A 72089-nucleotide genomic window follows, 5' to 3' on the forward strand; every position below is an offset into this window, starting at 1 on the left:
GAAATGCAAATCAAAACAACCCTGAGATTTCACCTCACACCAGTGAGAATGACTAAGATCAAAAACTCAGGTGACAGCAGATGCTGGCGAGGATGTGGAGAAAGAGGAACACTCCTCCATTGTTGGTGGGATTGCAGACTGGTAAAACCATTCTGGAAATCAGTCTGGAGGTTCCTCAGAAAATTGGACATTGAACTGCCTGAGGATCCAGCTATACCTCTCTTGGGCATATACCCAAAAGATTCCTCAACATATAAAAGAGACACGTGCTCCACTATGTTCATCGCAGCCTTATTTATAATAGCCAGAAACTGGAAAGAACCCAGATCCCCTTCAACAGAGGAATGGATACAGAAAATGTGGTACATCTACACAATGGAATATTACTCAGCTCTCAAAAACAACGAGTTTATGAAATTCGTAGGCAAATGGTTGGAACTGGAAAATATCATCCTGAGTGAGCTAACCCAATCACAGAAAGACATACATGGTATGCACTCATTGATAAGTGGCTATTAGCCCTAATGCTTGAATTACCCTAGATCCCTAGAACAAATGAAACTCAAGACGGATGATCAAAATGTGAATGCTTCACTCCTTCTTTAAATGAGGAAAAAGAATACCCTTGGCAGGGAAGGGAGAGGCAAAAATTAAAACAGAGACTGACGGAACACCCATTCAGAGCCTGCCCCACCTGTGGCCCATACATATACAGCCACCCAATTAGACAAGATGGATGAAGCAAAGAAGTGCAGACCAACAGGAGCCGGATGTAGATCGCTCCCGAGAGACACAGCCAGAATACAGCAAATACAGAGGCGAATGCCAGCAGCAAACCACTGAACTGAGAATAGGTCCCCCGTTGAAGGAATCAGAGAAAGAACTGGAAGAGCTTGAAGGTGCTCGAGACCCCAAAAGTACAACAATACCAAGCAACCAGAGCTTCCAGGGACTAAGCCACTACCCAAAGACTATACATGGACTGACCCTGGACCCATATGTAGCAATGAATATCCTAGTAAGAGCTCCAGTGGAAGAGGAAGCCCTGGGTCCTGCTAAGACTGAACCCCCAGTGAACTAGAATATGGGGGGAGGGCGGCAATGGGGGGAGGGTTGGGAGGGGAACACCCATAAGGAAGGGGAGGGGGCAGGGGGATGTTTGTCCGGAAACCGGGAAAGGGAATAACACTTGAAATGTATATAAGAAATACTCAAGTTAATAAAAAAAAATAAAGACAAAATTACATTATAATATTAGTCATTAAGAAATACAACCTAATAGTTCTCATGGAATAAAGGCTTTCTCCCCATGAATCCAATTCTATTAATATGGTTCATAAGTATTTTTATTTCAATAATTTATATGCTGTTACTTCTATAGTGGTATCATGAGACACATTATCTGCCTCGCCTTGTCATTTAATAAAAGAATGCGCTTTGCAAAAAAAAAAAAAAGACAAAAAAAAAAAACAAGAGTTTACTAAAAGCACATAGGAATCATGCGTGTTATTGCATCTTTAAATGGAATTTAATTCCATTAGATTTCCAGTAAATTAGAAGGTCCCAGTTCATAATATTTTATTATACAATTTTTAATATTAGTAAATCTTGAGTATAAAATAGAAGTAATTAGTCAGTATATGATCTAATTCTTAAAATGTGTGGTTTGAGCATTATTGAATCATAGTATCTCAGAATTGGATATAATTAAAATTTTTCCATTGATCACAGAAAATATCAGCCAACATTTGAAACTGGCAAACTGTTCTACTCTAAAACGCTATTGAATCATTCTATTCATTAATTTCTTCCTGTGTTGACTCATCTATCCAATTGCCTATTCATCCATCAAATTAAGTATTTTTCAACCTTAATTTGTCAGCCATTGTATTGCACCTATTACTCGGCATATAAAGCATCAAAATTAAATTTAGGCTAAGCAATTTCTGCTATATTCTACAACATTTACTGCAACTGCTGAACAGGATACTTGACTAAATAAATGTATTAGAAAGGAATTTCACCGAGTACTAGGTTATATGGAAGCTTTACGAAGTTCATATTCTTGTGTATTTTTTTCTTGGGGGATTGAAAATAAAAGATATTAAGATAACCAGAACTTAGAATGTTGGGGAAATTGAGCTATGTGTTAGCCCTTCATTTCGTGGGATGATTCAGGGTCATATGACATAAGCACCAACAACATTTGCTGCATCCCAGAGGCTTACTGTCCTCTCAGATGAGAGAGAGATAAATGCGTATGGGGACAGCAGAGCTCTTATCTTTTAAAATGATAGCTGCTGTGGGACTGAACAGAAAAGGGAAGGGATTAAGTTGATCCAAAAGTCATTTACCAAGTTACATTGATGGAGGTTCAACTTTGGGTACAATCTATCCTCTCTTGTGGGGATTTGGGGACATTTCTCTGAATTTAACAAACTGGCTTTTCAAAGCAAACTTGTTCTTTCAGATTATGCCGTGATGTCTCCAGGTTCCTGTGTGCTCCAAACTTTCCTTAGAAATGGAGTTTCTCGGAGCTTGCTGAGCAAGCTGCTTAACTAAAAGTTTGCAGAGTCATGGTTTACTTTGCACAGGGTGGAGGAAACAGAGGCATGTCTTAGTGAACAGAACTTGAATGCCTGCTGACTGTAACATTACATGTCTACAGGCTCAGTATCCTTCCCTTTTAAATTAGGAATTGAAACCTAGTGTCTCAATGGTAGAATTCCATGCCTTACTGGTTTGGTAAGCCTGACTCATGTTTTATAATTATAAAGCTTAACACAAAAGTTTTGGTTTGATTATGCAAGCTAGATTAATAGATGGGCTATAATGACTGAATGCCTATGATCCTATCTAATTAGAAATGTATGACGTCTCCTGGTGTCTATTACCTGACCTAATCTCTCTCTCACAGCCTCTCCTTCTATCCTTGATTTCAACCCAAACTCAGAGCTCAAGCCTTACTCAGGTTTTTTTTTTTTGTTTGTTTGTTTCAGCTCTCAATTTAGAATCTTAGCATGGATTGCTACGTCCATTTCAAAGTTCTTCGCTTTATACCTAAGAACCTCAGTGTCTCCTGGCACCTACTTGGTTTTCCTGCCTCAAAAGCATTGTGTAATCATGGTTTTATAAATCCAAACTCAACTTCAGATCTACTTTTTCAGTTCTGTTTATTTTATTATCTATCTTTCCCCCCCAAATATTCTCTAAACTTGATTTATCAAAATATTTTACACCAGACATACCCCGGAGATGAATTTTACTATGTGCTGCTCACCACTACGTTAAAGCCAGACATTTCAGAGTAAGAATGTGAACACTGTTTGATAATGGTGTTAAGAACAGGAATAATTCAATTCAAATTCTAGCTTGACATTTTAAGATTTGATTGTCAACCCTGAGCCATGATTTTTAACTCAGTAAAATCAAGGTCAGTTATCACATGGTGTCAAGTAATATTTTTTGAGTTACCCGAGATAGCTTTTCTTAGGCATAATATATAAAACTAAATTTTTTTTCCAAAAAAACAAAAAACAAAAAACAAAAAAAAAAGCCCTGTTGTTAGAAGCATCCTTTGGGATATACCCATGCTGTCAGAATTTTCAGGATACATTTTCAAGCTGCTTACCCATTCTAACTTTATCCTACTTAAGTCACTCTCTGCTCCTCTAAAGCTATGAATAGATGATTACCTCAGATCCTGGTATTCTACTGGAGCTCTAGAACTGGTTAGCAAGGACATTGCAAAATTTCTTTCAAGTTTAAATCAGGCATTTGAAACTAGTGGTGTGTCACGGCAACAAAAGAATGGGAAACAAACCTTTCTGCTGGCATGATTATACTTTAAAATGGTCTGCGTTCCAATAATTGTCAGCAGGCAGAGCCTGAAAGTCAGGTAGAGGACACAGACCTTGAAAAGACCACCAGGAATGCTCACAAGTTTGGAAAGTTAATAATCATACGCTTTAAAATGTGCCTGGATGAACTCACACATTGCCTTGAAAACAGTCGTAGACAATACTAGCATTTCATACAGGAAAAGGAGTGTAAAAATATTTATTTAAGTCTATCATTTCTTTAGAGGTCTTGCAATAGCAATTGCTATCATCACTGTTTTTATACTTCTTGCTTTCTATTAAAAATACCTGGAAAAATATTCCAGAAAAATTTGCTATGAAAGAAACGTATTAGTAGAGTAATTCTTAACAAATATATCTTTTTTTATTTAAGATAGAAATTTCCAGAACAAGTGAAATAAATTCTTCTCCTGAGCAATTCTATTGGGCAGTGTGGCTTTAACTCTGGTAAGCCAGAGGTTCTAAATAAAATTCTAGGTAATGAGCACAAAGTCTGCTGTTAGGTATATTAAATGCCTCTTTCCCAGAGTCCAAATAATCAGACCATCCTCAATCTGAGAATATTTATCAGCATGAAAACTTTTGTAAAATCTTTGTATTACTTTAAAATAACCAGAATATTAGCAATATACTTTTTGTGTTGAATACGTGTATTTACAAATTCTCTTTGGCCTTACACTCTGCCCTAACAAACCACCTGCTCTATCATTAGTTTAGGCTAGAAAATTTTGATATAAAAATGAAATCTTTCTAGAGGGTCCATTCTTTCTGCTGAGCCTCAGGACTTCAGTCCTTTTCCCCTACCAGATCATGTTCTCCTCTCCCCTATCCCCACCCCTACCTCATCCCCTTTCCTTGTCCCTCCCTCCTTCCCCCTTGTAAAATGTACCAGAGACCTGGAAAGTGAGAGACACTCAGGACTCTGGGGAGGGGGAGTGACTAGATGAAATGCCCTGCAATGGGGAGGGGAAACTTATTGAACCCACCTTCAGCAGAAGGACAGGGCATCGAGTGATGGATGGGCTTGCTATCCCACAGTTAAAGCTCTGACCCTTATTTCATCCTGTCTGAAAGGACTGCAGGTATGGAAATGGAGAAGAGCCTGAAGAAAAGAAGGTTCAGCAAAAGGCTCAAAGCGGGATCTAGCTCAAGGGGAGACCCCAAGACCTGACACCATTACTGAGGCTACGGTGTGTTCACAAAAAGGGACCTATCATGACTGCTCTCCAAAAGACCCAACAAGCAGCTGAAAGAGTCAGATGAAGATATGCACACAAAACCAATGAAGAGAAGTTGCTGACCTCTACTTTAATTAGGGAAAAGCTGGAGGAAGCAGAGGAGAAAGGCAGCACTGTAGGAGGACCAGCAGTCTCAATTAACCTGGACTCCCTCTCCCTACCCAAGATCTCTCAGACACTGGATCACTAACCAGGCATCATACACCAGCTGATATGAGGCCTCCAACACATAAATAGCAGAGGACTCCCAGGTCTGGGCCCAGTCAGAGAAGATGCACCTAACCCTCAAGAGACTGGAGGCCCCAGAATGTTTAGAAGTCTGGTGGGAAGGGTGGGGTGGGAACATCCTTGTGGAGACATCAGCAGGGACAGGAAAGAGGTATGGGATGTGGAACTGTGTTGGGGTGGGGAGCAGGGAGGGGGGCATGGACTGGGAGGGGAATAAAATCTGGAGTGTAAAAATAAATAAATAAATAGATAGATAGATAAATAATGAAATATTTCTGATATTTCATAATAAAATGAAATATCACTTCACAATAAAATGAAATATCATTTTGCACTGATATTTCATAATAAAATATCATTTCACACTGATATTTCATAATAAAATGAAATATCTGAGTCACACCAAAATAAAAATGTAAAGAAATCATGTCAAAAATTATAACCAAAAATAACAGTACCAGCTAGATGTTATAGTTTTCACCTGCTGTGCCATCTCTTCAAGAAACTGAAGCAAGAGGATCTTAACGCAAGTTCAAAACTAGTTTAATACAGTTTTCATACAGAGCTTGAGGTGTATGCAAGATTACATCCTAGAAAAAAGGGGAAGAGGAGGGAAGGGAAAGGAGGGATGGGGAGTGAGGAGAGAAGAAAGGAGCCATAAAATCAAGACTGGAAAAAAAAAGTACAGATTAATGTAGTTTAAATAAAATCATTAAAGACCCAAGTTTTCATAGAAAACACAAAGAAATATCACCTCCAAGGGCACTGGAATGACCACAGTAGACACATTTGAAATTAATACAGCCAAACTATTGGTAAGATATCATATCAGTAAATCGGGATAATATGCAAATTCAGAATAAAGAGTTTGATGTCTCTGAAGGACAATATAGAACATCGCGGTTGATTTTTTTCTATGTATCAAAAACCTGGAATACTATGAAGTGGCAAGAAGAGCCCATTAACGCACTAAAAGACATTCTTTAAAACCCCTTTCACTTTAGATTGCAAGGAATATTTTAGTGTTGGTCAATTTGCTTTGTTTTAATTACATAAATAGAAGTAATATGCAATTTAATGGCTCCAAAGACTATAATTGGGCATGATAATGTTATTTCACTAGTTATACATCAACAGATTCAAAAGTCATTGGAAATGTAGCCTTCCCCTGAAATCAACAGTTTTTGCATTAGTAACTAAAACTATTATGTTTAATTACCAAAAGAAAAAGACCCGCACCCCGGCTCTGCTTGTGGTGGAAGATATGCTTTTCTGAACTACCTAGAATTCATACAGTTAGTATCCACCCGAAGACATTCTGATAAAAAGACAAAGCTTAAGATTGTGCCTCCCTTATTCAAATGGGCCTGTCAATAGCCTGAACAGGAAAGCAAGACCAAAGGAAAGATGTCTGTGTCCAGACGTTGGGAATAGCATAAAGCCTATCTAAAATGCCACCCCACAGTCAATTCTCACCCCTTGAGGATTCACTACTTTACTCTGTGATAATATCATCTGCCCTCTAGACTGTGCTCTAGGTATCTCATTTGAATGCTTCCAAGGGAGAACCCAAGAACCGTGGACCGAAGAAGAGTACCAAGTAGAGTCTTAGAGAAAATTTCATGTTTAGGTCTTTTGCTGTGGATTGTAATGCTAAATCCTGGTCCCCGAGTACTCAGGGGTTGCTCTCAGGGAAGAGAGAATCCATACATATAATGTGACCTTGCTTCTTAATTTAAAACTAATTGGTTTAATAAAGATGGTGACAACCAATATCAGACCAGAAGAGCCATAGGCAGGAGATGGATTCTGAGGAGAACTAGAGGGAGTGAGAAGGTGAAGAGAGGCAGAATCCTCCATGGAGCAGGTAAATTGAGGAAACATAGCCATGAGGGCTGGCCAATTGGAGTTAACAGCTACCTAGATAGAACATGGCAGACTATAACTTGGGTTATTGACGAAGAAGTAGATTCTGATAGTACACATGGTAGATATCTACTGACTAATATCTCTGTCAGCTCTAGTGCTGACTAAGGTTTATTATAAATATGAAGGTGGGTTGTCATTTTATCTGGGACCTGAATGATCAAAAGTTGGGTAGAAGTCCCAGATTTAGATTAGATACTTATGCAACAATTTCATTTTAATGTTTATAATACATTTTCTCTTACTTCTCTTTTTTTGGTTTGCCGTATGTGTGTCCTGTATATGTGTGTGTGCGTGCGTGTGTGTGTGTGCATGCGTGTGTGTGTGTGTGGTGTGTGTGTGTGTATGTGTGCATGTATGTATATGCATGATTCTGTTACAGGCACATATGTATAACAACATGCATGTGCATTGTGGGTAGAGGGGCATTGGATGTTGATACTAAGTATCTTCCTTCATAACTCTGTTATGTCACTGAGGCAAGTTCTGTGGCTTTCCTCAAAGCTCAATGGTTCATATAGTCTAGATAGCCCATTTATCCCCGAGGATCCCATGTCTACTTTGGAAGATCCCTAAGAATGGGCTGGCTGCCATTGTGATTCTAGCTTCTGCGTGAATTCCAGGGATCAGACTGAGACCTCTCACTTGGATAGCAAGCAGATTATCCATTGAGCTACCTCCACAGACTTCCTATAAATGCCCCTCCCACAATTTCTTATATTTTTGATTGTGAGCCTAGCCTTTAACAGCTGAGCCATCTCTCCAGCCCATCTTCCCACACTTTCTTAAATCTCCCTTTTCCCTTTCTACTTCCCACTTTAATATACAGTGTTACAGTTGGGCACATACCTAACATTTGATGGTAGAAATGTTCTGTGTTTATTGATTTTTTTGCAGATACAGACTTTCCTTTTATAACTATGAACAGATATACAAGTTTTTCTGTAAATCCACAGTTAAAGCAACAGAATTATAGAAACAGTCAAATATGTTAGTCGTTGCTATTCTGAATGGTAGGAACCTAGCTAATGGTATTTATTCTCAGAATTATGGTCTATTTAATTATAATAGATCCAATGAGAAGGTAGTTTAGGTTTACATGAGATTTTTACCCAAATAAATTAGTAACTACCTTTAAAAGTATTTAAGATAGGTTTAGATTTGAGCTCTCTCTGAATGCTTACTGTCTATACGACCTACAATGATCCACTTAAATATGCACAAGTTCATTATTTTGATATACAGTGTGGAGATCATCATATTGCACTTCTGGCTTTAATATGAGAAAAAAGGATATGTAAAAAAAGTTTAATCTGTGGCTGGCCCTCAATAACTGACATTTTCATCTCATACACACTATTCTCCTTTCACCGTACATTTCGTGGCATCTAAATTGTATCATCTCATGCATATGCAAATATGTCACATGCCTAATCACTATGTAGCAACTCACAAATGCATACAAGGAAACTGACTCATCAAAGTGAAAACCTAGAAATAATTGACTCCATTTTTTCTCTAAAACTAGTTTGCCATTGGAAAATGGTTGAACAGCTTTGCTAAGTACAGAGTATTGAAATGGGTGTGGAATGGACTGTACTCTACGGTGTTATCAGAAGTCACAGTCATGCATCCCTTTCACATTTCTCTTAGCTTCTATTTCCATCCCTTTGTTCCAGAGGCAAATGCATTAAAAGGAAACAAATAGTCAATACCTAAAGCTTAGGAGACAAAACCATCCTGTACTTGTCTTAATGCCTTAAAGAATATGATGGGAGGATGTATTTACTAGCTCCATAATGAAATTCCCTGAGTCTAATTTTTGATGTGGTCAAACAAACCTCACACGAGTATGTAAGGAAAGGTTTCTCCTTTGATGGAGTTGCCAGGTTTCGCGAAGATAACCCAAATGAACAATAAGACAGTCAAGTGACTTTGCATTTCAGATAAAAATCAGATATTTTGTGATATATCTTTCAAATACTAAAGAAACCATAAATTTTAACAATTTTAAAAGATACTTTGACACACCACTGTGAGAAATGCATACATGAATAAAACAACATGTGAGAAAACATATTTAATTTGCCTTACAGTTTCTAAAGGCAGCTTGTCAAGACAGGGATGGGAGAGCAGTAAGCATGGCTGTGGCAGTTTGGTGGTGGCTGATGAGGCATCACTGCTCAGTTACACCTCAGTGCATCAGAAAGGACAGAGAACTCTGACAGGGACAGGTCAATCCCACTTCCCTAAGACTCACTTCCTGCAGCTATGTCCCATGTCCTTACAGTTCCATGACAGCCCAAGTAATGCCAGACTCGTACCAAGCTTTGCACCACCTGATCTGTGGGGACCATGTTACTTCTAAATAGTCCAGCTCCAAGCACTTCTACAAGTCAGTTAGTTGTCGCCAGTTTTCCAAGCCTTTTTAAGTTTCCCTTCCTCTTCTCATTTCTTAAAGGAATTATTTCCATACATTACTAGCTTATGGTATAGATTAAAGTAACGCCTTAAGAAATGACTCTCTTCCCATTTAATTAATATGAACAAATTCCTTGCTGTACTGCTTGATTCATAACAGGTCTTGACAATACTATTTAATTGATTCATTGAACAAACATTGATTTAGTGCCTATTGTATATGTGATAGGATAGACAAAAAGGATGTACGGTCTATTTGATTGGGTAAGAGGTATTCAGATCTTAGTGTAATTACTTGGTTAATATTATTTACAAACACAGACAATCATTTAAAGGAGAGAATGCTGACTTTGAATGGGAGACTGAGTTAACTATTGCTTTGGTTCTGTGACATGCTTGAACATCCAAGTACTTCTACAAGCTGACTACTTGCCCATTTTTTTCAAATCTTTTTAAGTTTCACTTCAGCTTTTCTTCTTTTGAATTTAATTTAATTTAATTTTTTTACTTATTCACTTTATAATTCTGTTCACTGCACTTCTCTTGGTCACCCCTTCCCACAGTTCTTCCCCCATCCCACTCCTCTTCTCCTCTGAACAGGTGGGGACCTCCCTGAGAATCTGCACACCGTGGCACTCCAAGTCTCTGCCAAGCTAGGTGATTCCTCTTCCACTGAGGCCAAACCCGGCAGCCAAACTAGTAAAGCACATCCCATGTATAAACAACAGCTCTTGGGGTAGCCCCTGCTCCAGTTGTTTGGGATCCAAATGAGGCCAAGTTGCACATCTGCTATATATATAAATGGGGAGGCCTAGGTCCAGCACGTGTATGTATGCTCTTAGGTTGGTAGTTCCAGTTTCTCATTTCTTAAAGGCATTATATCCATATATTACTGGTTTTTGTTACTTGCTACACTGCCTGTGACATAACAGGTCTTGACTGTATTATTTAGTGAATTCATTTCACAAGTATTTATTTAGTGTTTATTATAGAGAGAGTAGAATCGACAAGAGGGATATATAATCTATTCGATTGGGTAGAAGGTATTCAGTTCTTAGTATAATTACTTGATTCGTATTTACAAACACAGACAAACACTTTAAAGGCACGAATACTGACTTTGAATGGGAGACTGAAGCAAGACCTCCCTGGGGAATGTATATCCCCATTTCACTCTTCGAATCAATTTTCTCATCTGGAAATGAAAAGACTCTAATATAAAAGACTTTTTAAAATGTCACTGGCAGATGGGGAATAGAACTCGAGTTTCTTGATTCCCAGCCTTTAGCTCTTTCAAGATTGGATTAAGCAATTCTGTGGCTTTGTTGCCTATCTGTAAAAGAAGGAAGGTTGGAGACAGCAGATGATCTCTACGGTGACTTAGAGTCCATGAGTCTTTGAACTCATTGCTGTTATAAAGCGAAGTTTGTAAGGAAACCCCCAGAGAGGAATTTACTCATTCTATCCCAGTACATCTTTGGTCTGCACACAGACATATGCCACCATATGGGATGCACTTAGAACTTCATTAGAAGAAGAATAATTAGTCTCCCATCGTACAGGAAAGAGAAGACACCCAGAGGATAAATTCTTTAGGAACTGAAATAAAAGTCTTTTAAAATAAATCTTGCAAAAACAAATTGAGGAGCAATAAACTGGAGCTCATTTGAAGAAAATCAAATGAAATGAAGCATTAATTCACCTGTAAAACCGTGATGGCTCATGTGTCCTGGGGAAAGGAAGCACATTTAAGCTCAGGGGGGAGGGGGGAATGCAGAAGCACCCAGTAAGGGTTTCTTGCTATTTACAAGACAGAAAATGATCACAGAGTTAAAGTTAGACCACTGGAAATAATGATTTGCTAAGTAGGTCTCTTGACTCCAGAAACTTAAAATTTGCTGACATGAGCATAAAATTGTTAGAGAATCAGGATATTTGGCTCAACTTGTAGAGAATTCAAGAATATTAAGAATAAATCAGCCTGCAGATAAAAAGAGATAAGAAAAAGACCAGAAAGAGAAGAGAAGAGGAGAGAGAGAGGAGAGAGAGAGAGAGAGAGAGAGAGAGAGAGAGAGCTATCAAGCTCATCCCTCCAATCAGCTCATTCCATTGGTTCTGTTTTGTATGTAGATAGATGCTCTGATCTAATTCTTTTTCACAGTCCCTAACTTACTTTTTATCTCCCCCAACTCCACCCAAAAGACTTTTTATGCTCAAAAACAACCCAATAATAGATGTCATAAACTCACTTGTTATCCTGTAGATCGCCTCACAGTTAGAAAACAAAAGACAATCTTGTTTGGGAATCCAAAGCTGAATCACCCTCCTCTGATATCACACCCAGTTCTCTCTGGCCCACTGTTGGGGAGTTCGTATTACTTTGACTATAAAGGAGTTTCATCGCAATGTTTTTCTTCTCTCTGTAGCACAACTTTGCTCAGCTCCTTTATAATTATCATCTATGGTATACCGCCCCAGCTCTCTTTCATGTTCTGTACGTTGTTTCTCTCCACAGCATGTAATCACTGACTAAAATTATATCAGTAATTTTCAGAGTCTCATTAAAATGTGAACTCACCAAGAATGCTACCTAGATTTCCCTGTCTATAACTGTTAGAGACAGATTAAGAATTAGATAAATATTTTGAATGGATCCTGAATCATTTCAGCAAATCCTAACGAAAGGTTTAGTATATGTTGTGTAGATTCTAAGTTACACTGATAAGGGCTAAGAAACTGACCTTTGTGGACTTTACTCTGTTTTATAAAGAAAGAGAACATATAAGAAATTTGCAACCACAAGTGCTTGCATGCGCTTGTACTTGTGTGCATGCGCACACACACGCACACACACACACACACACACACACACACATACACACACACACACACGCACACATGTACATAGCTATGATGACCTCAAAAAAGTTTAAAAGCTGATAGTTAACCTGATGACCAAGAAACCTTTCTTGACAAAGTTATATTTGAAAAAATATAAAGGAGAAATAAAAATGGACTCTTCCTGTGTAAGAGATCTATGTCAAAGGAAAGGAGAAATGGGGAGCTTATGAACTCTATAAGATTTATCAAAGAATTAATCTAACACCATAAATAGAAAGATTTATGAATGCAAGAATATCACAATTTTGTGCCACAAATTTTGTATCACAAAGTTAGTTTTAAATTATAGTGGGCAATGTATAACTTTTTCAAGTCTCTCTAACTAGTACTTTATAGGTAACATATTTTGCAAAATTAAAAAGAGAAATTTTACAGGTATCTTCTATCAATTAACCATAATGATGCATAGTATTTTATGAGATAAAATGAATGGGTAAAAAGAGAATGCTTTTTTTAAAATCACTAATAAGAGAAATGGCTCAACAGTTAAGATCAGTGGCTACTCTTCCAGGAGACCTTCGTTTGTTTAATAGTGCCCACATAATAGCTCCCATCTGTCTGTAACTCCAATCTCAGGGAATCAGGTACCCTTTTTCACCTCAGTAAACATGAGGCACATAGGACATTCATATACACACGTATATACATGTATATGCAAGCAAAACACCTATACCATGCACATAAAATAAAAATTACAACATATAAATCACTTAAAAAGAATTTTAGATGTCTGATTGGTTATTGGAATCAGATGCTTACGAATCATCATATAAAAGTCAAGGACCAAATCCAGATCACCCGAAAAAGCAGTCAGTGCTATTGTCTGCCAACCCAATTCTTCTAGAGTGTTTTTTTACCTGGAAACTGAGAGATTCTGTGGTTCTCTAATGGCTCATGGGAGTAGTTATTCAATTATGTGGTCTATTTTTCATGAAATACAAAGAAAACAAGCCAGAAGAAAAATCAAAAGCTTAGTTACTTCCAGGAAGGATGTATTTAGTTTTTCAATTTGTATTCTAGCACCAGATTGAAGGATTTAAACTACTTTTAAACAAATTTTTACTTTAAGGCATTCTTAGTTTAGCTAATATAGAGGCAGCTACTCTCTCTTCTACAATACTCATGCTAAAATGATTTAAGATTTTAAGTATAATGCAACTATATTCACATGTCTTCTTTTTCCTCTTTGTCTAATAACCTATTACCATAATCTGTCCTGCCTTTTATCCCAGAAACACCAACATATTTATTATTTGGCTTTTCTTTCTATTCTTGAGATATTGATATATCCATACAATGAAATGTAATCATATATGCTCCTAATTCGCTCCTCTTTGTCCATCCCCCACCCCCCACCCTCTTCAATTCATGACTAATTTTAACTGAGATATATATATACACACATATATATATATATATATATATATATATATATATATATATATACACACACATATGTGTGTATGTGTCTGTGTCCGTGTGGTCTCTCTCTCTCTGTGTATGTGTGTGTGTGTGTGTGTGTGTGTGTGTGTGTCTATGTCTGTGTCCGTGTGTGTGTGGTCTCTCTCTCTCTCTGTATGTGTGTGTGTGTGTGTGTGTGTGTGCAAATTAATGAGTCAATTTAGTGTTGCTCATATGCTCATATGTGTTTAGAGCTGCCCATTAGGAATTGGAAACCAGGGCTCTCCTGGCAGAATATGGATTCTCCCTCTCTGAGTCACAGTTAATTATCTAGCTCTTCAGTTAGTTGTAGAACCTTGTAGGATTTTCAATATTCATATTGTCATGACTGTTTCTATTGATATTGTGCAAGTCTTGTCAAGGAGACTGTATTTTTTAGATTGCATGTATATGCAGCTGCCCTGTCATATACAGAAGACACCATCTCAGAGCAGACATGCCGGTTCTCTGGCTCTCATAGTCTTCATGCTCTCTTCTTCAGTATAAGCGGTATGTGATGGCTATACCAATTGTGGTTGGGTAAACTGGTCAGGTGTTCTCTGCACTGTGATCATCTATGGATTTCTACATGGTTGTTTTGCAATTTGGCACAAGGTAGCTTCTTTGGTCCATGGCAAATAGAATGTAATTAGAAAGTCCAATGGTTTAAGAAAGTGGAAATACAAATTCTCCTTTAGAGTCCATGACCTCACCAGCCACAGTAGTTGGATAGGTTTACAAGAGCAGGCCTTAAATCCAACTAAATGACCACGAGTTAACCCCAAGATATAACTTCCACTATTGAACCCTTGGGATATCTCGCCTGCCATTCTAGTCATTGTTGTGGTTCATAGGCTTTATAGCTGGGAATGGCTATTGATTTCCTTGGGCAGCTTGCATAGCACCTTAAGATGCTTTAAGAGCTCGTCCTTAAGAAGGAAGCTTTTGGGTCAATTTCAGCTTACTATCTTTTAGTCCTACATCTGAAGTGTCTGATGTCTTCAGCAATAACTTTACCTTCATGTTCTGGGAGGCAATGAAGAGAAATGGCTAAAGTCCATATTATTATTTTAAGAGTCTTCCGTATGGTACTATCTGACTTTTTATAGGAAAAAAATGTGGTTACTTATCCTAGAAGGTGACACTATTACTTACTTTGTTTTGTTTTTATTATGGTAGGTACTAACATATAAGTGTGTTAAAAAATTTGCTGTGTGAAGAACTCAAGAAGTTAGACCACAGGGAGACAAATAACCCTATTAAAAAATGGGGTTCAGAGCTAAACAAAGAATTCACAGCTGAGGAATGCCGAATGGCTGAGAAACACCTAAAGAAATGTTCAACATCTTTAGTCATAAGGGAAATGCAAATCAAAACAACCCTGAGATTTCACCTCAAACCAGCGAGAATGGCTAAGATCAAAAACACAGGTGGCAGCAAATGCTGGCGAGGATATGGAGAAAGAGGAACACTCCTCCATTGTTGGTGGGATTGCAGACTAGTACAAACATTCTGGAAATCAGTCTGGAGGTTCCTCAGAAAATTGGACATTGAACTGCCTGAGGACTCAACTATACCTCTCTTGGGCATATACCCAAAAGATGCCCCAACATATAAAAAAGACACGTGCTCCACTATGTTTATAGCAGCCTTATTTATAATAGCCAGAAGCTGGAAAGAACCCAGATGCCCTTCAACAGAGGAATGGATACAGAAAATGTGGTATATCTACACAACAGAATATTACTCAGCTATCAAAAACAACGAGTTTATGAAATTCCTAGGCAAATGGTTGGAACTGGAAAATATCATCCTGAGTGAGGTAACCCAATCACAGAAAAACACACATGGTATGCACTCATTGATAAGTGGCTATTAGCCCAAATGCTTGAATTACCCTAGATGCCAAGAACAAATGAAACTCAAGACGGATGATCAAAATGTGAATGCTTCACTCCTTCTTTAAAAGGGGAACAAGAATACCCTTGGCAGGGAAGAGAGAGGCAAAGATTAAAACAGAAACAGAAGTAACACTCATTCAGAGCTTGCCCCACATGTGGTCCATACATATACAGCCATCCAATTAGACAAGATGGATGAAGCAAAGAAGTGCAGGCTGACAGGAGCCGGATGTAGATCGCTCCTGAGAGACATAGCCAGAATACAGCAAATACAGAGGCAAATGCCAGCAGCAAACCACTGAACTGAGAATAGGACCCCCGTTGAAGGAATCAGAGAAAGAACTGGAAGAGTTCGAAGGGACTCGAGACCCCATATGAACAAAAATGCCAACCAACCAGAGCTTCCAGGGACTAAGCCACTACCTAAATACTATACATGGACTGACCCTGGACTCTGACCCCATAGGTAGCAATGAATATCCTAGTAAGAGCACCAGTGGAAGGGGAAGCCCTGGGTCCTGCTAAGACTGAACCTCCAGTGAACGTGATTGTTGGGGGTAGGGTGGCAATTGGGGGAGGATGGGGAGGGGAACACCCATAAAGAAGTGGAAGGGGAGGGATTAGGGGGATGTTTGCCCGGAAACCAGGAAAGGGAATAACACTCGAAATATAAATAAGAAATACTCAAGTTAATAAAAAAAAAATTTGCTGTGTGACTTTCATATGTTAATCATTTCCCTTGGATTTTCCAATCAAGGACTTATAATGGTATTTCATGGCAGATAGTAGTCTTTTGATTTCTGTTTTCCAGGAAATGACAAGCTCTTAGTGTCATGAGTTCCTCATTATGACCAAGAGTCACTAGGTCTCAGTGGGTTGGAATATGTGTGAAACTGCCAAGACTTTCTTCGCCTTTAATTCCTTTTCATGTTTTATCCTTGGTCAAATTATAAAGTCAGTTCTCAGGTTAAGAAGGAAGGAAACCAAAAGTAGGTAAACTAAACAGAAGAATACACAATTCAGGTATAGTTCAAGAAACACATTGACTACTGATTTGAACAAACGGAGTTCAGAAAGAGAGTTGCAAGTAGGATTCAACTGGCGAAAGTCGGATGAATGATGTTACCTAAGCACCAACACTGGAGAGCTGGCCCTGTCTCTTATGACCTCCACACTGTATTGTGCTCTGGCATGGCTCCTGGCAAGGTTGCAGGTGGATGAAGACTCACCTTCTCTTGAGGGGCTCACCCTTAGGAATTTGACCATGGGCCAGTGAGTAATAGACCACACAAAATAGACTCTATTTCGGTTTTGTTTTTAAAATTTTCCTCCTGATTTTATTCCTGATCTTTTGGTTGGGAGGGGAGAGGAAGTTACAGTGGAATGGAATTGGACATGGGAAAACTGTTAGATGAAATTCCCAAATAATCAATAGAAGGGGGGCCAATCAAACCAAGTCCAGTGCTCTTGATGTAGAATTAGTTCTCTAAGTATCTGGATTACATGGGAACCTTCAAACCTCTCACGACCCTTGGTCCTAGGGAAGAACTCATATCTCTTAAGACTTAGTCTTTTTCCAGAAGACAGAAATGAAAAGGGTAGTACCTGTCATGAAATACCATTATGGGTCCGTAATAAGAAAACCCATGGGACAATTAATTTGCTATCATAAACCACAGAACTCAGGTTGTGAAATTAGTACTCAAATGTCGATAGGTGAACTCTAGAGGGTAAGGGGGTCTTAAAGACTAAAAAAGAGTCTCATTCAAAGGTCAGGGGTCAGTTGAAGTCTTAGGTTAAATGTTTAAACACAGACTAGAGGCATGAGTGTATCTGTTAAGAGTTTCATAATAGAATGAACACACTGGTGCAGGTTATATGATTCTTCTGTACTTAGGTTACTCACTGCCGTTATGATGATAAATGCATAATGTACCTATGATGGTGACATGGATATGTACAAATGGTGCCTGACAAGCAGCAAATACTATGTAAGTGTGCTGTTGTTAGTGTGTTACTATTGTATCTGTTATGGCAGGAGTTAATGAAAACATTAAAATGTTCAACAGGAAGAAGGAGCAGAGGCTCTTGTGGGTTACGACCATAATACTGAAGGTCAAAACAAAGATACAGTACTGAATTCGGAAAAGAAAGAGGTCTTGAATTTGAAGAAGCATATCTGAGACAGAAGTGACCTGAGAACGTAATACGGTGAATATATTGTGTATTACCAAGTTAGACCTCATACTCTGAAAATGAAATTTTAAAGCAAGTCTGAGCCACTAGACAAAGATAGTCTTCCCCATGGCAACAAGTCAAAATATCAGTATCCGATCAGGGGTCAATGTAAGCCATGTGGAATAAAAGAAGACATTCATGAAGATTATTAAATCATGAACATGTTGTTTTAACATTTTAGAAAAATCATACACTAACACATCCCCAAAAGCAGTGATCTAGCACTTGCACTGATAAACGTTTTCCTTAGAGAGCCAGAGAATCAGTTTGGGGATCTCATGGTTCATAAGGACTGATCATAACGATAGGTCCACCAACACAATGCTGAGCTCAAAGACAATATGTAAGCAATCGGACCTGACTCTATTGAGATACTTTTTTTTTTCAAAAGCAGGGGTCTAAAAGAGTTTCATCTATCCTCGATGTTTTCCCAATTCCTCATAAATTTTAAAGATGTGTTTACATTTTTAAATTAATACTTATTTAATCAAATTATTATTTCTTCATTTGTTTCCTCCATCTCTTCATTCATCCCACTCCCACATCTAACCAGTAATCTGTCCCAAATTCTCAGCCTCCTACCTTTAACCATTGTTCTTATTCATATATAAACAAATCAATGTATAAATACAAGTTACTGAATCCATTTGGTGTTACCTGCATTTTGCTAGGGCTGACTACTCACTATCGCTTAATTAGATAAGGAGCTCTCTATATAAATATTTCTGAGTGTTAAGCTACTAAAACATGGAGTTAAGAATTAGGACTGAAGCATTTTTATTAGAATTAGAATAAAAATATATAACACACTGGCATTCTAATTAAAATCCTTTAAAGATTTTTATAGTGTTTAGTATATTTTTACATGTGTTTATTAATTCTCATGTGTCCATATATGTACACATGTACACTGGGACTCACCCACAGTGTCCCTAATTCACAGGCCTTCCTTGCTCTAGAAATACTAGTTAGAAGGAATAAGGACTCTGCTGGCTGACTATGTTAGAAACTAGAGATACATAAAAATGGAATGTTACAAAAGAAAGGTCTCCATACTCATTAATCACGAAGTGTCCAAAGGTTTAAATCTCATGCATCAAGGAATATGGATGGCTGCAATGAACAGAATGAGCTGCTCATTGACACCGCAGTAAATGGGGAAAATGAATATCTCTGCTGATGTACACGGAGAAAGTTTCTTGGAATAATTGTAGTGAGAGCTGCTAGAGCGCTTTATGACCCCTTTAAACATGCAGTAGAAGTTGTTATTTCACAATTGTATTTCTAGGATGATGGCTACTTAAAACAGGGTGACTCACCTTTGGAATACACCCGATAATTACTTGGCTCTCTCTACACTACTAAGGTATTAATTATAGAAGCTAATTAGTAGCCTGTTTGAAGAAGGTCTGATCATATAGGTTTGCATTTATGGGTGGGTGCCTGTGTGCTCTATATGCACACTGGAGAAACCTTCAGGCAACTGTGATTATTACCATTATTTCATTTTTATTGCAATTCCCATTCAAAGGAGACCACAGAAAGTCAACAATGTAGTTAATTTTCTTTAGCAAACTGGAAAATGCAAGATAATATTGTTTCTTTATGAGGTAGAAACTACTGAAGAATATAACTACAGGTTCTAAAAGTTTAGTGTGGCTTCTAAATGGCAGGCTCAGTTTGCATATCTCAGTGTGCCTATTTCCTGTGAAAACACCTCACATATTAAACTGATAACACAATCAAAACTTTAGGCAGAAGGTGTAAAATTCTCTCAAACCAGAACCTTATAATCTTTAGCTCAATTTAGAACTTGAGTTTGTGCTTTTTCCTCTAGCACATAGCTGGAAGAAAATACCCTCGTCTGAAAAGAATGAAAACTCATGAACTCTGCTATGTTTTTTTCTCCCAAGCCAGAAACATGGCCTGCTACAATCTGAAATTCTTTGTAGTGGTCAGCTATCCATTGCTCTACACAATACCTGTGAAACCCGACTTTAAACAGAGACAATTTATTCTAATTTAGAAAAGATGAAGCTTCTCTCTAGCATATTCTGGTTCAATCCTGTAGGTATGCGGTGGGGCAGAACATCATGCTGTGTGTGGAGGGCAAATAAAAGATGGTCACCTAGTAGCTAGTGAAAACAGAAATAGAGGGGGGAAGGAAAAGGGGTTAAGCCAAAATATAGACTTCCAAGGATGTGTCCATGTGACCTTTTTCCTCTGAGCCTCCTCTAGCTCCAAAATTTCTACCAGTTTTCATTAGGCCAGGAAGCTGTGAACCGTCTAATGCTGGAATTTTGAGATACCAGGGTCTAATCACTTCCATCAGACCAAAATTCTCAACATTGCCATACTTGGACTATGCTATTAACATAGAGGCCTTTGGGAGCTATTTCACATCTAAATTGCAACAAACATTTTGATATAATGACTGGATCTTACCATAATATACTATTTTTACCTGGACTACATCACTTTTCTTTTCATCACACCTTTTCTTCTATCGCAAATTATGAAATGGTCAAAATCAGCAAAATCAACAAGTCGGGATGGAGGAAAAGATGCATGGTTACCATATTGGGGAGTAGAAAACTAATAAATAAAACACAGACATGCAAAACTCAGTAAGAATTAAGTTTGAGGTTGCCTTCTGACATATTCCTAACTGAATATTTTAGAGAGTAAGGAAATCATTAAGAGGTAGCATTTTAAGCATAAACATATAAATCTACACTAGTGTTTTCTCTGCAGGCAAAAAAGGAAAAAGTTTTGCTTACCACCTAACACTCTTCAATACAAACTGAAGGATGGGTCTGGAAAGAATCAAGTTGGCGATCTAGGTTTCTAATTATGATCCATGACAAAAGCAGAGCCTGAAAAAAAATGGAAGTATGTTTGAGTGTTTTAACTGAGAAGTAGTAACACCAAATAGTTCAGGATGAGGAGAGGGGAAAGAAAGTTTATTAGTTGTGTGATAAAATACCATGACAAAAATCAACTTATGGAAGGGTGGTAGTGTGAGTGAGAAATTTCTTCCATAAACTTATTTACTTGAACAGTCAATGATAGCATTTGGGAGACTCTGGAGCTTCTAGTGGATACCTCTTTTGTAGAGGAGATAAATCACTAGACTTGAGCATTTGTAGCCTTCATATGTTCAATTATATCTTTCTGCTGTGTGTGTGTGTGTGTGTGTGTGTGTGTGTGTGTGTGTATACATGCGCCCAGAGTTGTTTGGGAAATAAAGATGGTTTCTCTTGGCTGCTCTGCTCTGACAATTGTTATCATGCCTCTTTGTCATGATGGACTCATCCCTCCAGAACCATAAGACAAAGCAAACCCTTCCATCCATTATTTTTTTGGTCACAGTGCTTTATCACGGTAGAAAAAAAGTAATCAATGCTGAGAGAAAGGTTTTATTATGGTTTATAGGTCCAGAGGGATGGGGGCCATCATCAGAGTAAGGGAGGTATGAGAAGAGCAACGGTAGACAGGGAAGAATGTGCAGCGAGCTGTCCGACCGCATTTCATCTAACTGTAGCCACCAAAAGAGACAATACAATATAAGGCCAGGCTAGAAACCCTCAAAGCCATTCCTTGGACCCAATTGATGTACATCTTCCATCAAAGTTCCACTTTCTAATAGACCCATAACTTCTCCTTACAATACCGCCAACAGTAAACTTAAACACAAAGAACTACAGAGATGTGTTCCAACCACAGCACAAAAAAAAATGTAAGTTTTGATTTTGATTTGATAACCATGTTTTCAAATAGGTAAGTACCTTTTTAGAAATAAAACTCAGGGGATGAGGCACTGGTCTTTTGTCTCAGACCATCTTTTTTAAAATAAACTCTTGGAGACAACTAACTGTGTCACAGTTGCAAATTGTAACTGCCTTGGCATGTAAGAAAGCCAGGAAAAGAGGGTAAGGGTCAGGAGTGTGACAGAAGCCATCACAGGGAAGTGAGGCGGCTGGATCTGTGGTGAGGAAGTTAGACCAGACAACAGTGCATCTGAGAGAATCAGAGGCAACTTTTTATCAGCATGATTGTAGGCAAAGACACAGCACTCCTCCATTCATGAAGAACAAGTAGGTAGAAAAAAAAATCCCTGTCGGTTTGAGAATGAGAATAATAGTATGTCTTCATCAAGACCCAAACATTCAGCTGAAATGATGTACCATCATTCAGCAGAAATTACAGTGGAAGTTGTGATAAAAAACTTAAGGAAATTCTTAGCCTTTTCCAAAGAATTCAAAATACCTCAGCCTCTATGAAACACTTTCTCTCTTTAGCGCTTTGTCTCCAGAATGACAGTTCCATTATGAGAAGGGAAGGCAGCTGTTTCAGCTGTGTCTCAGATGAGAAAAAAATGCAAAGGGAGCTGAAAGACGCAGTAACAGAACTGATGTGTGAGTGGAGACAATGAAAAGAACAAGGAAGAGCTCAAATTGGACTAACGGGACCAACACACATTGAGACGCTTTACCAAGAAATAAGCAAAATGTGAGAGACAGGAAAAGGAAAGCTGTGTGAAGGACCCAGTCCTCTCTGGTTGGCGGCAGTGCAGGAGCTCTATCCCCATTTGTCTTCGTGACAAAGAGAATCAGTCTGGATTTCTGAATCATTTGCAACAGGAAAATGAAAACCGTAGAATCAGAATGAGCTACAATGGCAGAGAAACCCATTATTGTGCAATATAACAGGTTTCATCTTTTGTTTCTTCCTTCCCCTTCACCCATTTATAACTGCAGAATAATCTGTCCTGTTCTAATTAATACAGAAATATAAAACTCAGTAAATTGAGACAAATTCACAAATACATTTGTTTCTCAATTTTAACTCTTTTTTTAGTTAAATGTATTAGAGATGAATATTTACCTACTGTGAAAACTGTAAATATATATATGTTAGAAATTTTACTCATTTATAAAAATATCTTTTAATCCTGACAATAGATGAAAATTGTTTATGAACATTCAATTGCAATAAACATTTTCTGATTATACATTCTTCCAATCTAAGCGCATACTGTGTAAATAAATGCACTATAAAATATTAAAATCATTGCCAAGTAATTCTGAGATATTACTTATTTCAGACTGAATGAAAATCAAAGCCAAACAGCATTATATGGGACAGAAAACATCATTTCATATTGATTAAAGGCACAATTCTAAATGGAGTTAAGAGTCATAAATTATTTTGTAACAAAATATTGAATTCATCTAAATTAAGAAGAAGTCTTCAGAAAAATGGGATGTTAGTTCAGTAGAATTTTCTTAGCTTTGGTCAAACCGTGTAGCTCAAAACACAGTTATAGACATATTAAGTAATTTAAAGAGATGAAATGTTTAAATAATATATAGAAATCACCAAGCATTAATAAATATTAACAAACATAAGTAGTGCCAAGAAGTGCTTCCTTTGAAAATAAATTGCAGCCAGCTGCACTCTTAGAGGCTCCATCTCATGCAGTTAAGCAGCCTTTAAGCTTGTACCCCCTCGCCACTCCATGCTGGGATTATGTGAGGCTTCAGCTTGTAGCAGTCATGAGCCTGGTGTCGCAACCGCTGAGAGTTCATATTTGCTGCTGCCGTGCGATATCCAAAAAATAATGTTCCCTGTGATCATCCACCACCTCTGACTCTTAAGCCCCACCTCTATCTCCCCTAATGATCCCTGAGCTTTGAGGGCAGGGGTGTAATATAGATGTCCCATTTAGAGTAGAGAACTCTGCAGTTATGGACTCCAGGCATGTCAACCAGTAAATGGTCTCCGTGTCAATCACCATTGACTGCATAAAGAAGCTTCTTTGATGTGGGATGAGAAGTGCACTTAGCCTATGAATAGAATGATGTTATTAGTTGTTTCTTTTAAAGATTTATTTGCATTATTTTTGATTATGCAGCTGATGATGGGTGCCTGGGGAGGGCATAGGCATCACACCCCCTTCGGGGCCTGAGTTACAGGTCATGGGCTGCTGCATATAAGTACTGTGGACAGAGCTCAGGTCCTCAGCAAGAGTAGTATTGCCCTTAAGCTCTGACATCTCTCCAGCTCTAAAATTATTTTAATATGATATCTATTCAACAAAGTAATAAAAATAAGCTCTCCCCACCAGGACTTATGGCCCATCTAGGCAGTTTCTTGGTTCTGTTAACAGTACCAGATATGGGTTTCATCTTTTGGAGTGTGACATGAATTTAATCAGAAAGTGGTTGGTTATTCCCCTAACCTTCCATGTCAGAGGACATATATTGCCGGGCCGGATGTAATTCACAGCATTCAGAGATGGGTAAGATTGATGAATGTTTTTCTCCTCTACTAGCATGCACAGTACCTTCTAGAACTGTGACGTTAGCCAGTGATGCCAAAACATCCAGGACGGTACCAGCTTGATATTTCTGTGTTCTTTGCTGGAAGTATATAGTTAGCTTCATCAATAGGGTCATTCTGTAATGTTCTGGGGAATAATGAGGAGCACTGGCAATAATCTATAAAATTTGAGGGTCCCTATGGGCCAACAACAACAAAAGAGAAAACTCACTCTTTGTACATGCCATTTTAATTTGTTAAACTGTGGTGTCTAGCAGTGTCATTGTGCCCCCATTACAGAATAGCTCCATTTAAGCAATTTATATATGTATACGTTTTATACATGCATTTTATATATGTATATTTTATACATATATGTAGAGGAATTCTATTTCCTCTGCCTTGGTTACCCAACCCAGTTCTTTCTCCTCCACTGCGTGGTCGAACCACAATACCCTTTGGCATGACCTCATCCATAACTCCTCTTTAAAACAGTTAATTCTATTTCCTCTCCATTGAAAGCACTCCACTCATTGCCTCTTAACAAGTTTTCGGACTTCTGTGGACAATCCATATAAGACACAAACACACATATCTAAAGATATACTTTATAAGAAATAAAGCTGTTGAGAGCTAAACCTTCAGAGAGGCAGAAACGCCTGGGAAACCAGAAGAGACTGCACTCTGCACACATCTCTGATGCCAGAGGAAAACACCAAACTCCATCTGGAACCCTGGTGCACGAAGCTCCCAGAAAGGGCGGCGCAGATCTTCCTGGTTGCTGCCACCGAGGAGAGCTCATAAGCAACACCCCACGAGCAAACTTGAACCTCGGGACCACAGGTAAGACCAACTTTTCTGCTACAAGTGACCTGCCTGGTGAACTCCAGACACAGGCCCACAGGAACTGCTGAAGACCTGTAGATAGGAAAAACTACACACCCGAAAGCAGAACACTCTGTCCCCATAACTGGCTGAAAGAAAACAGGAAAACTGGTCTACAGCACTCCTGACACACAGGCTTGTAGGACAGTCTAGCCACTGTCAGAAATAGCAGAACAAAGTAACACTAGAGATAATCTGATGGCGAGAGGCAAGTGCAGGAACCCAAGCAAACGAAACCAAGACTACATGGCATCATCGGAGCCCAATTCTCACACCAAACCAAACACTGAATATCCAAACGCACCAGAAAAGAAAGACCTAGATTTAAAATCATATTTGATCATGATGCTGGAGGACTTCAAGAAAGACGTGAAGAAATCCCCTAGAGAAATGCAGGAAAACATTAATAAACAAGTAGAAGCCTACAGAGAGGAATCGCAAAAATCCCTGAAAGAATTCCAGGAATACATAAATAAACAAGTAGAAGTCCATAGAGAGGAGTCACAAAAATCCCTGAAAGAATTCCAGGAAAACACAATCAAACAGCTGAAGGAATTAAAAATGGAAATAGAAGCAATCAAGAAAGAACACATGGAAACAACCCTGGATATAGAAAAACAAAAGAAGAGACAAGGAGCTGTAGATACGAGCTCCACCAACAGGATACAAGAGATGGAAGAGAGAATCTCAGGAGCAGAACATTCCATAGAAATCATTGACTCAACTGTCAAAGATAATGTAAAGCAGAAAAAGCTACTGGTCCAAAACATACAGGAAATCCAGGACTCAATGAGAAGAACAAACCTAAGGATAATAGGTATAGAAGAGAGTGAAGACTCCCAGCTCAAAGGACCAGTAAATATCTTCAACAAAATCATAGAAAAAAACTTCCCTAACCAAAAAAAAGAGATACCCATAGGCATACAAGAAGCCTACAGAACTCCAAATTGAATGGACCAGAAAAGAAACACCTCCTGTCACATAATAGTCAAAACACCAAACGCACAAAATAAAGAAAGAATATTAAAAGCAGTAAGGGAAAAAGGTCAAGTAACATATAAAGGCAGAAATATCAGAATCACACCTGACTTTTCGCCAGAAACTATGAAGGCCAGAAGATCCTGGAGTGATGTCATACAGACCCTAAGAGAACACAAATGCCAGCCCAGGTTACTGTATCCTGCAAAACTCTCAATTAACATAGATGGAGAATCCAAGATATTCCATGACAAAACCAAATTTACACAATATCTTTCTACAAATCCAGCACTACACAGGAAAATAAATGGTAAAGCCCAACATAAGGAAGCAAGCTATACCCTAGAAGAAGCAAGAAACTAATCGACTTGGCAACAAAACAAAGAGAAGAAAAGCACACAAACATAACCTCACATCCAAATATGAATATAACAGGAAGCAATAATCACTATTCCTTAATATCTCTCAACATCAATGGCCTCAACTCCCCAATAAAAAGACATAGATTAACAAACTGGATACGCAATGAGGACCCTGCATTCTGCTGCCTACAGGAAACACACCTCAGAGACAAAGACAGACACTACCTCAGAGTGAAAGGCTGGAACACAACTTTCCAAGCAAATGGTCAGAAGAAGCAAGCTGGAGTAGCCATTCTAATATCAAATAAAATCAATTTTCAACTAAAAGTCATCAAAAAAGATAAGGAAAGACACTTCATATACATCAAAGGAAAAATCTACCAAGATGAACTCTCAATCCTAAATATCTATGCCCCAAATACAAGGGCACCTACATACGTAAAAGAAACCTTACTAAAGCTCAAAACACACATTGCAACTCACACAATAATAGTAGGAGATTTCAACACCCCACTCTCATCAATGGACAGATCATGGAAACAGAAATTAAACAGAGACGTAGACAGAATAAGAGAAGTCATGAGCCAAATGGACTTAACAGATATTTATAGAACATTCTATCCTAAAGCAAAAGGATATACCTTCTTCTCAGCTCCTCATGGTACTTTCTCCAAAATTGACCATATAATTGGTCAAAAAACGGGCCTCAACAGGTACAGAATGATAGAAATAATCCCATGCGTGCTATCGGACCACCACGGCCTAAAACTGGTCTTCAATAACAATCAAGGAAGAATGCCAACATATAATTGGAAATTGAACAATACTCTACTCAATGATAACCTGGTCAAGGAAGAAATAAAGAAAGAAATTAAAAACTTTTTAGAATTTAATGAAAATGAAGGTACAACATACCCAAACTTATGGGACACAATGAAAGCTGTGCTAAGAGGAAAACTCATAGCGCTGAGTGCCTGCAGAAAGAAACAGGAAAGAGCATATGTCAGCAGCTTGACAGCACACCTAAAAGCTCTGGAAGAAAAAGAAGCAAATACACCCAGGAGGAGTAGAAGGCAGGAAATAATCAAACTCAGAGCTGAAATCAACCAGGTAGAAACAAAAAGGACCATAGAAAGAATCAACAGAACCAAAAGTTGGTTCTCTGAGAAAATCAACAAGATAGATAAACCCTTAGCCAGACTAACGAGAGGACACAGAGAGTGCGTCCAAATTAACAAAATCAGAAATGAAAAGGGAGACATAACAACAGATTCAGAGGAAATTCAAAAAATCATCAGATCTTACTATAAAAACCTATATTCAACAAAACTTGAAAATCTTCAGGAAATGGACAATTTCCTAGACAGATACCAGGTACCGAAGTTAAATCAGGAACAGATAAACCAGTTAAACAACCCCATAACTCCTAAGGAAATAGAAGCAGTCATTAAAGGTCTCCCAAACAAAAAGAGCCCAGGTCCAGATGGGTTTAGTGCAGAATTCTGTCAGACCTTCATAGAAGACCTCATACCAATACTATCCAAACTATTCCACAAAATTGAAACAGATGGAGCACTACCGAATTCCTTCTATGAAGCCACAATTACTCTTATACCTAAACCACACAAAGACCCAACAAAGAAAGAGAACTTCAGACCAATTTCCCTTATGAATATCGACGCAAAAATACTCAATAAAATTCTGGCAAACCGAATCCAAGAGTACATCAAAACAATCATCCACCATGATCAAGTAGGCTTCATCCCAGGCATGCAGGGATGGTTTAATATACGGAAAACCATCAACGTGATCCATTATATAAACAAACTGAAAGAACAAAACCGCATGATCATTTCATTAGATGCTGAGAAAGCATTTGACAAAATTCAACACCCCTTCATGATAAAAGTCCTGGAAAGAATAGGAATTCAAGGCCCATACCTAAACATGGTAAAAGCCATATACAGCAAACCAGTTGCTAACATTAAACTAAATGGAGAGAAACTTGAAGCAATCCCACTAAAATCAGGGACTAGACAAGGCTGCCACTCTCTCCCTACTTATTCAATATAGTACTTGAAGTTCTAGCCAGAGCAATCAGAAAACAAAAGGAGGTCAAGGGGATACAGATCAGAAAAGAAGAAGTCAAAATATCACTATTTGCAGAGGATATGATAGTATATTTAAGTGATCCCAAAAGTTCCACCAGAGAACTACTAAAGCTGATAAACAACTTCAGTAAAGTGGCTGGGTATAAAATTAACTCAAATAAATCAGTAGCCTTCCTCTACACAAAAGAGAAACAAGCTGAGAAAGAAATTAGGGAAACGACACCCTTCATAATAGACCCAAATAATATAAAGTACCTCGGTGTGATTTTAACCAAGCAATTAAAATATTTGTACAATAAGAACTTCAAGACACTGAAGAAAGAAATTGAAGAAGACCTCAGAAGATGGAAAGATCTCCCATGCTCATGGATTGGCAGGATTAATATAGTAAAAATGGCCATTTTTCCAAAAGTGATCTACAGATTCAATGCAATCCCCATCAAAATACCAATCCAATTCGTCAAAGAGTTAGAAAGAACAATTTGCAAATTCATCTGGAATAACAAAAAACCCAGGATAGGTAAAACTATCCTCAACAATAAAAGGACTTCAGGGGGAATCACTATCCCTGAACTCAAGCAGTATTACAGAGCAATAGTGATAAAAACTGCATTTTATTGGTACAGAGACAGACAGATAGACCAATGGAATAGAATTGAAGACCCAGAAATGAACCCACACACCTATGGTCACTTGATTTTTGACAAAGGAGCCAAAACCATCCAATGGAAAAAAGATAGCATTTTCAGCAAATGGTGCTGGTTCAACTGGAGGACAACATGTAGAAGAATGCAGATCGATCCAAGCTTATCACCCTGTACAAAGCTTAAGTCCAAGTGGATCAAGGACCTCCACATCAAGCCAGACACACTCAAACTAATAGAAGAAAAACTAGGGAAGCATCTGGAACACATGGGCACTGGAAAAAAATGTCCTGAACAAAACACCAATGGCTTATGCTCTAAGATCAAGAATCGACAAATGGGATCTCATAAAAGTGCAAAGCTTCTGTAAGGTAAAGAACACTGTGGTTAGGACAAAACGGCAACCAACGGATTGGGAAAAGATCTTCACCAATCCTACAACAGATAGAGGCCTTATATCCAAAATATACAAAGAACTCAAGGAGTTAGACCACAGGGAGACAAATAACCCTATTAAAAAATGGGGTTCAGAGCTAAACAAAGAACTCACAGCTGAGGAATGCCGAATGGCTGAGAAACACCTAAAGAAATGTTCAACATCTTTACTCATAAGGGAAATGCAAATCAAAACAACCCTGAGATTTCACCTCACACCAGTGAGAATGGCTAAGATCAAAAACTCAGGTGACAGCAAATGCTGGCGAGGATGTGGAGAAAGAGGAACACTCCTCCATTGTTGGTGGGATTGCAGACTGGTACAACCATTCTGGAAATCAGTCTGGAGGTTCCTCAGCAAATTGGACATTGAACTGCCTGAGGATCCAGCTATACCTCTCTTGGGCATATACCCAAAAGATGCCCCAACATATAAAAGAGACACGTGCTCCATATGTTCATCCCAGCCTTATTTATAATAGCCAGAAGCTGGAAAGAACCCAGATGCCCTTCAACAGAGGAATGGATACAGAAAATGTGGTACATCTACACAATGGAATATTACTCAGCTATCCAAAACAATGACTATATGAAATTCATAGGCAAATGGTTGGAACTGGAAAATATCATCCTGAGTGAGCTAACCCAATCACAGAAAGACATACATGGTATGCACTCATTGATAAGTGGCTATTAGCCCAAATGCTTGAATTACCCTAGATCCCTAGAACAAACGAAACTCAAGACGGATGATCAAAATGTGAATGCTTCACTCCTTCTTTAAATGAGGAAAAAGAATACTCTTGGCAGGGAAGGGAGAGGCAAAGATTAAAACAGAGACTGAAGGAACACCCATTCAGAGCCTGCCCCACATGTGGCCCATACATATACAGCCACCCAATTAGACAAGATTGATGAAGCAAAGAAGTGCAGACCGACAGGAGCCGGATGTAGATCGCTCCTGAGAGACACAGCCAGAATACAGCAAATATAGAGGCGAATGCCAGCAGCAAACCACTGAACTGAGAATAGGTCCCCTATTGAAGGAATCAGAGAAAGAACTGGAAGAGCTTGAAGGGGCTCGAGACCCCAAAAGTACAACAATGCCAAGCAACCAGAGCTTCCAGGGACTAAGCCACTACCTAAAGACTATACATGGACTGACCCTGGACTCTGACCCCATAGGTAGCAATGAATATCCTAGTAAGAGCACCAGTGGAAGGGGAAGCCCTGGGTCCTGCTAAGACTGAACCCCCAGTGAACTAGTCTATGGGGGGAGGGCGGCAATGGGGGGAGGGTTGGGAGGGGAACACCCATAAGGAAGGGGAGGGGGAGGGGGATGTTTGCCCGGAAACCGGGAAAGGGAATAACACTCGAAATGTATATAAGAAATACTCAAGTTAATAAAAAAAAAAAATCAAAAAAAAAAAAAAGGAACAAAAATACTTTTGGCAGGGAAGAGAGAGGCAAAGATTAAAACAGAGACTGAAGGAACACCCATTCAGAGCCTGCCTCACATGTGGCCCATACATATACAGCCACCCATATAGACAAGACGGATGAAGCAAAGAAGTGCAGAGTGACAGGAGCATCATGTAGATCGCTCATGAGAGACACAGCCAGAATACAGCAAATACAGAGGCGAATGCCAGCAGCAAACCACTGAACTGAGAATAGGACCCCCGTTGAAGGAATAAGAGAAAGAACTGGAAGAGCTTGAAGGTGCTCGAGACCCCAAAAGTACAACAATGCCAAGCAACCAGAGCTTCCAGGGACTAAGCCACTACCTAAGGACTATACATGGACTGACCGTGGACTCTGACCTCATAGGTAGCAATGAATATCCTAGTAAGAGCACCAGTGGAAGGGGAAGCCCTGGGTCCTGCTAAGACTGAACCCCCAGTGAACTAGACTGTTGGGGGAGGGTGGCAATGGGGGGAAGGTGGGGAGGGGAACACCCATAAAGAAGGGGAGGGGGGAAGGGGATGTTTGCCCGGAAACCGGGAAGGGGAATAACACTCGAAATGTATATAAGAAATACTCAAGTTAATAAAAAAAAAAGAAAAAAAGGAAAAAAAGAAATAAAGCTGTTGTTTTTTCAAAAAGAAATGTAATTTGGTTGAACAATTACTTATAAAATTGTACCCAAAAAATTTGTAATACCTTGTGAATCTCTAAAATGAGTAACAATCGATGGGATTAGTCTATTTAGATAAGTCTTGCATTGTTACACTTAGAGTTGATATGAAAGGAACCATGGAGAAGACTGGAAAAATGTACGAATGATTCTCCAGTTGGAGATATGGGTCGCTGGTAAAGGATGCTTGCTATTCTTCCAGAGGACCTGTATACACTCCCCAGAACAGTAGAAGTAGCTGCTACCTTCTCATCATTTATGTGACCATTTAAATAACTGTACCCAAGGGTCTCTTTCATTTTGTATGCAATTTTTAGCCTATTTTTCTAATCATAACATACGAAAGACATTTTACAATGACATTTAGTTGTTATTTTATGTGTATTGGTGTTTCCATGCATGTCTGTAAGTCATGTTCATGTCCATTAACTATGGAGATCAGAAGAGGGTACCAGATCCCTCTGTACTGGAGTTTCAGACAGTTGTGAGCCACCATGTGAGTTCTGATAATCCAATCTGGGCTCTGTAAAAGAGCAACAAGGCTCTTAGCTGCTGAGTCAAATTTCCAACCCACAACACATATTTTAATAACTATTAAAAACTCCTATTTTATTTACTTTTTGTACAGACTTAACCCATTGTAATATGAGCCTAATTTAATAAGTAGTCATATCTCTATTCTTTTCTCAGCCAAAATACTTGTAATCATTTTTAAAATAGATTGAATATTTAATAAGTAAATTAATGAAAATGGAGCCAAATCAGTGGCTTTATGAAAGCTTGTTGATATTATTTAGGAAATTCATTTCAATTGTATTATTATTATTTTCCTGTGTCAGGTTCTTCACTTAGGCTGCCCTCGAAGACACTGTACAGCCAAGGATGGCTTTTACCCAAGAGAGTAAATTGCAGAACTGTCCCAGCATTCTTGAATTATTGTTTCCTGACTAGAGAATTTTCAGTTATGCATTGCAGAAATGTGGATTAACTGAATGAGAACAAAAACCGTCATGACATATCAGGTTTTAAAGATAATTAGATATTATGCAATAATCAGAATCTTTAATACAGGTGTGTGGTTTCATTTAGACCGGATTGGTTGGCCAAGTTTTGTTTATTACATGGTATAGTGCTGGCTCTGAAAAACAGTAGGAATAAAGAGTATCATAGAGACCAGGAGAAATAAAAATGCAAATCTGTAAATCCACGTTATACATTTTTGTGGATAAGGAACTATGCATATTAGTAGTTAGGTTCTGGTAGCCACGCAGTTAGGGCTTGCTGTCGATCCAGACAAACAAGGTTTTCTCTCCAGAACTCAGATGTGCAAAAGTTGATATATATATATATATATATATATATATATATATATATATATATATTTCCAGGAGTTGTCCTCTAACTTCCACATGTGAGTTGTGGCATGCATACGGGCACACACACACACACACACACACACACACACACACACACATACACACAGAACATAATTAATTAATTAATTAATTAATTAATTAAATGTAAATTAAAATTAAATTGCAAGTGTCTCAGGTAGAAATTTTGCTTCTCTGGAATAGTAAAACATTTTTCTGAGACATCTGAAAAAACAGTTTTTTGAGATGGGGAAATGTACAGAGGGCCAAGAAATTGAATGGAAAGGTGGAGCAGAGGGGGATGGGGAACTGCGGGTATCCACCAGCAAGTCGCTGATGCCAGGAAAGCAAGAGGCTCTCAGGACCCAACAGTGATAATATTAGCTGAAATACCCAAAAAAGGGGGAGAGAAAACCTGTAGAGAGCAGAGTTTAGGCACAGCCCCTGGTTGAGGGATGGGGCCACCCACGCATCTCAACAATATTAACCCAGAATTGCTCCTGTCTAAAGGAAATACGGGGACAAAGAGTGGCACAGAGACAGAAGGAAAGGCCATTCAGAGACTGCCCCACCTAGGGATCCTTCCCATATACAGACAGCAAACCCTGACACTATTGCCGATGCCAAGAAGTGCTTGCCGACCTTGTGGTTCGTTGTCTTCAGGAAGGCGAGGGCTGCCATAGGATAAGGCAGGGCCTATGATTAGACAGTGAGAAAGTGGGGCAGGGACAGAGTTTTGGTAAACGAAGAGAGAGGAGAAAGAGAAGGAGAACCAAGATGTAGGCAGAGAAGAATGACTCAGATCTGTGTAGCCTTAAATGGCCATAGGTAGTGATGAATATTTCATAAGCAATGGAGTTTTTTCTAGGTCAATTTATCTTATGTAGGTGGGCAGTTTATAACACTATCAATTGGTTGTGAGTTTACTGTGTAGATGTTTTGTGGATTGAGAAGTTAACATATAAATCTGATTGCTAAATTACAAGCTTATTGAGTTTTGATTTTAACGGGTTGCTGCGAGTTGTGACTATAACCACAGTGGGCGGATGCCAGGAACATGAGCAGAGCCTACAACAAGAGAGTTACAAGAGGATGGCTGCTGCCAGGCTCAGGCTGTAGCGTGGGATGAAGTTTGGGAGCTTAGCATGTCAGACGCTTTGCCGATTGAGGTAAATATACTCCACTAATACCATATGGCTCTAGGATGCCGGCTAGTTAGCGTTTGTGGGCATTTTTACTAATTACCCCCAACGGAGCCTGGTATAGCTGTCTCCTGAGAGGCTCTGCCAGAGCCTGACCATACAAATGAGGATGCTTTCAGCCAACCATAAGACTGGGCACAGTGACCCAACTGGAGGAGTTAGAAAAGGAATGAAGGAGCTGACAGGCATTGCCACCCTATAGGGTGGCAACAATATCAACCAACCAGAGTTCTCAGGGACTAAGTGACTACCCAAAGAGTACACACAGGGGATGGGACAGGGAGTTTGAAGAAGGGAAACTGGGAAGGGGTATACCATTTGAAATGTAAATAAATAAAATAACCAATTAAAAAAGAAACCTGTGAATACTCAGAAAATATCTTTTCCCGTGTATCTGTCAAAGTCTTTAATCTAAATCATTGTAATGGATGTCTCAGATACTCACTGTTCTAATTTGCCTGAAAGGGACTAAACTACCAACCGAAGAGTATACATGGGCACATCCATGGATCCTGCTACACATGTAGCAGACGACTAGCATCATCTAGCATCACTGGGAGGGGAGGAGCTTGGTCTTGTGGAGACTTGGTGTCTCAGAGAAGAGTGACGCTATAAGCATGAGGGAGAAGTGAGTGGGTGGATAGTGGAGCAAAGGATTATGGGATAGGCTCCATGGTTCTTGGAAGGAAGACTGGCAAGGGAGATAACATTTGAAATGTAAACAAAATGGTTAATAAATGAAATTTTTAAAATGTTGTTTTCCATTGAAGAGGTCCTTGAGTTCCTTTGAAGCTGCTGGGTACTTGCTAGCAAAGCACCTTGGGTGTGGTTTTACTTCCTAGCTTCTGCTTGCTAAAATCTTGAGCCCATTTGATACTTTATTTGCTTTTCCTTGTTTTCTAAGCATTTTCACTCACAATAAGATATTATGTGGAGGGGTTGGGGATTTAGCTCAGTGGGAGAGCGCTTGCCTAGCCAGCACAAGGCCCTGGGTTCGTCCCCAGCTCTGAAAAAAAGAAAAAAAAAAGAAAAAAGATATTATGTGGATATTGAAGATCACCTTTTCTAGAAGATATGAACAAGCCACTGAAGTAGAAGTTTATGTCTCACTTATATGCATCTCTGCTATCAACATTTATTGTAATATTATCATACACAAAGTAATAAAGAGCCTACCTTGAAATCAAGATGATTCCTACTGATATTTTTACAATACTATTTTGGTAGCAATTATCTGAAGCCAGCTGAGACTGCTCAAGTGAAAGATAATGTATTCAATCATGAAGCGTTCAGTCCAGGGCCAAAGCTAGCATGTGCAGAAGTGCAACTAGAGTTTTGGGCAATTTTATGAAGAAAGGTTTATTTCCCTCTTATGATGTTACTTTTATTTTTTTGACACTTGTTAGCTGTTTGCTAGAACAAAATATTCTCCCACAAGGAAAAAAGAGTGCCATAAATAATACCAACACAAGCCACTTGCTATCATGTTAATTTTCAGAATTTTGTTCTATATATTCATTTTATATGGTACCATGTTACATTAAATTATTGCAAAGTATATATTGTGTACTGAACACATTCCCATCCAAAAAATTCTACAGTGTCGCCCTTTCCCATTATCCTCTTGGTTACCGTAGGCAGTTGCATTCTTCCTTGATGTTATATACACACACACACATACACACACATACTCACACACACACACACACACACAATTTTAAGTATCTATATGGAAATCTGGGAGCCAAAAATGAGGAAAAATATAATATTTGTCAGTTTGAGGATGGTTTAATTCATTTACTATGTTATCTCCCAGTTCTCAATATTTTTCTTGCACACTTCATTCTTCATGACTTGAAAGAAAGCTTCTGTGCGTGCACAGGTATTATGCTTACCCAGTCCTTCATTGTTCGATTCCTGGACTGGAAGCATTCTTTACCTGTCTAAAAAGTATTGCAAGAAACATGAATGTACAATATCCCTGTAATGCATTTTTCTAACAATAATAAACCTACGACAGAGCACATGTTTATCCTTTATAGAGAAGTCTCTGACTTGTCCTCTTTTTCAAATATTTCATGTATATTGGTCCCTCTGCTAGAGAGTTAGCTAGGAAACATGGGTCTCTTAAGCTGCCCACACACATTAGAGCTTTATTGGCAGAGCACTGAACCCAAAACACTACCAGTGCTAGATAACTGGAAAAAAGGACAACTCTCCAAATAGGTACCACTGTTCCAATGAGTCCTTGGCTCCATCTTCTGTAACCCTGGTAACCTGATAGTTTATGCTCAAGTACCTGCTTAGAAATACCCCAATAAGATTTACTCTAAGTTGCCTATGTCATTTTTATTTTTTTGTTATTTTTGTCCTTTGACTCCCTCTTCTCCCTGGGAAACCTCCTAAGACCATTGGTTAACAAACTAATGAACACAAAACAAGTTCGAAGACTCCTCCACATTGTCTACTTTGCTTTTAAGATGTAATGGAGCCCTGGCCTTTATCAACCAACAATTTTCACACTTTAAGTCCTTAACCCTCCTAGTTGATAATTAATTTCACAGTTAGAGCAATAGCTATATCAGCTTCTGGCAAGAGTATTTGGATAAATCTAACACAAAGTGGGCATGAGGTAAGGCAAAAAGTAATCATTATTTCACAGGTGTTTTCATTTTTCCTATTTTCCCAAGCCCTGTGAATTTATTTACATGACAATTTGAAAATGATATCTAGGATATAATGAATCCTGGACTGCTAAATAGAGGAGGGGTAGGGGGACGTGAGTTTGTCACTAGCTTTTCTCAGGAGAGGCAAACAGAGAAGATGAATTGAAAGGAACCTGTCACTAGGAAAGAACACAAAGGAGGAAGGAAAAGATACCTGATGAGAAAGAAGAAAATCTGTAAAGTAAAAAAACGAAGACCAAAAAATAAAGAATACTAACGAAACAGGAGGCATGCAAACACTTGAAAACCTAGATGGGGAAAATATATCAAGGAGGAATGGGGAAAAATAAACAAACAAGCTTAGAAACCACAATCCAGAGATGCCAAAGACACTCTCAGAAGTAGCTAGGAGAAATTTTGAGGTAAGAATTGTTTTTTTGTTTTTTTTTTCAGAAATTTGTCCCCTATATTAAAATGTCGCTTCATGGAATTGAACCATTTTTAAGAAACTAGCAATGCTAGATCATTTCATCTCTGTATGCCTTAGAGCCCTTCATGTTGTAGAAGTTTCTGTTCAGAGAACCTTCCTTGGTTAGTGCTCTATGGGTTCCTTTGCACTGAATGCATATAACACATTTGCAAGGTTGACACACTTATCTTGCTTCCAGAGAAAGAAGAGATTCCAAGGCCCTTGGAGGTTAATTAGTTTGCGTGCTGTCCCTGAGACAGCATGTGAGGGGATGCAGACAAAGAGAAGGGAAAGTTTTCTTTTTATACTGACAATTAATAGTGTCCAAGACAGTGATGACTTTCTTTTGGTGGCAATGAAATTTCTCTTCATACATTGCTCTGCATGACAGGGACAGTTTCAAGGAAACCTGAGAGTTCATCACATTGCTACACTAGCTGCTATATAAGGCACTTTCAAAGGGAAGACATTTTTATTTCATGATATACAGTCGTTAATTACCACACTTTACTTTCCATTCCTGATATTATGTTTATTTATTTAAGAAGAAGAAAGAAGGAAGAGGAGAAGATGATAATGACGATGACAACATCTGTGACTTCAACAATATCCCTATTTCCTTCTTTAAGTTGCCCTTAAAATCAAGGAGCAGTTTTACATGACAACTAAGACACAAATTGTATCTCCCAACCTAGGAAGATCATAGCAGAGTTACTGAAACCAATCACGTGTGTGTGTGTGTGTGTGTGTGTGTGTGTGTGTGTGTGTGTGTACATACATAGGCTCATTGAAGGTATGGTTGTATGCTATGCATATCCCCGGTGTCTGGAACTTCTTGTCAATGGCTTTTCTTGGCCTTTGCTGTAATTAACAACATCAAACAGCTTTCAGGGTAGTTGGCATCTTTGTGAGTGCATGACTTTTATTATTTATATGTTACAACACTCTTATATTAATTCAATTATCAACCCCGTTGTGTTTGAAAGAATAGAAGCAAAACATCAATTAATAATCTTTCAACAAAGCTGTTCATCTTCAAAACCAAAGTCTTAGTCTGTTCTGCCTGTTATACAACTTATAGGAAACAAAAACATGTTCCTAGCAGATGTTTAAATACCAATTACCCATAGCATCGAGTACTATGCTAAGGGTCATCTTAAAAGTAGCCTTCTTTTCAAGTTCTGTAGGTTCTCTATGATGAAGACCCTAAATCGATTAAGGATGATTCCCTGTCCCAGTCTCATGACTAGCAATTTGCATCTGTTGTACTTATGTAGTGGCCATATTTAGAGATCTGTTTTGATATTGTCCCCTACCACTACACATAATTTCTCCCCTGCCTGCAATATCCCTTGACTACTATATTAACTAGTGACATAAGTTCTGGGAAGAAATAAGACAATGGTAAATAAGAGGCTGTCATTAAAATGTGATGGATTTTTGTTTGTTCAAACTTACTATGGGTTGTGATATCCAATGACATAATAGACTAACTCTGTGATCATTATCGATATGCTGTATTTAATGAAGCCCCAATTCATTGTCTATAGCAAAATAGAATAAAGATATGACACAAAACCTTCTAATTAAAAGATAGTTCATGAAATTCATAGGCAAATAGATGAAACTAAAAAATATCATCCTGAGTGAGGTAAAGCAATCACAAAAAACCACATATGGTATGCACTTACCGATAAGTGGATATTAGCCCAAAAGCTCAGATTAACCAAGATACAATCCACAAAACACATGAAGCTCAAGAAGAAGAACGACCCAAGTGTAGATACTTCAGTCATTCTTAGAAGGGAGAAGAAAACTATTTTAGCAAGAGATATGGATACAAAGTTTGGAGCAGAGACTGAAGGAATGGCCATTCAGAGCCTGCCCCACCTGGCCATCCAGACCATAAACATACAGCCACCAAACCCAGACAATATTGCTGATTCCAAGAAGTGAAAGCTGAAAAGAGCTTGATATAGCTATCTTCTGAGAGGCTCTGTCAGAGCTTGACAAATATAGAGGCAAATGCTCACAGTCAACCATTAAACTGAGAATGAGGTCCCCATTGGAAGAGTGCGAGAAAGGATTGAAGGAGCTGAAGGGGCCTGCAACCCCATAAGATCAACAATACCAACCAACCAGAGCTACCAGGGACTAAACCACCATCTGGACAGACCTATGGCTCTAGCTGCATATGTAGCAGAGGATGGCCTTGTTGGGCACCAATGGGAGGAGAGGCCCTTGGTCCTGGCAAGGCTGGACCCCCAGTGTAGGGGAATGTCAGGGCGAGGAGGAGGGAAGGCAGGAAGGGGTGGGTGGTTGGATGAGGAAAAGGGGATAACATGTGAAATGTAAATAAAAAATATTCAATAACAAAAGAAATGCAAATTAAAAATATTCTGTTTCAGTGGCTTGAAAAGAAATATACTGGATCCAGAGAGAGAGAGAGAGAGAGAGAGAGAGAGAGAGAGAGAGAGAGAGAGAGAGAGAACCCATAAAAGAGAAAGAGCAAGCATCGAACATCTAAAGGCTAGAGCCAGCTTCAACCTCTAGTAACAAAGACAGGAGACACGATAAAACATGTGACATGTTTACGTGTTCAGAAACATCAATTCAAGCCACAACGGAAGAAAATGAAAGTGAAAGGGAGGGATAGTTGCTATGAAAACAAGTATAGAAGTTATAATTCATTCATCTTGGCTCTCTACACATGTAGAGGGTTGCTGACTGAATGGAATGTTCCCAAAGTGCTTCATACTACCTGTGGGATCATAATGGCTAGGGATTATGAAGAAAGGTTTCAGAGAGCTTCACCCAGCCACCTCAGATGAGGATGCTGGGAGTTGGCCCCCTCCCCACTCCAAAAATGGCACTATAATGTCAGCTGCCCAGTTATCAACCATAGTAAGATTTTTTTTATCCTGACACCTATCAGATTTCACCCCTTTTTGACATTATGAAGTCCACCCCACCAACCCTACAGTTCCTGAGTATGTAGATGAAGAATCTTCCCACATTCCAGTCCTGGCTATTGGTTCATGGCCATACACAACTCATCCTAGAGAACCTGGACATCTCTCCAGAGGTCTAAATAACCTCCATTCCCACTAATAAATGAGCCAGTTCTCTGAAGCTGTTTCCAGGCCTGATTTTGCCTCATATATTCATTGCTGACCAAGATCCTGCATTGCACTCATTCTTGTCTGACTAACCTTCCCTGCTTCCAGTCCAGCTCAATGTGGAACTGGCATGGCTACCCCAAGGAAGAAGTAGACGCAGCAACCACCTATCATAGTAGTTAATGTGTAACAAAATATATGAAGCTGTACATTGATGTTTTATGTATAAGAAGATTGCAGATGAGAACAAATATGTTAGAGAAGGTTTTAATTTTCAATTTAAAATTACTGAAAATTTTTGAACAAATGCTCTAGAAGTTGGGTAAATGCCTCAGTATTTATAGTACTTTCTGCTCAACATTGGGACACAAATTTACATTCCCTGGCACCCATTTAAAACATTAGTTATACATAAGACAAACCTTCCAGAAAACCAGCCTGTGGAATCTCTCCACTTCGTCTGTTCCCCTAGACCTAATCCACAGGGTTATCCCTAGCATTGGCACAGAACAGCAGCTGCAGCCTCTCTCTCCTCTTTACACATTCTGTGGGTCTTATAGACACCACCACCACCCCTACACACACATCTTATTATCGCCTAGGCTCCAACACCAGCAAATACTCTCCAAGAACACACCAATAGAGCAGACAAGTAAAAAGGGAAAAAAAGAGAAAGAAATGAAAAAGAAAAGCCCAAACAAATAATCCGATTAAAAAAATAAAACAGATCACAGATCTAAACATAGAATTCTCAACAGAGAAAGCTGAAACACCTAAAGAGAACTATCTGAAGAAATGTTCAACATCTTTAGCCATCAGGAAAATACAAATTAAAACTTGAAACTACATTAAGAGTCTATCTTACACCTGTCAGAATGGATAATATCAATAACACAAGTAGCAGCTTAGACTGTATTAGGATGTGGAATAAGGTGAACAGTCTTTCATTTCCAGATGGGAGTACAAACTAGTTCAACCACTGTGAAAATCAATATAGTGATTCCTCAGAAAATTGGGAATCAATCTACCTCAAGATCCAGCAAAACCACTCATGGACATGTATCCAAATGGCATTTAGTCAAGGTAGGATGGAGACTTTTTACCACAAGGATTCTTGCTCAACATTGTTCACTGAGGTTTTTTTTTTCATAATAGCCAGAAACCGAAATCAAACTAGTGGGCCTTCAACTGAAAAATGAATATCAAAATTGTGGTATGTTTACACAATGGAGTATTACTGTTAAAAAATGACATCATGTTATTTTCAGGGAAAGGAAGTTATCCTACAGAAGAAGAAACCTGGACATCACCCTTGCCACAAAACCTTTGACTCACAAACTGTCCTGCCTGCAAGATAGGACAGATGGCAGAGAACTAGGTGGCAGAGAACTTCTGGGAGTGGCCAACCAATGTCTGGTTTGAAGCCCACTATGTAAGAGCGAGCTCATGCTGACACTGTCTAGATGACCAGAAACCAGATACAGGATACCCCAGCAACCTGGGATGGAATGAAATAAGACTGTCCAGAAAGAAAAAAAAATCAATAAAATAATTCCTAATGTTATTCTAAGATACTTTTAGTCCAGTGCTTTGTACAGTGGTCATCAGAGAGGCTTCCTTTGGCACTCACAGGAGCTGGTGCAGAGGCCCATAGCCAAACAATACTGAGAGAGAGAGTCTAAACTGGAGAGTCTCTTCCTGGAGCTCAGGGAAGAGGCAGGGTGGTGGTGGAAAATATTATAGAAATCAAAGGAGAGGAAGGACACCAGGATAATACACCCCACTGAACCAACTAAGCAGGGGATTAAAGAGACTGAAGCAGCAAGCTGGGGGCCTATATGTGTCTGTAACAGGCCTTCTGTATATATGCTGTGGCTGTTAACTTTGCATTTTTTGTGAGGCTCCTAACAATGGTGACAATGTATCTCTGGGTCTTTAGCCTGCTCTTATAACTCTCCCTCCTATTTGGTTGCCCTGTCCTACCTCAATAGGAGGACTTTTGCCTAGTTTTATTGTGTTTTGTTCTCTTGTGATTAATTTTTCTATCTTGGAATCCTGCTCATTCCTGAACGGTGATGGACAGGGAGTAGATCTGCTGGAGAATGGACATCGAAATGGGAGTGGGGCTGGAAGGGACTGGGAGCACTTGAGAGAGGGGAAACAGGTAAATATGTATTATGTGAGAGCAAAAAAATCTATTTAAAGTAAAAATAATTTTTAAAAGTAAATGAAAGATAAAAGATTAGGTGTGGGTGGTGGCACCCCTGAAATCTAAGCACTGGGGAAGATAGAGGCAAAAGGTTATTGTGAACTTGCTGGTCTCCTTAGGCTTCACTAAGAGACAAATAATGTCTCAAAAAAGTGATAGAGAGTAGCAGAGAAGCATAGCTAATGTCCAGAAGAAGAAGAAGAAGAAGAAGAAGAAGAAGAAGAAGAAGAAGAAGAAGAAGAAGAAGAAGAAGAAGAAGAAGAAGAGGAGGAGGAGGAGGAGGAGGAGGAGGAGTAGGAGGAGGAGGAGGAGGAGGAGGAAGAGGAAGAGGAGGAGGAAGAGGAAGAGGAGGAGGAAGAGGAGGAGGAGCAAGAAAAGGAGTAGCAAGAAAAGGAGGAGGAAGAGGAAAAGGAGGAGGAGGAGAAGGAGAAGGAGGGGAGGAGAAGGAAGAAGGAGAAGAAGAAGAAGAGGAAGAGGAAGAGGAGGAGGAGGAGCAAGAAAAGGAGGAGCAAGAAAAGGAGGAGGAAGAGGAAGAAAAGGAGGAGGAGGAGAAGGAGAAGTAGGGGAGGAGAAGGAAGAAGGAGGAGGAGGAGAAGGAGGAGGAGGAGAAGAAGAAGAAGAAGAAGAAGAAGAAGAAGAAGAAGAAGAAGAAGAAGAAGAGGAAGAGGAAGAGGAAGAGGAAGAGGAAGAGGAAGAGGAAGAGGAAGAGGAAGAGGAGGAGGAGGAGGAGCAAGAAAAGGAGGAGCAAGAAAAGGAGGAGGAAGAGGAAGAAAAGGAGGAGGAGGAGAAGGAGGAGAAGAAGAAGGAGAAGAAGAAGAGGAAGAGGAAGAGGAGGAGGAGGAGGAGCAAGAAAAGGAGGAGCAAGAAAAGGAGGAGGAAGAGGAAGAAAAGGAGGAGGAGGAGAAGGAGGGGAGGAGAAGGAAGAAGGAGGAGGAGGAGGAGAAGAAGAAGAGGAGGAGGAGGAAGAGGAAGAGGAAGAAGAAGGAGGAGGAGGAGGAGAAGGAGAAGGAGAAGAAGAAGAAAAGTGGAGGAGGAAGAAGAGGAGGAGGAGGAGGACGAGAAGGAGGAGGAGACAGTGGCAGTGACTTACCACATCCAATCTGAAAGACTAACCTAGATCCTCTTAGATTGCAATCTTGTAATATAACTGATTGTTAGAGTGACAGGCAAAATACCCTCTAACAAAAAGGTGGGTAGAGTATTAGTACTTATCATTTTGGCTTCGGTTATTATTATCATAATTTTATTTCTTTATAATCCAGCTGTTGTCCCACTCCTATTCCTCCTCCCACAGTTCCTCATCCCATTTCTTCTCCCCCTGTTTCTGAGAGGATGTTCCCACACCCCCATGCCTCCACCTCCCTGGGGCTCCAAGTCTTTCCAGAATTAGGCACATCTTCACCCACTGAGGCCAAACCAAGTAGTCCTCGGCTGTATACGTGCTGGGGGCACCAAACCAGCTCATGTATGCTGCCTGGTTGGTAGCCCAGTGCCTGGGAGCTCCCAGGGGTCAAGGTTAGTTGAGATTGCTGATCTTCCTATGGGGTTGCCCTCCCTTTCTGCTTCTTCCATTCTTCCCATAATTCAATTGTAAGAGTCCCCAACTTCAGTCCAATGATTGGGTGTAAGTGTCTATATCTGTCTCAGTCATCTGCTGGTTGGACAGCTATGCTAGGCTCTTGTCAGTAAGGACACCATAGCATTGGTAATAGGCCTTGGAGCCTTTCCGTGAGATGGAATCCAGTTGAACTGGTTACTGGACATACATACAAGGAATGTACTCACTATTAAGTCTATATTAGCAAAAAGTGCAGAATACCTAGCATATAACTCACAGAATCTAAGAAGTTTAACAAGCAGAAAGGCCAAGTGAGGACGATTCGATCCCACTTAGAAGGAGTGAATAATAATCAAAGGAGGCAGTGGGAGGGAGTGATATGAGTGGAGGATGGGAGGGTTAGGGAAAAAGGGAAACAGGTTCAGGAATGGGGATGGGGAACAGGAGGGAAGCCCAAAGGACGAGTAGAATAAATAGAAATAAACACCTATCTTTTTAACCAATCATACATTTGATAAGAATAAGTACATCCAAATGTCATTAAAACAGTTATAAACAGATTAGTAAATTTAACATTAAGCAAACCATTCTTCTATTAGTACTACATGTGTGCTGGCTAGATTTATGTCAACCTAACACAAACTGTGGTCATCTGAGAGGAGGGAACGGAAGTTGGGAAAGTGCTTTCATAAGGCAGTGGACCAACCCATACAGCATTTCCTGACTGATTGGGTAGGGTTCACCCAATTGTGGGCGGTGCCAACCCTGGGCATATAAGAAAGCAGGCTGAGCAAGCAAGGGAAAGCAAACAAGGAGAAGCAAGCCAGAAAGGAGCCCCTCCTCAGCATCAGCTCCTGCCTCCACATTTTGTCCTGTTTGAGTTCCCTTCCTGACTTCCTTGGATGAGCATTAATGTGGAAGTGTAAGCAAAATAAACCCTTTCCTCTCCAACTTGCTTTTGCTCATAGTGTTTCATTACAGTGATAGAAACACTGGGTATAGGTAGCATTATAAAAATAAATAATTAATATATATCCTAATATGGAAAAATGTGAAAAGACAAGAGATATCATTAACCAAATACAATAAATTGGAAATATATTTTATTGACAAAAATAATGCATTTAAATAAAGGAAAACGCAGAACATTCTAAGCAGAAATACATTATCTTGAAAAGACGTAATGGGATTTTCTTCTCTAATGATTACATAGAAATGTATTAATTTTGTTTACTGAGGTTTCATGCATGTATTCTAGGACAAACACAAGTCTTCTTCTTCTTCTTCTTCTTCTTCTTCTTCTTCTTCTTCTTCTTCTTCTTCTTCTTTTCTTCTTCTTCTTCTTCTTCTTCTTCTTCTTCTTCTTCTTCTTCTTCTTCTCCCTTCTCCTCCTCCTCCCCTTCTTCCTCCTACTCCCCTTCCTCTTTCTTTTTCTGCTGCTGCTGCTTCTTTTACTACTACTTCGCTTTTGAAAGAGCAAAATTCAATGTAAGTTCATGTGTGATGCAACTTGTAAAAAAATGAAAATCCTCAGAATGTTTCAAAGGAACACACAGAGACTGCAAGATTTTCAACAGGTAAGAGCACTTGCTGCTCTTGCAGAAGACCTGAATTTGGTTTCCAGCACCCATATAGTAGCTCATTAATATCTGTTATTAAGTCCCAGGGGATCCAACATCCTCTTCCACAGGATCCTGCATACATGCAGTACACATAAACTCACATAGGCATGTACATATACACATAAATTAAAAATAAATAAATTATATTTTTTAAATATAAGGGAGCCTCCCCTTATCAGAGGTTGACAAAAACAAAAACAACAACAACAACAAAAAAAGAGACAAAAAACAAAAAAAACAAACTCTCACCTCAGAAATCAGATGCCTAGTATCTGATTCTGTGGGGGAAAGGAGGAGTTAAGCCAGGAAGGAAAGTGACTGTAGAAAAAGGAAGCAGGTTAAGATACTGATAGAGCTTGGCTAGTTTCCATGTCCCACAGAAAACTGCAGATCATGGAATTTTAACTTGTGTTCCAAGAACTTACAATCCATAATCAAGATAATACAGACAAAGTCGAATGTTTTTTTCCAGCTAATTAAGCTTTTAATTGCAATTAATTTACATGCCTTTCATATGCAAATGTGGATCAAATATGCTTAAGGAGAGGTGTGCAGAGGGTGTTTCTAAGCCTTATTGGATCATGACAAAGGAATTTTGTTTTGATTTTGTTTCTACTTAATGAGCACTTTCAGATCCTCAGTACAAATATCACCCTGGGGAGTGTGTACATTGGAGACACACTGGGGAGTGGGTACACAGTTTATTCCCTGGGAGGTAAACACACCCTGGAAAATGTGTACAGTGTATACACCCTGGGGAGTGGGTACAGTGGATATACCCTAGGGAGAATATATACCCTGAAGAGTGAGTGGTATCTGTAATGTCTACAACCCGGGGAGTGGGTACAGTGGATACACTCAGGAAGGTATACTCCTTTCACCTCAGACATACTACCTTATGGAAGGAGCAAGGTTAAGAGTCGGGATACCTAAATTATAGTTTGCAAACCAACTAATAAAGCCAGGTCTGAGGCTTCATGGTCCTTATTTTTTGTTTTTTGTTTTGTTTTGTTTCTTCCTGTACTTTCTTGAGGTAAAGTTTCACGGTGTAACTCAAGCTGTCCTCAACCATGCAATTTGCTTTCTTCCACTGTCCCATTGTGGGTATGTGACCACATCCAGTTTCCAGTTTGACCATTAAAAATAAGGACACCTTTGGACATTTTCCTAGTGCCTTGCAGGATGATAAAAGTATGCTTACTTTGCCTTGGGCACTTAGCAGTCTTCATTGTCAGAAAGCCCTTTACAATATAGCCAATAAGGTTTATAAGAATATCCGATTTGCTGCTGAATTTCAGACAGTCTTTTACTGAGGTGTGATTTAAGTGTCTTTTTTTTTTGAGATATGTCACTCCAATTTGTGATTTTTTAAAAATTCCTTATTAATCAACTTTAAATAAGGATGCTTAACAAATTTGGTCATTTCTTTCAGACTTTGACCAAAATTAAGATGGCAGGTACAATAATATGAGATCCTCTCAAGAACAGTTTTAAATAAGATGTCACATTGAAGGAATGTTATACTTCTGAGACGTGACACCTATTTTAATACAGAAGCAGAATAAGAAGTTATTCACAGTGAGAATAGCACAGTGTTATTCTAATACGGGAGACACCTTTTATTTTCCATGCTTTCCTTACAGTGCACACTGGGGAAATAAACTAACTCCTGAATTCCTTGCATCTATTCCATGTATCTATAAATCAGCACAATAGGCCAATGGCATACACAATTTTAAACTAAACAAAAATGTTGATTGAGTGGCTAGTGTGGCTTTTCATTTAAAATAAGACTTCTCACAACCACGGATCCCGGCCCGCAGCAGCTCTCTGCTCCCAGACCCGGTGAGAGAGAGACCCAACCGCCTGGTCAGGTGGGCACTCCTGAGGCTGCAGAGCGGAAGAGACCACCAACTCTGCTCACCCCTGCCCACATCCCTGGCCCAAGAGGCAACTGTATAAGGCCTCTGGGTTCCCGTAGGGGAGGGCCCAGGAGCGGCAGGATCCCTGCGCCTGAGACACCACCGGAACCTGAAAGAAACAGACCAGATAAACAGTTCTCTGCACCCAAATCCCGTGGGAGGGAGAGCTAAACCTTCAGAGAGGCAGACAGGCCTGGGAAACCAGAAGAGACTGCTCCCTGCACACACATCTCGGACGCCAGAGGAAAAAGCCAAAGACCATCTGGAACCCTGGTGCACTGAAGCTCCCGGAAGGGGCAGCACAGGTCTTCCTGGTTGCTGCCGCTGCAGAGAGCCCCTGGGCAGCACCCAACGAGCGAACCTGAGCCTCGGGACCACAGGTAAGACCAAATTTTCTGCTGCAAGAGAGCTGCCTGGTGAACTCAAGACACAGGCCCACAGGAACAGCTGAAGACCTGTAGAGAGGAAAAACTACACGCCCTAAAGCAGAACACTCTGTCCCCATAACTGACTGAAAGAGAGGAAAACAGGTCTACAGCACTCCTGACACACAGGCTTATAGGACAGTCTAGCCACTGTCAGAAATAGCAGAACAAAGTAACACTAGAGATAATCTGATGGCGAGAGGCAAGCACAGGAACCCAAGCAACAGAAACCAAGACTACATGCCATCATCGGAGCCCAATTCTCCCACCAAAACAAACATGGAATATCCAAACACACCAGAAAAGCAAGATCTAGTTTCAAAATCATATTTGATCATGATGCTGGAGGACTTCAAGAAAGACATGAACACACTTAGGGAAACACAGGAAAACATTAATAAACAAGTAGAAGCCTACAGAGAGGAATCGCAAAAATCCCTGAAAGAATTCCAGGAAAACACAATCAAACAGTTGAAGGAATTAAAAATGGAAATAGAAGCAATCAAGAAAGAACACATGGAAACAACCCTGGATATAGAAAACCAAAAGAAGAGACAAGGAGCTGTAGATACAAGCTTCACCAACAGAATACAAGAGATGGAAGAGAGAATCTCAGGAGCAGAAGATTCCATAGAAATCATTGACTCAACTGTCAAAGATAATGTAAAGCAGAAAAAGCTACTGGTCCAAAACATACAGGAAATCCAGGACTCAATGAGAAGATCAAACCTAAGGATAATAGGTATAGAAGAGAGTGAAGACTCCCAGCTCAAAGGACCAGTAAATATCTTCAACAAAATCATAGAAGAAAACTTCCCTAACCTAAAAAAAGAGATACCCATAGACATACAAGAAGCCTACAGAACTCCAAATAGATTGGACCAGAAAAGAAACACCTCCCGTCACATAATTGTCAAAACACCAAACGCACAAAATAAAGAAAGAATATTAAAAGCAGTAAGGGAAAAAGGTCAAGTAACATATAAAGGGAGACCTATCAGAATCACACCAGACTTCTCGCCAGAAACTATGAAGGCCAGAAGATCCTGGACTGATGTTATACAGACCCTAAGAGAACACAAATGCCAGCCCAGGTTACTGTATCCAGCAAAACTCTCAATTAACATTGATGGAGAAACCAAGATATTCCATGACAAAACCAAATTTACACAATATCTTTCTACAAATCCAGCACTACAAAGGATAATAAATGGTAAAGCCCAACATAAGGAGGCAAGCTATACCCTAGAAGAAGCAAGAAACTAATCGTCTTGGCAACAAAACAAAGAGAATGAAAGCACACAAACATAACCTCACATCCAAATATGAATATAACGGGAAGCAATAATCACTATTCCTTAATATCTCTCAATATCAATGGCCTCAACTCCCCAATAAAAAGACATAGATTAACAAACTGGATACGCAACGAGGACCCTGCATTCTGCTGCCTACAGGAAACACACCTCAGAGACAAAGACAGACACTACCTCAGAGTGAAAGGCTGGAATACAACTTTCCAAGCAAATGGTCAGAAGAAGCATGCTGGAGTAGCCATTCTAATATCAAATAAAATCAATTTTCAATTAAAAGTCATCAAAAAAGATAAGGAAGGACACTTCATATTCATCAAAGGAAAAATCAACCAAGATGAACTCTCAATCCTAAATATCTATGCCCCAAATACAAGGGAACATACATACGTAAAAGAAACCTTACTAAAGCTCAAAACACACATTGCACCTCACACAATAATAGTGGGAGATTTCAACACACGACTCTCATCAATGGACAGATCATGGAAACAGAAATTAAACAGTGATGTCGACAGACTAAGAGAAGTCATGAGCCAAATGGACTTAACGGATATTTATAGAACATTCTATCCTAAAGCAAAAGGATATACCTTCTTCTCAGCTCCTCATGGTACTTTCTCCAAAATTGACCATATAATTGGTCAAAAAACGGGCCTCAACAGGTATAGAAAGATAGAAATAATCCCATGCGTGCTATCAGACCACCGCGGCCTAAAACTGGTCTTCAATAACAATAAGGGAAGAATGCCCACATATACGTGGAAATTGAACAATGCTCTACTCAATGATAACCTGGTCAAGGAAGAAATAAAGAAAAAAATTAAAAACTTTTTAGAATTTAATGAAAATGAAGATACAACATACTCAAACTTATGGGACACAATGAAAGCTGTGCTAAGAGGAAAACTCATAGCGCTGAGTGCCTGCAGAAAGAAACAGGAAAGAGCATATGTCAGCAGCTTGACAGCACACCTAAAAGCTCTAGAACAAAAAGAAGCAAATACACCCAGGAGGAGTAGAAGGCAGGAAATAATCAAACTCAGAGCTGAAATCAACCAAGTAGAAACAAAAAGGACCATAGAAAGAATCAACAGAACCAAAAGTTGGTTCTTTGAGAAAATCAACGAGATAGATAAACCCTTAGCCACACTAACGAGAGGACACAGAGAGTGTGTCCAAATTAACAAAATCAGAAATGAAAAGGGAGACATAACTACAGATTCGGAGGAAATTCAAAAAATCATCAGATCTTACTACAAAAACCTATATTCAACAAAATTTGAAAATCTTCAGGAAATGGACAATTTCCTAGACAGATACCAGGTATCGAAGTTAAATCAGGAACAGATAAACCAGTTAAACAACCCCATAACTCCTAAGGAAATAGAAGCAGTCATTAAAGGTCTCCCAACCAAAAAGAGCCCAGGTCCAGACAGGTTTAGTGCAGAATTCTATCAAACCTTCATAGAAGACCTCATACCAATATTATCCAAACTATTCCACAAAATTGAAACAGATGGATCACTACCGAATTCCTTCTACGAAGCCACAATTACTCTTATACCTAAACCACACAAAGACACAACAAAGAAAGAGAACTTCAGACCAATTTCCCTTATGAATATCGACGCAAAAAGACTCAATAAAATTCTGGCAAACCGAATTCAAGAGCACATCAAAACAATCGTCCACCATGATCAAGTAGGCTTCATCCCAGGCATGCAGGGATGGTTTAATATACGGAAAACCATCAACGTGATCCATTATATAAACAAACTGAAAGAACAGAACCACATGATCATTTCATTAGATGCTGAGAAAGCATTTGACAAAATTCAACACCCCTTCATGATAAAAGTCCTGGAAAGAATAGGAATTCAAGGCCCATACCTAAACATAGTAAAAGCCATATACAGCAAACCAGTTGCTAACATTAAACTAAATGGAGAGAAACTTGAAGCAATCCCACTAAAATCAGGGACTAGACAAGGCTGCCCACTCTCTCCCTACTTATTCAATATAGTTCTTGAAGTTCTAGCCAGAGCAATCAGACAACAAAAGGAGATCAAAGGGATACAGATCGGAAAAGAAGAGGTCAAAATATCACTATTTGCAGATGACATGATAGTATATTTAAGTGACCCCAAAAGTTCCACCAGAGAACTACTAAAGCTGATAAACAACTTCAGCAAAGTGGCTGGGTATAAAATTAACTCAAATAAATCAGTTGCCTTCCTCTATACAAAAGAGAAACAAGCCGAGAAAGAAATTAGGGAAACGACACCCTTCATAATAGACCCAAATAATATAAAGTACCTCGGTGTGACTTTGACCAAGCAAGTAAAAGATCTGTACAATAAGAACTTCAAGACACTGAGGAAAGAAATTGAAGAAGACCTCAGAAGATGGAAAGATCTCCCATGCTCATGGATTGGCAGGATTAATATAGTAAAAATGGCCATTTTACCAAAAGCAATCTACAGATTCAATGCAATCCCCATCAAAATACCAATCCAATTCTTCAAAGAGTTAGACAGAACAATTTGCAAATTCATCTGGAATAACAAAAAACCCAGGATAGCTAAAGCTATCCTCAACAATAAAAGGACTTCAGGGGGAATCACTATCCCTGAACTCAAGCAGTATTACAGAGCAATAGTGATAAAAACTGCATGGTATTGCTACAGAGACAGACAGATGGACCAATGGAATAGAATAGAAGACCCAGAAATGAACCCACACACCTATGGTCACTTGATTTTTGACAAAGGAGCCAAAACCATCCAATGGAAAAAAGATAGCATTTTCAGCAAATGGTGCTGGTTCAACTGGAGGGCAACATGTAGAAGAATGCAGATCGATCCATGCTTATCACCCTGTACAAAGCTTAAGTCCAAGTGGATCAAGGACCTCCACATCAAGCCAGACACACTCAAACTAATAGAAGAAAAACTAGGGAAGCATCTGGAACACATGGGCATTGGAAAAAATTTCCTGAACAAAACACCAATGGCTTATGCTCTAAGATCAAGAATCGACAAATGGGATCTCATAAAACTGCCAAGCTTCTGTAAGGCAAAGGACACTGTGGTTAGGACAAAACGGCAACCAAGAGATTGGGAAAAGATCTTTACCAATCCTACAACAGATAGAGGCCTTATATCCAAAATATACAAAGAACTCAAGAAGTTAGACCGCAGGGAAACAAATAACCCTATTAAAAATGGGGTTCAGAGCTAAACAAAGAATTCACAGCTGAGGAATGCCGAATGGCTGAGAAACACCTAAAGAAATGTTCAACATCTTTAGTCATAAGGGAAATGTAAATCAAAACAACCCTGAGATTTCACCTCACACCAGTGGGATTGGCTAAGATCAAAAACTCAGGTGACAGCAGATGCTGGCGAGGATGTGGAGAAAGAGGAACACTCCTCCATTGTTGGTGGGATTGCAGACTGGTAAAACCATTCTGGAAATCAGTCTGGAGGTTCCTCAGAAAATTGGACATTGAACTGCCTGAGGATCCAGCTATACCTCTCTTGGGCATATACCCAAAAGATGCCTCAACATATAAAAGAGACACGTGCTCCACTATGTTCATCGCAGCCTTATTTATAATAGCCAGAAAATGGAAAGAACCCAGATGCCCTTCAACAGAGGAATGGATACAGAAAATGTGGTACATCTACACAATGGAATATTACTCAGCTATCAAAAACAACGAGTTTATGAAATTCGTAGGCAAATGGTTGGAACTGGAAAATATCATCCTGAGTGAGCTAACCCAATCACAGAAAGACATACATGGTATGCACTCATTGATAAGTGGCTATTAGCCCAAATGCTTGAATTACCCTAGATCCCTAGAACAAACGAAACTCAAGACGGATGATCAAAATGTGAATGCTTCACTCTTTCTTTAAATGAGGAAAAAGAATACCCTTGGCAGGGAAGGGAGAGGCAAAGATTAAAACAGAGACTGAAGGAACACCCATTCAGAGCCTGCCCCACATGTGGCCCATACATATTCAGCCACCCAATTAGACAAGATGGATGAAGCAAAGAAGTGCAGACCGACAGGAGCCGGATGTAGATCGCTCCTGAGAGACACAGCCAGAATACAGCAAATACAGAGGCGAATGCCAGCAGCAAACCACTGAACTGAGAATATGTCCCCCATGAAGGAATCAGAGAAAGAACTGAAAGAGGTTGAAGGGGCTCGAGACCCCAAAAGTACAACAATGCCAAGCAACCAGAGCTTCCAGGGACTAAGCCACTACCTAAAGACTATACATGGACTGACCCTGGACTCTGACCCCATAGGTAACAATGAATATCCTAGTAAGAGCACCAGTGGAAGGGGAAGCCCTGGGTCCTGCTAAGACTGAACCCCCAGTGAACTAGTCTATGGGGGGAGGGCGGCAATGGGGGGAGGGTTGGGAGGGGAACACCCATAAGGAAGGGGAGGGGGGAGGGGGATGTTTGCCCGGAAACCGGGAAAGGGAATAACACTCGAAATGTATATAAGAAATACTCAAGTTAATAAAAAAAAAAAAAAGAAATACTCAAGTTAATAAAAAAAAAGTCCCACAAAAAAAAACAAAAAAAAAATAAAATAAGACTTCTCACCAGAGTGTTGAACTCAGCTGATAATTGATAATGCCTCTCTCTCTCTCTCTCTCTCTCTCTCTCTCTCTCTCTCTGTCTCTCTCTCTCTGTCTCTGTCTCTCTCTCTGTCTCTCTCTCTGTCTCTCTCTGTCTCTCTCTCTCTCTGTCTCTCTCTCTCTCTCTCTCTCTCTCTCTCTGTGTGTGTGTGTGTGTGTGTGTGTGTGTTACAGCTAGATTGAATGGTCTACTCCTTGTCACTAATTCTAGAAGATGGTACTGTCACACAGATAAGAAATCCACGAATGTTTCCCAAACAGAGATGGTTCTGTGGCTAAAGTGCTTGCTTTACAAGCATGACGACCTGAATTCAGATCCTCAATACCCAGTTAGAGGAGTGCCATGTCAGTGAGTGATTGTAAACCCCATTCTGTAAAAGTGACAATGGGAGGACCCTCGAGACTCCCTGATAAGCTAGCCAACAGTTACTTCACCTTTTAATAAGAGGCCTGGTTTAGTTGAGAGTACATTCCACTGGGTAGTGACTTACATCATCCCTTCTGCCTTCTCATTTTATTCCAGCTGAGTTCTCCCTTCTCATACACCTCCCGTCCCTTTCACTTGTCTATACAAGGTTGGTATACAATAGTTGTAGACTGTGAACTGCTTCATTTAAATCAGCACAAAATGTAAATGCCAGGCCCTGATCAAAGTCATCGAAAAGACTTCCATTCACTTTATGGAAAGACAAGAAGTGGGAGATTACAGTGTGAAAACAGTAGTTTTCTTTAAAGCCCCTTTGAGAAGGGCTGTGGTGGATTCTAGCTGTTTGTTCATACGTACAGACTTACATGGCTATTGCTCTGTATCAACAGAAGCATATGTTGAAACATGGGTTGTGATGTTTCTTACCCTGCACGTTGGTTGAGGTGGTGGCTATTAAGAAAAATGGGCCCAGACCATGCAATCATTAGCATGCTCTATTACATTGGGTAAATCATTTAAATGACCCGGAATTTATTTGTCTAAGGGGAAGGAAGGAAGGTCATCACAAATTTCCTAGATCCATTTAAACTTCAGTATTAGATGCTAAAGAAGAAAGTCTCACAGCAGAAGTTCAATACCAGTGAGTATTTCCTGCTCGTTCTCCCTATTTTTCCTTAAAAAAAAACACAATTTGGGGTCTGCTTAATATTGTCAGTTCATCAATATAGAGATCTGAAACTAGTACTGGATCAGTCGTTATACTAACTGGCCAAAGCCCTCATGATTCAAGGAGCTCAGCAATGAGCATGTGCCTTTGGAAAGAGGCCTGCTGAGCCTGTTTTAGGTAAGGCTAAATGGTTCCCAAAATAAAATCTCACAAGATTCTTCCTTTTACACCTTTTATGCTGAATTCATAGATTACTGATGACTTTCTCAAGACAGTGAAGTATCAGGAAGGAAGAGCCATGCATCCTCTACAGAAGAAAAGACTCAGTGAAGCAATGCTGACATAACAGAGCTTCCCTGTCAACATCCTGGAATCGGCTTGGGCAGGTGCTACTAATGCCTTAGGATCAACCTTCTCCTCTCTCTTTAGTAAAGAACTCCCTCTGATTCTCTTAGTAAAACACAAAGCTACATGCAGACGAGAGAGACAGCATGAAAACAACTTTGGAACTCTTCAACTCTTATGTAATCTCAGTACAAGGAAACTGCTTCAGATTTCTTCTCACTCCTCTCGCAAAGTATGGAATACAGAGGAATGGCTAGTTAGACCAATAATAAAAGAAAATGGACAGGCAGAGTAATGGACACAATGTGGCTACAGCTAGACTGACAAGACAGAAAGGACTTTTTAGAATGACTTCCTAGAGCAGATTTCCTATATCAATTTGATTTACCTATGTAGATGCCCATCAAGGATTAGATTCCTACCACAGTATCTGGGGTCTTTGAGATTTTTGATATTTTTATTTTTTGCTCCTCGATTGCTTTGTTGGGCGTTTTGTTTTGGTTGGGTGGCGAGTTGGTTGGTTAGTTGCTAGGTTAGTTGGTTGGTTGATTCCAGGACATAATCTCATTCTTTAGCCAAAGAAAGCCTTGAATTCAAACAACCTCCCTGCCTTAGCCCTGCGTCTGGTTGTTTGATACAACTTCATTGTAGTGGCCCCGTGTCCCATGCTTCAGCCACACTCCCTGCCTTGTAACGTAGTATGTTTCCTTTTCATTTAAATCGTCTTAAATTTTCCAAGTTCAGTTGCAAGCTGACAAAGTCTCTCTAATTAGAACAGTCGAATACCATACCTACCCAGTAAGCAAAGCAAGGATACTTTGTAAGACAACTCATGCAAAAGAATGTTTAGATGACATACACATCAAGGTGGTTTGAATCCAAATGTACCGAGGAGCTTAAAAAAACCATTGGGTTCCCATTTTGAGACTTCCAGCTGTTTGTATATCTTCATGAATAATGGAAACAGGAATGATTTAACTATAGTAGAAGATCTTGTACGAATTAAAAAAAACAACAAAGAGGTAAGTACTGTGGGAACATTATTATGATTCGGAATTGAAGGTCCAGGGAGATTATGGGAGTCTTTTGAATTACTGATGAGACGGTTCAATGAGATGTATGGAGTAAGAAGTACAATTGCCAAGTTAGGGTCATATGGCTTCTCCTGACGATGGAGGTGACAGTGTAATGTCACCTGACCTAATATGATGGTGACATAGGCTCAGATACTGCTTTGCACCCTGTGAAAATGAAGATGCTTCCTCAGCTGTGCTCTTGCTGTGATCATTTTGATCTTTATAAATGTACAAAAGGCTCTTTCTTCTACTTCTTCAGAAAACAGAAAACTCCAGTGTCGATTACAGCACAGAGCAGATTTTTACATTTGTGAGAAAAGAGTCTTTAGATATCAATCTCTCTACATATGTGCAGGTAATTACTGATCCAGTACGTAGAGAGGAAAAATAATCCATTTAAGAGAGAGTGGAGCTGTAAACATGTGGTGACACAGTTAGCTCTCATTCTATTTTAGCTTTCATGGGCCACAGTAATTAAAATACGGTTCCTGATAATATCAATGTTGTGAAACTCTGAATAATCAATATAATCACAATGATGGCCAGCTAGATGTCTCGACAGATAAAAGAGTTTCCTCCCAACCTAACAGCATGACTTTTCCACCCTGCATCACATGGTGGGAAGGAGAGAGCCGATTCCTACATATACCCTCTGACTTTCATACCAACACTGTTGCATGAGAACGCAAGGGTTCTCTCTCTCTCTCTCTCTCTCTCTCTCTCTCTCTCTCTCTCTCTCTCTCTCTTCTTCTTCTTCTTCTTCTTCTTCTTCTTCTTCTTCTTCCTTCTCTTCTGTTTCACTGCTTCATACAAACACATTAAATAAATATAATGTTGTTAAGTCATGCTTTAATAAGGAAAAGCCTATGCCCCACTCATTATTCCAGTGAGATAACATTTCAGGGTAGGAAAACCTTCTCATACTATTAGTTTTATATTAAAACATTAAGAAAATCATAATAATGTGAGCATTCCAAATCTAAATGCTGTACGTTAATCACGTTATTTCTCTGAAATTTTGAGTCTCCACAACAGCAGATGCTGGAGTTCCAAATGTCTTCCAAACATATTACTGCATGCAACTCTTAACATCTTTATTGATTGCATGGACAAAATGACTTTCATGTGGGTCAAAAAACTCTTTGATTAGTTGATCAGGATATGTGTGTGTGTGTGTGTGTGTGTGTGTGTGTGTGTGTGTGTGTATATATGTGTATATATATATATATATATATATATATATATATATGACTTGATATCTAGATCACCACCTTTGAAGCACTATGTCTTCAGTGACATCTGCCAGGTAATTCAGTATTATGTGTCTGTTACTAAATGTCGGCCGTAAACCAGCTGAGATAACACTTACTGCCTTTGCCTAAAGAGAAAGAAAGATCTATTACTTTATGCAGAACTGCTCCATTTTAAAGTCTACTGAACTAAAATGAAAAAAAAAGGTGATCTTAAATGTTAAGAGCAGTTATGATCAAACATTTTGGGTTGTCTCCTGTCTCTTGCTATAAATTCTTGTGATACATATATTGAGTACCAAAGTTGACATTCCAAAGAAAATATAAGCACTACAGTTTATAAAATCTTGTCAAGTGACACAAAAATATACACTGTGTCATAGTAGAAAAATAAAATAGTGGGAAGGTACAGTTGATATGATTGATAACATGCAAGAACTACTGATCTTTACATGTTAAAGGAGGAAAAGAAACAGTGTTAAAATTAAAACAAAGTTAAAGAAGAAGAAAACACACTCATTTAACAAGGTTCATTTATTTCGTTTTCATAAAAAAACAATGAAAGTCAACTACATAAAAGTTCTTGTCCTGAACATGAGGAGCAGAGTTCTCATCCCCAGCATGTGTGACAACTTGGTGGGCAGGATAGTTTGCTTTTAGACCCTGCATTTTTGAGGCAGAGATCTAGGAATCATTCGAGCAAGTTGACAAACAAGACTGGTTGAATCATCAAGCAATGAGATCGAGTGGGAGATATTTCCTCAATATATATGAAAAATGACTGAGGAGAATATCCAGCATTAACCTCTGACCTTCACGTGCTTGCACAAAAAGCATGCATATACACCCTGCACACAAGTGTTCACATGCATTCAAACATGTCTGCATGTAGGGATAAACACTATAAACATAGTCTCATGTATAAAAATTAAGTTATTATATAATTTTTGTCAGTATTAGAAAGCCATCACCAAAAAGCAATTAATGTGCACTGTGGAAATTTTAAAAATAATCTTTAAAATGTGTAGTTCAGGGAAATACATTAAATAAAATGACACACTAAAACTGAGCTGAGTGAACTTTTGGGCATTTATCAGAATGCTTTCAGGCTTCAATGCCCCATCAATGCAGGGTAGAAAATACTGAACTGAAAGCTAGCCACATCAAAGGTAAGAGCATTACAAATACTCTCCTTCACATTAGATTTCAATTTCATACAAAGGAAAACATAAATATACCTGTTTTTCCCTAGTAGGAAAAGATAAGCAATGCAAAGAATATTTTGTATGAGGGTAAGAATGGGAAGGAAAGAATATTAGGTTTCTGAGATGTTCACCATTCTATATATTCACACATCACCTGAAATTGGCAAGGAATCTGCAGCCATCAACTTCATTTGAGATATCCAAATGACATCTGCCTCTGGCACTTAGCAAACCAGTCATTTTTCTGTAAAAGAATGTTTAATTAATTGAACTATTACTTAGTTCAATTATTTATTAGTTAGTGGAGCATATTTTCAATGTCCTAAACATAAAGAAATGGAAAAAGTTTGAGTAATGATATATTACTTACCTTCCTCTACCCATCATATACGTATATTGAAATGTCAGGCTACTAGACCCAGGAACTAAACTCTGTCACTGCAGAATGATTAAATAAGGCATTCTATAATCAAGATGAATTTAAGCAATATCTGTTTACAAATCCAGGCTTATTGAAGGTGAGAAATGTAAAACTCTAACATAATGAAGTTTACTAGAGCCAAGAAATGCAAATAAATAAATAAATAAATAAATAAATAAATAAATAAATAAATAAATAAATAATCGCAGACTGGCAATTCAAAGGGGGAAACTCAACTCTTCCTCTCTTCTCTCTCTCTCTCTCTCTCTCTCTCTCTCTCTCTCTCTCTCTCTCTCCCTCCCCCACCCACCACCACCACCACTATGAACAACAACAAAAATAAATAAACAGGAATCATAATTCATGACAACTCTCTTAAAGAAAATCCATCTAATTGCGGCTGGCTTACAGTTTTAGAGTTTTAGTCATGCACTTCCTCCAACATGACCAATCCTACCCCAATAAGCACTCACCTACTACTGGTAGCACTCTCTGATGACCAAGCATCCAAACTACAAGAGCCTACGAGGGCTATTCACATGCAAAGCACAGCAGATATCTTTCAACATCAGTGGTCTCAACTCCCCAATAAAAAGACAGACTACTAGAATGGGTGGCCAAGCAGGAACCATCCATCTGCTGCATCCAATGAATACACATGAGGATTGGGGATTTAGCTCAGTGGTAGAGTGCTTGCCTAACAAGCGCAAAGCCCTGGGTTCGGTCCTCAGCTCCGGAAAAAAAAAAAAAAAAGACTGTCATAGATGAATACACATGAACATCTAGAAAAGACTTCATCTCAGGGCAAAGGCTTAGAAAAAGATATAACCAGGGAGCTGACCTAAAATCAACCACACTGGTACAGCCAAAATAGACTTCAAATCAAAACTAATTAAAAGAAACAGGGAAAGACTGTACATACTCATCAAAGGAAAAATCCATCAAGATGGCATTTTAATTCTTAACATGTATGTCACAAACTGAAGGAAACTCATGTTTATTAAAGAAACGTTACTATAGCTTAGAGCAGATACTGACCATTATACATTGGTAGTGTGAGATTGCAATACTCCACTCTCACCATCTGACAGATCTTCCAGACCAACTAAAGACAGAAATTTGGGAACTAACTGGCATTATTAAGTAAATGGATATAACAGATATTTACAGAACATTTAATGTACATTAAGGGGCAAGTTTACAGCACTAAATGCCTATTTTAAAAAGATAAATATGATATGTATTCACTTATATGTGGATAGTAGCTCTTAAGTCAAGGATAACCAAACTACAATCTGTGGAACCACAGAGGTTAGGAAGAGATTAGGGGAGTACCAGGAACAGATAGATCTTGTTACTAAAGAGAAAGAGAGGGGTTGGGGATTTAGCTCAGTGGTAGAGCGCTTGTCTAGCAAGTGCAAGGCCCTGGGTTCGGTCCCCAGCTCCGGGAAAAAAAAAAGAGAGAAAGAGAATAGATCATTATGGATGAATGGGGACATGCTGGAACAGGAGGATCAACTCGTAAAGGGGAGAGGTAGAGAGGGAATACAGGGAGAAATGGCTAAAATTAAGAGGCATTTGAGGAGTAGCACAGAACCTAATAGTGTAGAAACTTCCTAAAATATTTAAAGTGATATAAATGAAATCACAAAAATAATGGAGGAGCAGAGTCCCAACTGGATATCTCTAGTCACCAAACAACACTTCAGCTTTGTTTACTTGGGATTAAGTTACATCTCGTTGAGTTATTGGTTTAAAGGGGTCCCATGGGAAACAAACAAAATGAAACCAGGCTGTTGTCAAGGAGATAGGTTATTCTCCACAAAGTGACATCAAGGCCCATTGCTAAAGACAAACCTACACAATTACACAGCTCATTGTATATGAAAAAATCATGCTGGTACCTATATAGAGCCTTCACCCCCATGTCCTAGTGACTTTAGTATAGAAAGGTACTATGCATACAATCAAAGTAGAAATGTAAAGTTGAAGCAAGCCACAAAATCCTTTGATCTACAATGGTGCAAGATGCTAGGACAATGCTGGCACAATACTGTGGGCTTAAGCAATGAATATCTGATTTGCCTTAAGGCTCACTCCACAAGATGGAACCATTACCCAACACTGCATGGGTGACTGAGAACCTGAGATTAGGAAGTCAAAGGACCTAGGAAAAGAACAAATACTACTGGTACCACTGGCAGAGAACGGAAGCGAGAGCGAGACAGACACAGAGACAGACAGAGACAGAGACAAACAGAGACAGAGACAGACAGACACAGACACAGAGACTCAGGCAAAGACATACAGAGACAGAGAAAAAAAACAAAGAAAAATGTAGCAACAAAATTAGTCCCAATTATATTCTACTGCATGTACAGATTACTGTCTTGTTCAGCCATCATCAAAGAAGCTTCTTCTTAAACAGATATGAACAAATACAGACCCATAGCCAGCTTTTACACAGACAGAAGATTGAGAGAGAGAGAGAGACAGAGAGAGAGACAGAGAGAGACAGAGAGAGAGAGACAGACAGACAGAGACAGAGACAGAGAGCAAGCGTGAGCGTGAACTACCCAGTCCGAAATGGAATGTTTCCATCAGATCCCTATCCTTGGAGTTCAGAGAACCCTGTAGAAGAGAAGGCAGGAAGATTGTAAGAGCCAGAGAGAACAGAGGACACCAAGAAGACTAGCTTTAGATCAAAACATGTTCAAAGTTTATGAGAATTTAGAGACTGGATGTGAACTTACAGATATGCAAGCAGCATGCACAGGGCCTGCACCATGTCGTCTTTGTATACATTACGTCTTCTAGTTAAGTGCTTTTATGAAACTCCTAAGTGTCCAGATGACTGAGCTCCTGACTCTTCTACCTTCTCTTTTCCTTCTGTTGGTTTGCCTTGTCCAACTTTGGTGTAATAAATTTTGTTTTGTCTAATTGTGTTTTATTTTGATTGTATTTTATTAACTCTTAGAATCTGGTTCTTTTCTAATGAGAAGCAGAAATGGAATGCATCTAGAAATAAGTGAAGATTGGGAGGGAACTGGGTGGGGAAACTCTAATCAGGATATATTATGTGACATTATGTGAGAAAAGAATCTTACTTCAATAAGAGAAAAATTATATGATATTCCTTTAATTTGTAGTTTCCTTCTGGCAGGTAATCCACATCTTACAAATTTACAACCCGTGCAACATCATCAGGAAATCCTGTTTCTACTTGGAGAGATTTTAAACAACTCAGTGTTGCAAATAAAGTGTTTACTGTTCTAAAATATATTTTATAGTATATTTTGTTGGAGAATTGCTATACAAAGTGGAAAATAACGGTTAAATAGCTCTGTGGTCAGCATTCTTGGTTATTTTATATAAAATTAATAATATAAAGTATTAATACTAATGATTATTTTGGCAAATTATATTAAACTACATCATGATCTCAAATTAGAAATGTTTTGTATTCTGATTATTTAGCCAATCATCCTACCATCTCTTACAAAATGACCTTAAAGAATTGTCATAATCTCTGTGATGCTTTATTCACACCAAGTGTTGAAATATTTATGCCTAGTGAGATGACTTTCAATTTTTTTTAAATCACATAGTCACAGTTGGGGATACTAGTCCATATGGAGCTCAGAGGAAGCAGAATTAGAAATTTCTCCAAGGGTGAAAATACTAAAATAATCTCACTTATAATTAAATATTAATAAATCTTTCCCTAGACCAAAATACCACAGCCATTCTAATATATATTTGCAGTATACAGCCAGGAAAGCTTGAAGAAAGCAAATTTCAAAGTTAAAGATAATTTTCTTAGAGACGTGAGGTTCTAAAGTTAATTTTCTTTCTTGAACTTCAGCCCATGAGTTTTACACTCATTCTTCATATTATCGCCACGACTTTCTTATTCCCTCCCCTGGCCATTGGATGATAGCTATGTGCCTAATGTGACACTGATTTCTCAGAATTAGTTGGGACCAATTGTTATTACAGTTAAGACTGTGTCCATACATTCTGATGAATTATAGAAGAACAAAGCCAATACTCACTGTATCATTCCCTGCGTTTTAATTATATCCCAAAGAATGCCATGAGCCCATCCTGAAGTAATTGGATGTCATATGTTTCTATCTTTCTATCATTCCTTCTTTCATCATTTTCCCTTCCCTCCCTTTCATAACAAGTATTTTGCCTGGAGATATTAGAATCAACAATGAGTGTTTGCTTACGACTTCCTGCTAAGAGCAGGTGAGACACAACAGAAAGTAATCAAGAGATTCCTTAACCAGGTTATTTCTGATAGCATTTACTGGGCCCGGGTGCCTTACAAATTGACATTGTAAAATGTGTGTGTAATGTCTTTGGGGAAGGTAATCATAGAGGCGGGTGTGTCTTTGAAGAGGATGATCAAGGAGCTTTTCTGAGAATGTGTCTTTTGGAGATGCGTCAAGGATGTCAGGCAAAGGTTGGAGGCATGTGGAAGAAGAAACTTTCAAAAACCAGGAAGAGCATTACTAAGCTTTGGGCCTGACACACTAGGACCAATAAAACTTTTCACAGAAGGAGGAAGTTAGAAGGTACAGTTGAGACTAGACTTTAGGGTTTGCAACGCTGTTGGATAATGCGGCATTCTTTGTCCTAATAGATATGTACATGGATAAATTATTAAACCAAGGTTACTACGGTCACTATTGTGCTACTTTTAATGTTTGTAATAACACCTCTAAAGATATGTTTGCATGTGTTAATCAATCATAAATGGATTTCACTGCAGACTTTCAAACCATCTGGAGTCTACATGTGGAACACCTGGTTTTAGAAGACTAACCTAGGCCTAATGAGCTACTCAAATTTAAACTGTTTTCTCTCTCTCTCTCTCTCTCTCTCTCTCTCTCTCTCTCTCCCTGTCTCTCTCTTTTCCTCTCTCTCTCTCTGTCTCTCTCTCTTCCTCTCTGTCTCTCTGTCTCTCTCTCTCTCCCTCCCTCCCTCTCCCACCCCCTCCCTCTCTCTCTCTCTCTGTGTTTGTGTGTGTGTGTACTTATGTGTGTGCTTACGTGTGTATTTCTACTGTACAGAACTTGTCATTTTAGTTTCAACTCAAAACAAGAAATATCTAAGAATGTGTTTCTCCTAACATTCTATCAGTCTAACAAATATATTTCCGTGTGTCCTTGTATTTCTGACCCTGAACAAGATGATGGTTATTTATAAAATTCTTAGTGTTATAGCTTGTGCAACCACTATAAATTATATGTAACAACTATCCCATTGGGATAAAATATATTAGAAGTCTTTCTTTTGTACATATTGTAATTCAAAAGAGAAGCCAGATTGCTTGGAACTTCATGTATTGATGTTTTAATGTAGACTCTTTTCTCTAGTGGAGCACATCCAATTAAATACAGCATTCAGTCATTTGCTAAAGGGACAGTCTGCAGCTTCTAAATTATTTCACTTCCCCTTTACGGTCCCCAACCATTCCCTCAAGCTATTTGATGACTTGTTTGCTTTTCTATGGACCACTAAATATCTCCTTGGGATACAAGTTCATGGACAGGAAGTCAGGGGTTCACCATATTTAGTATTTCTCTTGGCTATTCTCAGACCATCTTCCCTTTCATTAACCTCTTCTTAGACTTCAAAGATTTAAAATTCTCGGCACTCAAAATCAGGATTTTATATCCAATCTATCATGTGACCATTATTTCATCAAATACTTATTGTCTTGAACACTGAGCTAGTATTTTCTCAACACCAGTAGCATTAGTGGTGAAAAATAAGGTAAAGGTAAAGAAATATATTGAAAATGAAATATTCACTTTACGAAAATTACTGTGATGTTGAAAAAGCATGGGAAATAAGATATATGAGGCAGAGGTACAATAGTTTTATAAGGTTTTAAATGGATGTTTTAAATGGAGGAAATTTACATAGAAACTTAAAAAGAAATCCTAAAATATTGAAAAAATAGTACTCCAATAGGTAAGACAGAAAATATAATTCACTGTGATACAGAGGAGTTATATGTGGTCCAAGAATGCATGAGGAAACGTTTGAAGATGCAATTGTGTGTGTGTGTGTGTGTGTGTGTGTGTGTGTGTGTGTGTGTGTGTGTGTGTATGTGTGTAGGGTGGTGACAAGGGAAGAACAGGCTCACAGGCAATACCTGAAATTGTTTGACTAAGTTACATTGCTGCACCACGAAAAACTAAGCAACTGGTGTATTCTGATGTTCAATTTTATAAGATTATACTAACCTCCAATAGGAAAAAGTACCATAAACAAACAAGAGAAAACGGCTTCAGCCACCCAGAAGATCAATCATAACAGAGTAAGGATATTTCTTCTGAAGCTTGGTCAACTTTAATCTAAAAGTTTAATCTAAAGCTTTGGTAGCTTGAGACTTGTTTCTATAACATATGTGAGAGTCACCAAAAATAGTTTAAGTCGTTGGCCTATTCTTTTGTTCTAGTTTTAGTTTCTGTTTGATTGTATGTATTGTTTTGTTTTTTGTTGGTTAGTTGGTTTTTCTGTTGTTACTATTCTGAGTTTTTTTGTTGGTTCTTATTTGTTGCCTTAAAAATGGCGACAATACTGACATGGGATAAACTTGAGTAAAAACTGAGTAACAGTGTTGGGTATGTAATAACAGGACTTTTGGTGTAGCACAGGGTTTTTAAAACTTCTGTTTAAACTGGTGAAAGCAGAGTCATATTTGATGTGTTCGTGTGGGTGAATTTCCTTACAAATGAAGTAGATGGGGGTGAGCCCTAAGCATTTACCCCTGTTCTAAACATCCTCATCTCCCCAGCCTTTCAGATCAGGCTCTTATGTTCAGACATCCACGTTCTCAGATTTAAAAGGTATATAGGTTAATAAATCACAGCCTATATTTCTAGACTAAGGACATAAAGATAGGAGAAAGTCTTTATGAGTTTGCAAACTTCAAAATTATACACACATTACTCATAAATAAAATTATGAACATTCATAACCCCATAATAAAACTATTTGCACGTTCAAGACATTAACATGACATAGTCAAATAATTAACCAAAGACCTATTCAAACTCTGTAAGGTGCTCAGAAAGAATAGATCACCTCAGAAAGAAATGTATTGAAGAGTTCAGGAGATGAGTCAGTGGTTAAGAGCAACTTACTTTTGTGAAGGATACAGGTTTGGTTCCTAGCACCTACTTAATAGTTTACAACAGTGAGGTCCTTCTCCAGGAGTCTTAGCTCCCTCTTAGGGTCTCTGAGAGATTCTGCATGTATGTGTTACAAATGCATACATGTACACAGACCATTGTGCATATAAAATTAAAGTGAATATTTTATTTTAAACACATTAAAGTGTGCAAAACGTTCATGTTTTTGCAATGCAAATATTCACAAAAACTCTTCTGTATATAGAACTATTCTTCTTTATATAATATAGATAGTCCATGTAGAATGTTCTATATATTCTATAACTAGAATATATAGAATGTTCTATATACAGTGTAGAATTAAGCTATAATAGTAGACAAATTGGCTATTTATTTTTACTCTCATTATCCCTTTTCTCTGATTTTGTTAATAAATATTTAAATACTAGGGACTAGAATGATTTATGTAGGTATTTATATCAGTCAATTGAATGTCTGTTAATTCTAAAATCACGCAGAAAAATAGAGTGCATTGGAAGGTCCATGTGAGCTAAGTGAAGACCTTCTCCATCAGTTACTCCAGGTGAGAGAAAGGTAGCAGATTTTTTTAGAACACAAGCACTTCCGAGTGTGATGTGTTTTGAAAGCTTCCCACAAAGTAGTTTAATACAATCCATCAGTGGGATAATTACAGCAGAATCTACAGCACAATAAAATAAACCTATAAACCTTAATCCATTTCCATACAAATGTCCTTACTAATGAAACCAGGAATGATGAATGCGAACTGTGCACAATGGCAAACTCTGCTCACAAAAGGCTTCTGTGCTGCCTAAGTTCTCCATAGGTCTCTAAAATATTATGCCATTTATGCAATTACAATCAGCTACTATTCTTAGGGGTTAAAGGAGACACTGCTTCAGAAAAGATGGCTCAATCAATCTAGAAATGTTTCCGCTTGTTCAGGAGGATGTCATACTCTCATCTGAACAGCAGACAATGGAGTTTCATTAAAAATCATGATTTCACAACTCATTATGTGATTGCCACATGAATACATCCTGTTACACTCTTGATGGGATAAGCTTTGTATTTCTCTCAGATAGCAGCCACTATAGCCCACCATTAAGAAGAAACAGAGTTAGCTACCATTGTATACAAGTTTTCTGAGGGAAGAATAAGAAAGCGTATAGAATTTGCAACTTGAGATGAAAGAGTATCCCTTTCAAGAAATCCTAGCATTTGTGTTTGATGGTGTTCATTATCATGACAAAATAGCTGATAAAATCAACTGGGATGGGGGGCGTCTTATCAATTCAGAGGTGATGGTGTGTGGTCACCAAGCTCTATTTTACCTGGGACAATTGTGAAGATGTGGTAGAACAAATTTGATCCTCTCTTGGGAGACAGAAAAGAGAGAGTGGTAGGCAGAAACAAATCCCAGACAAGATGCCCTTCAAAGCCCCCTACTCACCCAGTGACATAGTTTTTCACCTAAGCCCTACCTCCTAGACTTTCTTCCATCTTCCAAAATAGCACCACTAGTTAGGCACCACATGTTCTATACAGGAATGTGTAGAGGACATTTAGTATTCAAAGCATAACAGCATCCTAATTCACAACCATTTGATTTAAGTACACATACAGAACAAGAGAAATAAATGTAAGAACTCAAACAATAATAGCCAAGATCATTACTGAATCCTGTATCACTAACAACAACATGTAAAATCAGCAGCCCTTCCCCAACCTTGAAAGGATCAAGATTCCAGTCCACATTCCCAAGAAGAAAATTCACTGCATAATAGGCATCAGTATTTTCCTTCACGTTCTACAGAAATTAGTAGTTAACGAGAATGCCCATGTATGTTCTTCAACATTACAGTGTTCCATGTATAGGCATGCTTGTCTTTGGTAGTTGTAGTCCTTGTTGTTGCCTAGTTCCCCCTTCATAAAACTTGATCATATGGAATGAAACAAACTCCGATAGTTCTTCTGAGAAAAACTAGTCACTCAGCAAAACATCAGAGGAAACAATACTAAGTAATACTCTGTTGACGTCAGAGTTCAAAGTGTAAGATCAAACAAAGAAGAAATGGTCAAAGGCACGTTGAAATATAATATTAAAATAGATTAAAGCAAAATGTTCAGAAACAAGACCACATTATTATGTATAATCTAGACTAGGACCGAAGAGCTACTGAATATTAGAATATGAAAGGTATCTACAACTTTGACCTACTTTAAACACACAGGACAGCCCCTGAGAAGGGTAGTTCCATCACCATCATTCGGTACTTAGGAGAGGGTGATGGGTTATTCAGAATATATAATTGTCCTACTTGAATGCAGTCTGGTATGTCCTTTCCACCATGGGAAGACTGTTAACCTCTAAATGCCCCCAGAAATATTTGGGCAGCAAGGATTTTCTACCTACAGAATGTTCAGGGAGTTAAAAAAGGACCCTCAGAACCATTAATTGTCCATACAGTTGTGACAACCACTTCTGGTAACTGTGTCCAGCATTTATAAGTCTCAAACTCCTGTACTAACAATATGCAAGGACAATGTAAACTGAGCACGTAAGAGTGATAAGGTAAATCCTTCATGTTAGATATGAACAAGGAGTTAGTGAGGTAAGTTCAGAGACAAGGGACAAGGACTAGAAACTTGTCTGTTGTATCTGAACTACTAAATTAATTTTGATACTTCTTTTTATGCTTAGTAATTCTTTGGGCACTAGAAGGACTATTCACTTTTCAATATCCATGCCAAAGATAGAGCATATATACTTTCGATTGTTCTTGAAAGTTGAGAATTTCTCAGACAATTGATGAGAAATATAGTTGGAGTTAAACATCTCAATACATACAAACATTCATTTTAAAGCCTCATTTCTGACATTTAGCAGAGTGGAGAAGAGAATAAATGAGTTTCTTGATTCAATGACTTCCTAGCTAATATTTCCAACCATTCACAGTTAAAAGCATGCTACAATATGAGTGCATTGTCCCTGAATCATGCTCACCGAGGGACTCCACTAGAGACCTCACCTTTCTTGTTTTTTGTTTTTTTAATTTCCTTTCACTTACAAAAGTCTCCTCAATAAGTTAAGAATATGAGTGTTAGGAATGTAATGAAAAATATACTATCACTTTCTATTCTTGAGGAATTTTTACTATTGTGAAATAACAGAGCTATACACACCTTACCGCCTCCTCTCAAGGAAAATTTCACAAATATCATTTCAAGTATTTTTTTCATGATGAAATTATCCTCTATTAAATAAACTCAATTAATGTGCTATATAAATGTGATAGCAAAAACAATGCTAATAGTTATTACTAAGTTAAATTATGGAATTATTAAGGTAAAAATGCAGGGTGGGAAAGAACTTCAGTGTCAGAATTAAAAATAAGCTTGTGGCTTGCCTGGATCACAAAGACATGATTTCCCTAGAAACATTTTTGGCTACCAGGTTGGTCTAATGCTTAAACTGTGTATCTACTGAAGAGTTATATGACTTGATATCCAAACAGACGACTTCACTCACATTGTGAAACCATGTCTACTCAGAAGTAGGAAAGGAAATCACTAGCCTACATTTGGAATGTCTTTACCTACTATATATGAATATTTACATATGTATATATTCATATTCTCCCTGCATAATGAGATAATGATAAATACCCTAAGACAATCAGCATTTTAGTAAATCTGTCAATGTCTCCTTTCTCAGGAGCCCAACCACCAGGATGTGAGAAAATTATATTCCATTGTCTCATTTTCTATTAATTGTCTGGGTAAGAGAATTCTTATTCACAGTGTGAGAATTTTTTTTGATTGACCAATGTAAAATGTATAGACAAGTGTTATATTTTCATCAAAAACTGCTTAATTACAGGGATAAAATCACATATTGAAATTATATTAACTGATCCCAGAACTTGGATAGTAAAATCTGCTCAGAACAATATGTCTAAGGCAATGCTTTTCTTCAGTAAGTAGTTTTAAAGGATTCAGTTAAAATACCCACAGTGCAGGAGAATACAGGGTGGGCAATAAGGGGGATGTATAGGGGAAATACCCGCATGGGGCAGGGGGAGGGGAGAGAATGGGAGCTTATGAACAGGATACCGGGAAGGAGAATAATGTTTAAAATATAAGTAAAGAAACATATCTAATAAAAAATTTTTAAAAATTGTTCACTGAAGGTAATCAAGCTTACATTCATGTATGATTTTTTTTCTGAATATGTGAAGAATCACAGTGTGATAATATAGTGAAAAACTGTGCAGTCACAAACCTAGAAATGATAACTAATTACACCTTTAGCTAAAATGCTTTGACTTAATCAAAGTTTAGAACCTATTGCTCCAAATGGGAAATAAATATACTTTATAGCATGATTTCTATATAAGTAATTTTTATATTGTAGCACCTTCTTTTCCATGCGAATGTGTTCAAGTGCTACTACTATTACAGTTGATGTCTCAATATAATTGCAAAACATATGCATATGTACGTATACACTGTTTGTCATCGTTATAAACACTATAAACATGCTTATAGATGGTAAATTTTAATGTATAACATTAGTTGATAAAGCAAACAATAGCACAAACATTATAAATACATACTGTAGCAAAATTGCCAGCTTCAGGATCAATATTAAGTAAACTAAGTGATACTTGAACACCATTAGTAGAGTTTGTGTGTGTGTGTGTGTGTGTGTGTGTGTGTCTATATTTTTTGCTTTTATGTGTGTATTGTGCATGTGGACATATTTGCATGTGTCAGTCTATGAGTGTGCAGATAAAAAGTTGATAGTGAATGATTGCTTTTTATCTCATATGTTGAGGCAAATCTCTCACTTCTATCCGGAACGCTGGGAATCCGCTAGTCCAGCTTGACCGCCAGCTCATGTAATTTCCTAACAACAGTGTCTTCAAGCAGGAGTCAGTAGGGTG

Source organism: Rattus norvegicus, chromosome 19 (assembly GCF_021556685.1).
Source record: "Rattus norvegicus strain SHRSP/BbbUtx chromosome 19, alternate assembly SHRSP_T2T, whole genome shotgun sequence".
NCBI lineage: Eukaryota > Metazoa > Chordata > Mammalia > Rodentia > Muridae > Rattus > Rattus norvegicus.